Source organism: Camellia sinensis, chromosome 12 (genome assembly GCF_055761805.1).
Source record: "Camellia sinensis isolate YWXY chromosome 12, ASM5576180v1, whole genome shotgun sequence".
Lineage (NCBI taxonomy): Eukaryota > Viridiplantae > Streptophyta > Magnoliopsida > Ericales > Theaceae > Camellia > Camellia sinensis.
In genome coordinates this window covers 59,708,701-59,780,789 of record NC_138972.1, presented here as the reverse complement: position 1 = coordinate 59,780,789, position 72,089 = coordinate 59,708,701, and the positions used below count along the sequence as shown (strand labels likewise).

The 72,089-nt window shown below is 36.4% G+C and overlaps 2 protein-coding genes and 1 long non-coding RNA gene across 5 annotated transcripts in view; 2 read left to right on the top strand and 1 right to left on the bottom strand.

Annotated features, from left to right (window-relative positions):
• Positions 1 to 8,144, top strand: part of LOC114296761 (disease resistance protein At4g27190) — a 13,241-nt gene extending 5,097 nt beyond the window's left edge. Inside the window, exons 3-6 of one of the 2 annotated variants that reach the window (XM_082898712.1) lie at positions 1 to 13; positions 747 to 1,164; positions 7,529 to 7,556; positions 7,848 to 8,144. The exon at positions 1 to 13 is cut by the window's left edge and continues 359 nt beyond it. In XM_082898712.1, the coding sequence (XP_082754838.1) occupies positions 1 to 13; positions 747 to 1,154 (421 nt within the window). In that variant the 3' untranslated portion in view covers positions 1,155 to 1,164; positions 7,529 to 7,556; positions 7,848 to 8,144. Of the gene's footprint in view, positions 14 to 746; positions 1,165 to 7,528; positions 7,557 to 7,760 lie in introns of both variants that reach the window. The other variant, XM_082898713.1, reaches the window with a different exon arrangement.
• A 13,288-nt stretch (positions 8,145 to 21,432) lies between these two features.
• Positions 21,433 to 40,968, bottom strand: LOC114296757 (protein FAR1-RELATED SEQUENCE 3). Of its 2 annotated transcripts, none has more exons than XM_028241083.2 (6): positions 40,521 to 40,968; positions 34,509 to 36,927; positions 34,288 to 34,377; positions 33,527 to 33,676; positions 26,979 to 27,095; positions 21,433 to 21,743 (listed from the first exon to the last, which is right to left on the bottom strand). In XM_028241083.2, exons 2-6 carry the CDS (start codon positions 36,810 to 36,812, stop codon positions 21,696 to 21,698), a joined length of 2,709 nt encoding a protein of 902 aa, XP_028096884.2. In that variant the 5' UTR covers positions 36,813 to 36,927; positions 40,521 to 40,968; the 3' UTR covers positions 21,433 to 21,695. The 2 variants fall into 2 exon arrangements, with proteins under 2 accessions (XP_028096884.2, XP_028096885.2); XM_028241084.2 differs by having other exon boundaries at positions 21,433 to 21,740.
• A 1,190-nt stretch (positions 40,969 to 42,158) lies between these two features.
• LOC114296759 (uncharacterized) lies at positions 42,159 to 49,820 on the top strand. The gene is made up of 2 exons (XR_003641282.2): positions 42,159 to 42,323; positions 48,958 to 49,820. It is a non-coding gene; the product is annotated as an uncharacterized LOC114296759 (long non-coding RNA).
• The last annotated feature ends 22,269 nt before the right edge of the window (positions 49,821 to 72,089 follow it).

The window sequence follows — 72,089 nt, the reverse complement described above, 5'->3', positions numbered from 1 at the left end:
CTTTAACCAAAAGGTACGATTGCTATAAGTTTTATGAGTTTTTAGAGGTACTAAATTTCGAATTATTCAGGTAAAATCATAAACCTCTTTCAAAAAATTGAAGGTATCAGTAGTAACTCTTTTTCGAAAATAAAAATAAAAATTTCCATGTAGCGGTGAATTCATCTTGCGTAGTGTCACCAACGTATAAAAAATGACGGATGGGATTAAGTACACGAGTCTTGTCTCTTATTGACCCAACCATATTGTTTTGGTTGTGTCTCAATTTTGTTTAGTTAGAAACTTTCTACTAATTATTCCTTTTCTTTTAGTTCCCAAACAAAGTAAGATCTACAATGGTAGGTGTGCAGAAATAACACAGAAATTATATTGTGGTTGAGATTTATTTAAAGTATGGCTCACATCACATTCCTAATAAATTTCAGCTATACAATATATTTTCTGTGTACTTTTTGTATTCTAATTTTGTGCACTTAACATTTTTGAAAGATTGATAGCTTCCAAAAGGTCTTGAAACCTAAATTACATAGACTCTAATAAACCAAAACCTTACACTTAAAATTATGCCCCATTACAAGAGATAATATTATTTCCTACCCCTGAATCCTAATCACAGTACCTATGAACTCTAACAGTATGTTTGTTCACTTGCTTAGGAAATCAAAGCTCTGCCCTTTTATTGGTCTTTCTTACGTAAAAGGTTAATAATTTTCTCATTATTCCTTTTGTTATTATCAATAATACAGGTTGTGTTTCCTTGCTTGGAAGTCTTGGAAATTTGGAGTTTGGGCAACATCAAAGAGATATGGCATAGCACACCTCCAACCAACTCCTTCAACAACCTAAGACATTTGGCTGTGTTCGATTGTCAAAACTTATTGAATATTGCTCCATCAGAACTACTTGGAAGTTTGCAAAACCTACAATTCCTCAACGTCGAAGATTGTGGCTCCCTAGAAGAGGTATTCAAAACCGGAGGATCAAATGTTGAAATCAATCACGTGCTCTATCAATTAAAACAAGTTATGCTGTTAAATTTACCACTCCTGACAAGGTTTTCCTTTGGGAGTACATTGCCACCCATGGTAACACGGATAATACAAGATTGCCCCTCCTGGATAACCTCTATGGATCCCGACATACAAGAAATGTGAGAGAAGATTGTTAGAATTTACCATCACCTACCACCACTACCACCTCACCTACTCCACTAAACCTAACCCACTCTACCACTACCACCTACCACACTTCTCCTACTCTCCACCTACTCCCAAACACACTCCTATATAATAGGAATCTTTGTAATTGTAATAGAACACTACATCAAAATACATCAATCAATAATACATAAATTATTACATGGTATCAGAGCCAGGTTAAGAACTTAGTGATTCCGCTTCACCGGCGGGCGGCAGCCTCGCCTTGGCCGTCCGCCGGACAAACCCAGAACCAAGATTTTCCAGTCCAGAACCAAGTCTCCGAAAAGTAATCCCAAAAGTGAGCTCAGAATCCAACCCAACATCCAAAAACTCCGACCCATCTGGTTTCTTCCCAACCAGACCCGTTTGACCACTGCCCTGGCCCGACGCACCAAGCCTCCGTGGATCCGCGATAGTAGTTGGGTTCAGAGTCTCCAACCGAAACCCTCCGCCGCCATTGCTGAACCTAGAGAATAGCTTCTTCGCTGGGTGGAAATCGACATTTCTGCTGAACAGAGATTCGATTGACGGCGGAGCCGAAGAATCCGATGACCCATCTGGGTGTGAATTGGGTGTGATCAGAGTTTCAGCCATCACAAGAGAGGTCTCAGTAATTGAGTACAATAGAGATCTTCAGATGCTGGCTCAGTCTCTCTCCTCTCCACGGCCTTTCTCTCTCTACAAGATGCTGGCTCAGTCTCCGGCTTCTTCTCCGACCAAAACTCCGGCGGCTCCCGCAACGGCTTTCTCTTCAACCGGACTCCTCCGCCGCCGGGAAGTGAAGGAAGTGGGAGGACTAGGAGCTTCCTTGCTACATTACCAGCTTTCTATCGTCATCTGCGGATTCGGCTTCAACTCCAAGACCGATCTCACCATCGAGTCGTGGGCTCACCACAAAGCCCTCGACCAAATGAAGTTCTCTGCCTCGTCATGGCTCGCGGCCACCGCATCGAGTCGGTGCCAGAGATTCCTCTCGTTGTTAGCGATTCCACTAAGGGAATCGCGAAGCCCTCTTCGGCAATCACAGCTCTGACGCAGATCGGAGACGACAGTACAGACGGGCGAGAGGGGGACCTCACCATCTCTCTCTCTCTCTTGCGGAGAATAAAGAAGCACAGAGAAAACAAAACCGGGGTGCCCACTCATCTCTCTCCCACCAGGCTTTCCCATTCATATATTTTTATTATTATTCTTATTATTATTTCCCTTCTTTTAAAACCAACCCTCTCTCTACACAGACAAAAGTCGAACCCCTCTCCTGATTCTCATTTTTTACTTTGTCAGACTCCACAAACAAATACACTCATCCACCGTCCAAACTTTCTTTTTTATTATACCTTTATTTTTTATTATCCATCTTAATGGGTGCTCTTGATTCGGCCTGTTCCCCACTCTCACCTTTCTTATTTTTATTCATCTTTATCTATTCATCATCCTCATGTATATATAAAAAAAAAAAAAAAAAAAAAAAACCTAATTTTACCAATTTACACAACACCCGTATTTTATTCATCTCAGGGATCAACCCCGATCCCAATTTTACACACACAAAAAAAAAAAAAACAAAAAAACAAAAAAAAACAAAACAAAAAACAGACACACAAACAAAACAACCACACCAACAGTGGGATTTTTTCTTCTCTACTCTGCTGCGGGTCTCTTCTTCTTGTTTTTCTCTTGGGTGTCCCTTGACGGTGCTGCCTCCGTGCTTCCTCGACCACCAAGCCAGTTGCCTCCTCCCTGCTCCTCCACTGCAGCATATGGCGGCCCTCCAAATCGGAACATCACGGTGGCCTTCCGCTTCAGCTCCTTATTTTCCGCCTTCAGCACACTTATCTCTGCTCGCGCATCCTTATACATGCGTTGGAGCAGAGCCAGTTGGGAGTTTAAATGCTGCACCTCATTTGTCCTACTCTGCAGCCGGTTCGACAAATTTGTGACCGCCGTCATGCTTTCCACACATGCCTTCAAAGTATACTGATTGGCCTCCACATCCGACTGCCCTGCCATTCTTTGCTCCACAGACCGCATCGGAAAGTTCAACGGAGCAAACTCCGGGGCGCTTGGTTGAGGTTCCAGTGCCACCGCACCCGTTTTCTCTCTTGTTGACTCATTGAGGTCGGGAAAGAGAGTGAGTAGACCTCGGGATGAGGATGCCGTATTCTGGGTAGCTGAACGGGAAGAAGAGGCCATTGTTCAGATGTAGAAATTTAATGTATGAAGAGAAATAGAGAATTGTATTATTGATTGATATTTGTTGTGTTTACAATGAGTCCTATATATAGAAGATTAGAGGAGGTAGGTATGTAGTAGGTAAGGAGTAGGTGAAGTGGAGGTGGTAGTGGTGTAGTGGGTTAGGTTTAGTGGAGTAGGTGAGGTGGTAGTGGTGTAGTGGGTTAGGTTTAGTGGAGTAGGTTTAAGTGGGTGAAGTAGGTGGAGAGTAGGTGAATTTTAACAGCCCCCCGCAAACTCAAGGGGGATAGGAACTAACCAACTTGAGTTTGGAGAGAGTAACAAAACAAGAAAATACATAAAAATAAAAGAGGATAAGAGACACTGTATGGTCGTGTCAGACCATTGGTGAAGACACTGGATGATGGTGTCATAACGTTGTAGAGGACACTGTATGGGGGTGTCATAACCATGTAGAGGACACTATATGGTGGTGTCATAACGGTGTAGAGGACACTGGATGGCGGTGTCAGACCGATGTAGAAGACAGTTTATGGGGTCATGTCGGACCGTTGTAGCAGACACTGTTGTGACAGTTGTTGTGACAGTTTACGGAGTCTTGCTGGACCCTTGTAGAAACTAACCGGAATCAATGTCGGGACAGTTTACAGAGTCTTGTCGGACCCATAAAGGAGCTAACCGGAATCAATGTCGGGACAGTTTATAGAGTCTTGTCGGACCCTTGTCGGGACAGTTTACAGAGTCTTGTCGGACCCTTGTAGAAACTAACCGGAATCTATGTCGGGACAGTTTACAGAGTCTTGTCGGACCCTTAAAAAGTCGCACCCTTAAAAGGTGTGCCCAATCTTTCAAAAGGCGTGCCATCAAAAGGCGTGCCCAATCCATAAAAAGACGTGCCATCAAAAGGCGCGCCAGACACGCGGCGATGCACGTGATCGACAGTGCGCGTGTCGGCCGCTTCGTCATGTGCTATATAAATGAAGGCGGAGGCTGAGAGAACATGTGGAAATCAAACCAGTCTGAAACCTCTGAAAAACTCTTCGTGGGCTGAGAGAGATACACTGGTAACACTCTGTAAACACTCTGTAACCAACCCATCTCTGAAACACTCAGCAACCATAACATGGCCTCTTCTTCCCGTCCAGCTACCCAGAACATGGCCTCCTCTTCCCGTGGTCTGCTTACGCTCTTTCCAGAACTGAACGAGTCCACAAGAGAAATAACTGGTGCGGTGGCCAGTGAACCCCAACCAAACACTTCTGGGTTTGCTCCTTTGAACTTTCCGATGCGGTCGGTGGAGCAAAAAATGGCGGTGCAAACTGATATTGAGGCCAATCAGTATACTCTGAAGTCATGTGTGGAAACCATGACGGCGGTCACAAACTTGTCGCACCGGCTGCAGAGCAGGACAAATGAAGTGCAACAGTTAAACTCCCAGTTGGCTCTGCTCCAACGCATGTATAAGGATGCGCGAGCAGAGATAAGTGTGCTAAAGGCAGAGAACAAGGAGCTGAAGCGGAAGGCCACCGTGATGTTCCGATTTGGAGGGCCGCCATATGCTGTAGTGGAGGAGCAGGGAGGAGGCAACTTGCTTGGTGGTCTAGGAAGCATGGAGGCTGGGCAGTCACGGGACAATCAAGAGAAAAGCAAGAAGAAGAGACCCGCAGCAGAGTAGAGAAGAAAAATCCCACTGTGGGTGCGGTTGTTTTGTTTTTTGTTTGTTTGTTTGTTTGTTTTTTTTTTTTTTTTTTGATGTAAAATGGTGATCGGGGTGAGTCCCGATATGAATAAAGCAAGTGTGTTTGGCAAACTCGAATGGTAGGTGTGGTAATGCAGAAAAATCAACTGGAATGAATTTTTTTTTTTTTTTTTTTTTTTTTTGTGAAAATAATAATAATAATAATAATAATAATAATAATAATAATAATAATAATAATAATAATATTGGTATCATGGAGTGGGCGGTGGTACAAAAATATTGTGTAGAAAAAGAGGGAGATGGTGGAAAATTATTGTTTAGATAGAGAGAAGGCATGTGAGGTGTAAAGTGGAGGACAAAATAAAAGAAAAAAAGGTGGGAAATGTGATGATTTATGTCCCTTCGCACAAAAACAGTACCACTAAAAGATGTTGTGGCTGCAAAGCCTGAAAAACTCAATGCATCAGTGGTTGATGGCGGAGACAATTGGAGTGTGGGACAGAGACAGCTTCTGTGCTTGGGGAGAGTCATGCTGAAACACAGCAAGATTCTGTTTATGGATGAAGCAACGGCTTCTGTCGACTCCCAGACCGATGCTGTCATTCAGAAAATCATTCGCGAGGACTTTGTGTCGTGTACAATAATCAGCATAGCTCACAGAATACCCACAGTTATGGACTGTGACAAAGTGATGGTTATGGATGCTGGATGGGCAAGGGAATATGAAGCCCCATCTCAGTTGCTCGAGAGGCCTTCGTTATTAGCCCAGCAATACTCAGATTACTATGCATTTAGAGGCCATGAGGTGTACCATTCAAGGAGGGGAAGAAAAGAGGGTCTGAGAAGCTTGATCAGAAGCAGGTTGTCCATAGGAAGTCCATTGATGCATTTGGACAGAGGACTTCACAGTATAGAGGTGTCACAAGGCATAGATGGACCGGTAGATATGAAGCCCATCTATGGGACAACAGTTGTAAGAAAGTTGGAAGAGGCAGGAAAGTGAAGGTATGTGTACAAAATTCCAGCGGGCAGCGAAGGCAAGGTTGCCGGCCGGCTGCCCGCCGGTGAGAAAACAAAATACGGGCCTAAATCTTATGGCTCTGATACCATGTAGAAATTTAATGTATAAAGAGAAATAGAGAATTGTATTATTGATTGATATTTGTTGTGTTTACAATGAGTCCTATATATAGAAGATTAGAGGAGGTAGGTATGTAGTAGGTAAGGAGTAGGTGAAGTGGAGGTGGTAGTGGTGTAGTGGGTTAGGTTTAGTGGAGTAGGTGAGGTGGTAGTGGTGTAGTGGGTTAGGTTTAGTGGAGTAGGTTTAAGTGGGTGAAGTAGGTGGAGAGTAGGTGAATTTTAACAATGTTTCAGAGAAGGGTTGGATACAAAGTCTTTACCGAGTGTTTCAGAATGACAATGTTCAGAGGTTTCTCTCAGTTTTTCTGTCTCAGCTTCTGCCTCAGCCTCAGCCTCCGTCTTATAGCCGAGGCAGCCACGCGCATCGCGCGCCTCTTACCACCAGCCGACAAACGGGCGCGCCAACCAAGGCACACACGTGCCTCGCCATCATGTCCGGCACATCTTTTTATGACTTGGGCTCGCCTTTTGATGGCACGCCTTTTTATGAATTGGACACACCTTTTGAGGGTGCGACTTTTTATGGGTCCGACAAGACTCTGTAAACTGTCCCGACATTGATTCCGGTTAGCTCCTTTATGGGTCCGACAAGACTCTGTAAACTGTCCCGACATAGATTCCGGTTAGTTTCTACAAGGGTCCGACAAGACTCTGTAAACTGTCCCGACATAGATTCCGGTTAGTTTCTACAAGGGTCCGACAAGACTCTGTAAACTGTCCCGACATTGATTCCGGTTAGTTTCTACAAGGGTCCAGCAAGACTCCGTAAACTGTCACAACAACTGTCACAAAATTGTCTGTTACAACGGTCCGACATGACCCCATAAACTGTCTTCTACAACGGTCCGACATGACCCCATAAACTGTCTTCTACAACGGTCCGACATGACCCCATAAACTGTCTTCTAAATCGGTCTGACACCACCATACAGTGTCCTCTACAACGTTATGACACCACCATACAGTGTCTTCACCAATGGTCTGACACGACCATACAGTGTCTCCTATCCTTTTTTATTTTTATGTATTTTTTCTTGTTTTGTTCCTCTCTTCAAACTCAAGTTGGTTAGTTTCTACCCTCCTTGAGTTTGCGGGGGGCTGGTATGTATTATTGATTGATGTATTTTGATGTAGTGTTCTATTACAATTACAAAGATTCCTATTATATAGGAGTGTGTTTGGGAGTAGGTGGAGAGTAGGAGAAGTGTGGTAGGTGGTAGTGGTAGAGTGGGTTAGGTTTAGTGGAGTAGGTGAGGTGGTAGTGGTGGTAGGTGATGGTAAATTCTAACAAAGATTGGTGAATCTTTTTCCATTTTAATGAAGAGGTATGTATTTGATTCATATTGTAGTTATCCAAAATCTTCTATTCATTATTATTTACTTTTGGTAGCATATACTTATTGATTAATGCTAATAATGTACAACAGTAATGCGATCGAGGTTGTACTTCTGATGGTTCAATATAACACTCATCAATGTAGCAGTTTCAAAATTTTATTGATGTCTTATTTATGTTTGACTCCCTGTAGTTGTTTGTTGCCCATAATTGCATACAAGTGATTCAATATTGTGCTACGTTCCACCAATGTTTGCTCTGCTTTTGTGTGAAACTCCAGATTACCAAAGAAAGTTGGGTCCTATGTCGAGGTACAAAAGATGGTGGAAGGCAAAAAATATGCTGGATGGTGATTTTTTATTTTATTTATAATTAGAATCAATAAAAAGTGAGAATTTTTTTTTTTCTTTTTTTCTTTTTTTAGTAAGTCCCTTGATTTGGACTGTATAATATTATTTATCAACTCTTTATTTTATTTTTTTCAGTGTGTACACATCCTTAACAACCAAGAGTTATCTTGGTGGTCTTGTGTTCTGTTTGTATATATGCTTTGTTTAACTTTACTGTTTTTTGGATTTCTGTATGTAACACGACCCACCCAATTCCCAATTCCTTTGCCGATTCACATGAGAAACCTCTAACTTTGTGTTTGGTTGAGAGATTTGAAAAAAGATTTGGAAAGAAAAAGAAAAATGGTAGGTGAAATGTGAATAAAGTATAATTATATTTTATTTACTTTCACACACTTTTTTCCTTTAATGCTGTATTTGATTAAAAAATTTAAAAAGTGAAAGAGATTTGATCCCGGACTCTAGCTTTTCCTCTTTCTTGGGTTTAATTTTCTTCCACCTCCGACCACAAATTTACTTCTTCCCATCCTTCTCACCTTCAGCCACACACTGACCCACCAACCTGAAAATCTATTGAATTGAATCACATATGTAAGAAAATTGGTGGATTTTCATAACGGTAGTTATTTTATTTTATTATATGGTTTTGTAGTTTGTTATTTATAGTTCATAGAATCTTTTTGTGTGGCGCTTTGAGACTTTGTTATTTGAGAAAATTATTAAAAATAAAATATCTAGGATTATTATAAGTAAATATTGAATCTTTAATTTTTTACCCTTAATTTTTGATTTGTTTTTAATTTAAATTATTTTTCTATTTCATTAAATAAAATGGACCCAAAAAAAATGATATTTAGTCATTTAACTCAATGAAAAAGAGTATTTTAAACATTTTATATAAATTTACACTGAGTTTAATATAAAAATATTATTTTTTTTTGGTTTTAATCAACAAAAATAGATAAATAATTTATATTGAACACAAATCAAAATATTGAAATTTAAATTAACAAAATTAAAAATTAAAATTTTATTTTATTATAAAACTCAAATCTTGAAATGTTTTTGTAACTGTCCCTGCTATTTTTTTTTTTCTTTTCTTGTTCGATATGTTATTTATTTTTATTTTAATATAATGTAACTGCAGTAAAAATTTTCCTTTGCTGATTCATATTACAAACCTCTGAAATCAAGAAGCCACTTAAAGCTTCCAATCAAGAGGCCAAGATTTATTGCTTTCAACAAAGTGAGTGACTCCCCATCAATATGAATGCATCTAATTTCCAAATCCCATAGGCCAAATCTCTGTTTTTTGTTGAGTTTTCAAATATATATATGTTTTTTTAAAATTATTCTCTTCACCTCTTATAGTCTTTAGTTAACTTTTTTTATACTTTGCCAATTATTTTACCTTTTAAATGTACCTAATCTGAATGTTTTTTTTAAAAAAAAAATAATCCAGATGTATTTAAAAAATAAAAATATTTATGAAAATTTTCAATAAATAGACAAAAGATACGAAAATGTACAATTTCTTCTTCCTCTTGTCTTTAGTATTTTTTTTAAAAGATTTTTTCATAAATATTTTATTTTTTAAATATAAATAAATTAAGTGGATGTAAAAAGTAAAAATATTTGATTAAAAAGTTCAATAAGGCTGTGTTAGATCACGAATTTTAGATAGGAATCTTCTATCTATTAAATAAAATGGAGTTTCTAACCATGAGATTCCAAGGGCTCCAAAACTTTAACCCAATCATGTTGAATTTTCAATTTTAAAAATAAATAAATAATTTGTAAGCCCACAATATTTCTCCTATAATTTTACCTTTCCTATAATGAAAATGGTAAATTTTCTCACATTCTCCTATTTGTCTATAATAAAAATAAATAAAAAATTGGTGAAAAATCCATTCAAATAAATGTCTAAAGCATTAGGTCCAGTAAATTTTTTTTGTTGATGAAAGGTCCACACTTTGTGAAGCAGTTTGGTGAGAAATCATAAAAGATATTTTGTTTTCAATTTTACCTCTAACTTTTTTTATCTATTTGACTTTTCATTGATTATCTGTTCAAATATTTTGTCTATCTGTTCAAATTTTTCTGTGTAAATTTTCTATCTGTTCAAATGTTTTTTTAAAACTTTCTATCTGTGCAAATGTTCCATCTGTCCAAATTTTATCTGTGTAATATCTATGCAATTTTGTTTTCTATCTGTTGAAATACCAAGCCAAATCAAATTCTATCTGTTCAGATCTTTGTTCTCTCTCTCTCTCACTCTATCCCTATCTATTGCATTGTGTTTCATCACCATTCTGTTGCAATTTTTTTCTTCATCTTCAACAATAACAATAACAATCAACTAAAAAAAATAAAAATAAAGATCTAATTTGAAATCTCCACAGATCCAGATACACCACCATAACAATAATAATCTAACAACAATCCAAATATACCACCTCAACAACAATAATAATCTAACAACTAAAAAAAATAGAGAGAGCTTCTCCGCAGATCCAATCTACCACAACAACAATAATAATAACTAAAAAAATAGAGAATGACTGCAATCTGTGACGCAGATCTATGGTTTCATGCTTTTCTTTGCAAACTTGCAAATGTTCTCTTCAACCTACAAAATCACAAGAAATATATAGAGCGAAGGATGTAGATATATAGAAAATAATTTCAACATGTACTTGAAAAGTTCAATCTCTCTCTCTCTCTCTCTCTATATATATATATAGATATATGTATATACACAAACTTTGAGTGAATATCAGTGAGTGAATTTGTGTATATACGTATATATAATATATCAGTGATTCAAGTTTTGTGTGTATGTATACGTATAGATCAGTGAGTGAATTTCTAGATCAGAGAATTTCAAGTTTTGTGTGAATTTCTATATACGGCGGAGAGAGAACATGGAGGAGAAGAGATCCAACAGATCTCCGATCTCAACTCTCCGACCGATCTCTTCTCCTCCTTCATGTTCTCTCTCCGCTGGCGCTGCAATCTCCAGTTTCAAACTCAGATTCCGACAGCCGAAGCCCCAAAGAGTTCGCCGGAATCTGGCATCAACGCCGGTTGCATCCATGTTTTCTGAAACCCGATCGAGATCATCGGAGATCCGACAGACCTGAGATAGATGACGGTGCTGATCTGAGATACACAGAGGCGCCGAAGAAGACATCGGAGACAGAGGTCGAGGGGGGAAGCTCAGGCAGCCATGGAGCTCAAGCAACCATGAAGCTCAGGTGAACACTCTCCCAACGAGGAGAGAGAGAGAGAGAGAGGGGGGGGGGGGGGAGGAAAATGATGATCGGAGTCACCGTCATGGAGCCGGACAGCGGAGGAAAAAAAGAGCCTCAACTTTAGACTTTGAAAATTTAATTTAAAACTTTTAGCCGAGTGTCTTTAAGAAAAAATATTTTGTCTGACATCTTTCTTTTTTTTTTTAATCAATTTTAAAAATAAATAAATAATCTATTAGCTCACATGTCTCTCCTAAAATTTAACATTTTTAAAAATAAAATGGTAATTTCTCTTATATTTTCACATTTTCTATATAATTAAAAAGGTAATTTTTCTTACATTTTCATATTCCGTAATAATAATAATAATAAATAATTTGTCTAACATCTCTTACACTCATATGTACGGTTTCTTTTATCAATTTTAAAAATAAATAAATAATTTTTTAACCAACATGTCTCTCCTAAAACTTTACATTTCTTAAAATAAAAAAAGTAATTTCTCTTACATTTTCACTTTTTTTATATAATTAAAAAAATAATTTATCTTATATCTCTCACACTCTCATATACATATATATGATTTCTTTTAACATAATAGTGATTTCTCTCAAAATAATTTATCATATATCTCTCACACTCTCATAGTATAAGATCAATTATTGATAAATGATATGAAACATTAATTTCCTTCCACTACCGGTGGCCATGGCTCCAATGGTTTGCCCAACCCAAAATTTTTAAATTTTGAAAGTCTTTTACAACAATTAGGGGTGTTTTCGCAATATAGTAAAAAATTAACTTGTTGGACTTTTTTTTTAATCACATCACTTCTCTATTTTTTATATTCAAAAAATACAAAAAAATTAAAAAATTATTTTTTTACCAACTTCTTAAAACACCACTAGTACAACATAAAGGTCAAACCCCTACTGAGGCCATCATACTATTAGGACATGTTTGATTGGGTGGATTAGAATATGGGATTGAGATTATTAATTCATGGGCCCAATTATCCTATATTTGTTTTAACATTTTGGTTTAGAATTATTAATCTAATGGATAATTAATCCAACAAATTTGTAGGATTATTAGTAATGGGGTAGGGGTGGGATTATTAACCCAATAGATATTAATCCAATTAGATAGTAAATATTACACTAATTTAATAAAATTATTAATACTTCACTATTAATCTTGTAAATCAAACATGACCTTAAAGTATTAAACACTAAACCTGGAAACACAAGGACAAAGGGGAAAAAAATGAAAAAAAGGAAAGAATATTTTTATGTATATTTTCTCCATTATTTGTTTTTTTTGTAAGAAAAACTTTTCATTTTAGAAGCTGTAAGATTCTTTCCTTTTTTTTTTTTTTTGCATATCTTTTTTCTCACCTTTCTTGGTTATTTATTTAATCTTTTTATAAAAAACTTACGAAAAAATTGTACTATGCACAAATAAATTTATATAAATTCAATTAATATATCAATATCATATAGGGTAGTACTAATAAATCTTAAAATATGATCTTGTGAACTGTTTAGTCTTTCATTTTTTCTTATGAACCCAAAGATCTCATTAAAGTAAAAATTACATAAAAGAGTAGTCACTAACAAGTTTGGATTTAATTTTCTAAGGATAAAAGTAGGTTTCTCTAAATATAAAATTATATATTTAGACAATTCGTATTGTAGATGTTTTGGATTTTTCCTCCTAGAACAAATCCCACATTACGAAAAAAAAAAATATGACACTCTAATGTAATACTAAAGTAACATCTAATGTAAATCACTAAAAAACTATTTGGTGTATTTTTCACAAACATAACACGACGTAACACTCTAAAAAAATTCATTAGTGTATTTTTTTCAAAAGTAACACTCCAATGTAATACACACAAAAAAAACTTCGTAGTGTATTTTTTTCTAAACGTAACACATCAATTAATGTAATACTAAAAAAAAAACTCATTAGTATATTTTTTCCAAACATAACACTCTAATCAATGTAATCACAAATGTAACACTCCAATGTAATACACACAAAAATACTAAAAAATTCTTTAATGTAATTTTTCTAAACGTAACACTCACAATTTGAAATTATACATTTGCTCAAAACTTACTAAGAAATTTTTGCACTCCTTTTGGAATGGTTTGAAAAATTTCACATCTTTTTGAAAAAGTTTGAAGAATTCCCTATATATATATATATATATTTGGAGTGTTACATTTGGAAAGGGTATACCAAGAAATTTTTTTATTTGTTACATTGGAATGTTACACTAAGAAATTTTTCTGAAGTATTATATTGGAATGTTACGTTTAGAAAAATTACACTACGAATTTTTTTTTTTAATATTACATTGGAGTGTTACTTTTGAGTGTTATATGGGAGTGTTACAGTTTGAAATTATACATTTATCCAAAATTTACTAAGAGATTTTTTTACTCATTTTGAAATGTTTCAAGAATCCCACATCCTTTTGAAATGTTTAAAAGATCCCATATTTCAAGTAATTTTTGTACTCGTTTTGAAATGTTTTCCAAAAAAAAAAAGATTCTTATATAAAGATTCATCCCAAATTTGATTCTCATAAATTGTGGACACTACCTTTCTAGCAAAAAAAATAAAAAAAAAAGGATAAGGAAACATAATAAGAGTATAATTGTAAATTTAATTTATAAATAATATATTAAGTAGGTGTTTGACATGTGCTAAAATAACACATGCTATTTTAGCATAAAATTACACTATCACCACTAAGGTTTCTGTTTAATACAAATTTCTCCCTCACATTAAACTTTTTTTACTTACCTCCCTTCCGATTAAAATGACATATTTGTTCCTTAACCTTTATACATATAAAATAATAAAATAATACAAATATTTTATTTATGTTATTTCAAGAAAAATAACAAAGGAAATTCTATTTCCACACACTTAATTATCTCAGTGTACATCTTCTCTCAGTACATACACTTATTAATTTGATTATTAATTAATTTTCTCAATCCACATACTAAAAGTTACAATTATACACTTTACTCATAATCATTTTACACACACCACTCAACCCTCATTTCCATACTTTTTATTATTATTATTTTTTTTTAATATTTTTCAGTTTGAAGATTTAGGCACTAACTTTTTTGACATTATACATTTAATTCGAAGCTTAATTTCCAAATAAAAATGATTAGTTTGACAAAATTATTCTGAAAAAAAATTTTAAAAAAAAACTTTTGATGTTCGAATGTAATGAAATAATTCAGCATTGATTATTCGATTGAAAACCGCAAAAGAAAAAAAAAAAGAAAAAAAGAAAAAAAAGAAGTTCTGCACGAAAAAACTAATATTTTTATCACTAATAGAGTATAAATTTAGAAATTAAAACAATATAAGAGTTGTTATGAGAGTATTGATTTTCAAGCAATAGAGGAGTATAGAGTGTGTAGCAAGCACAGTGATAACAATGGAAAAATAAGGTTTAATTGTTTTTTACTCAAAAGGTGTACATTGAGACTTTTTTTTTTTTTTTTAAAGATGTGTACAGAGAATATTTTCATATAATATTAAGAGTACTAGTGGATATTCATTATGGTCATTTTAGTTTAGGGTATAATTGTCATTAAAATAATATTTTATTAAGTATGTGCATTAAAGTAATTAGGTGTGTGAAAATAAAATTTTTCCAAATAACAATCATCTTCTTTTAACTGACACAAAAAATTGAGTTTTTTTTCGTTTTTTTTTTTACTAATTTTTTTTTTAAGTACACAAAATCTAGATATATTTAGTTGTTTGGGGTGTCCTAAATAAGTACACTTTTTGTCTTTTTAGACTAAAAAGTTGAGAAAAAAAATACGAATGTCTGGGTTAACTTTTTGACTTTTTATGAAAAAATGTGTATTAAAAAATTGTATAAAGAAGTGTGTAGGAGAAGTTTGGAGATGAGTGAACGACAGCTGTACAACCTGCCATCCGAATTCATGCAAGAAATTATTGAGTACTTTTTGGGCATGGCAGTGAACTGTTTTATCCGGCCCGTGGGGGCTATCACGGGTCCCATTTTGATAATCTGAACCGTTGAATGTGTAGAACTCGTCGAGCACTATATGCCTATAAAAAATCATGTGGATCGAATATCAATAGCTATCTGATCAGATTTGTTTTTTAATCGTTAATTATAACACCATCCATTTTTTCATACAAAACTGATTTGATCATGTAGTTATCGATATCCGATCAATGTGATTTTTTACAGACATATAGTACTCGACGAGTTCTACACATTGATCGGTTCAGATTATCAAAATGGAACCCGTGATAGACCTCCACTGGCTGAACTGATCAGATTTGTTTTTTTCAATTGTTAATTATAACACCATCCATTTTTTTCTACAAAACTGATTTGATCATGTAATTATTGATATCCGATCAATGTGATTTTTACAGACTTATAGTGCTCGACGATTTCTACACATTGATCGATTTAGATTATTAAAACAGGACCCGTGATAGACGTCCACTGACTGAACAGCAGTGTGTCAAAATTGCCCAAAACTGTCCTACTTTTCTGTCCCAAAGCTGCACAGCCGAAAAGTAAGAATGATTGTTGAGTTGTATGAATTTGTGAAAAAATAATTTTTTAATATTTTTTTTTTTGAATAGTGATAACTTTTTAACTTTTTGAGTAATTTTTTTGACTTTTTGCCTTTTTTAGGCTATGCCAAACCAGCCCTTAAGAAGTACAATATTTTGTGATATAATAGTGAAAATAAAAATGAAAAATTATATTCATATAAAAAAATTTTGTGACAATGATATTGTTTTAAATATAAATCATATTTATGTGTGTTTTGTTTTAAAGTGAAAGGTCGTCATTAAGTTATATCATTGTGTTTTAAAATTCTATATAAAATTTATATTTATATATCATCACTCAATAAAAATATGTTCAGCTATAATTTAATGATAGAAAGTTGTAAAATGTAATCATGATGATAGGAAGTAGAAATGATAGGAAAAATGACAAGATGGTCATTTAGAAAATTTTAAGATATGACATCAGCAATTCAAGGGGTAATTTAAAATGAGATTACAAAACTCAAGGAGGAGAACGTAATTTTTTAAATGTGAGAGGGGGATTTGTATTAAATAGAAACCTCAAGAGGTGTCAGTGTAATTTACCCAAAAAAATAAAATAAACTGACATTATCAATTGGACTGAAACGAAACAAAATTTAAAATATAACATTAAAATCAAGTTAATTGAAACTATATGAACCAAAATAACAAAAAAAAAGAGTTCAGAGACTATTAATATAATTTACCCTATATGGGTAATTTTATTTATAGACCACCAAACTCCTTGGTCCAAACCATTTACTTAGAACACACCATACTTCACTTGAATATTTTAATTTTTTCTCAATTCACATCATTAATTTACATTTAATACCAAAATACCCTTTCTTCCTTAATCACAAATCCTAGCCTTAACGTAGCATCACCACCCACTACTACCATCGCCGCTGCCGTGACTGCTATCACCGAAATCAACAATCATCTGTCATTATCCCCTACCCAGCCACTAGCCCTCCCTAACTCCTCATTTCACCGCCTTTCCAACACCCTCTCGTTGTCGTTTGCACCATCCTCATTCCGTCGCCAATTTGCAACCGTCTTTCGCAGCCCCTCATTCCATCACCTCTGTGATCTATCTCTTAAGTCTTGTCGCCCCTCTCCAATCCTTTCCCAACCTGGCTTTCTACCATCACTCCCCCTTCAACCACCATTATAGTCGGCCATAACTACCTCACCACTACAACCCGACAACTTCGCAATCCTCCTATCCCCATAACTTCACCACACAGTAAGAGAGAGAGAGAGAGAGAGAGAGAGAGAGAGAGAGAGAGAGATTTGAAGAAGAAGAGTTGATTGGTGGTGGCGGCTGTCGCCGCCATCCTAAACCTAGATTTGACATCCAAATTTGAACCCTAGATCTAGGAGGAGAAGAAGAAGAAGAAATGGATGCTGGAAAAGAGGTAGCGGCAACGGCAATGGCTATGGCCGATGGTGACGGTAGTGGTTGTGGTCGGTGGTGGTAGTAGTTGTGGTTGTGGCTGTGGCTGTTGGGGGTAGCTGGTATGGCGTGTGAATTGTGAGATTAGTGTCTAAAAGAGTAATTTGCTGAGGGATACAGGAAGAATTCTTTAAAAAAAAAATAGTAAATGGTGTGGACTAAGAGAAGCAATGGTGTGTAAATAGAATCACCCATAAATCAAAGTCTATTAAGTTCCTAAACTATTAATTGAATTTATTGAAGTCTTAAAGTATTTAATTCAAAAATATTTAATCCATGAACAAATTACAAAAATAAAATATAAGCTTATAAGTATTATAAATTAGTCAAAGACTCTACTTAGGATGCCTCTATTTACACACTATAAATTATCTCAAGGCAAACCAACTTCTAAAAGAACACCTTTAATAATTTAATAAATATATATTTTGCTCATCACACACCATAAATTTACATATTTGTCTTTACTCACACACCCATTCACAACAATATACACACAAACTCTCATATTTACCCTCACTCACTCACACACCCCTATACACCCACCTTCGTCCATCTTCCCCCCTCCATTCTCAATTTCAAGCGATGAACACTATGTTAGTGCTCAACAAAGTCATTAAACATTAAACATTCGAAAACAAAAAGAAAAAAATATTAATTTTTAACATGAGACTACCTCATTAGTAATAAATTGACTCGTGTAGTCAACAAGACCCCAGATCCAACATTATTGCATTCCACGGATGCACAGTTTTGAAAAAAAAAAAAAAAATTATAACTGTTCGGAAGTGCAGAATTGAATTAAATGAAATAGTTCGACCGTAGTAATCCGAACACATTTGTTCAGTTTTCGATAGTCGAACAAATGGAATATGTTCAATTATAGTTTGTTGAATATATGTAATTTGTTCGATTGTAGTTTGTTGAACATATGTAATTTGTTCAATTGTAGTTTGTCGAACAATGATATATTATTTACCTCTGGTTAGCCGAACAATGATTTACCACTCATATACGAAAACGAAGACAAAAATGACAAAAAAAAAAAAACTTTTTCATTGCACCATTCTTCCGAATGAGAATTGTCAGATGCATCCTTCATTGAATACAATTAAAATCTTCAATACTACTATATTTTTTATTATTTGTTGAAGGGTTTTTGATTTTGGTTTTAGGGTTTTTAGATTCTTGACAGAGAAGATATGTAAGAAACAAGTTTGAAAATGATGAATTATATTATATTGGTTCTTGTCCTTTATGGTAAATACACAAATGGTGTGTATCATAACTTGTCATCTATAGTCATTTCACTTAAGGTTAAAATTGTAATAAAAAATAAATTAATTAATGATTTGTCTTGAGAGAAAAAGTAGTGTGTAAATAGAATGACCCCTCTACTTACTTAGGATTTTATTCCAAAAAAATCTTAAATTCCTATTTTGTCTTTAAAATGTATTTTGCTTTCCTGTGTATTTAACTTAGGGTAAATTACACTTTGCCCCCTAAGTTTCACCCATTTCTCACTTTGGCCCTTTAAGTTTAATTTTTCTCATTTTAATCCTTCATGTTTGCAATCCTTCTCACTTTGGCCCTTTAAGTATAAATTTTCTCACTTTGGCCCTTCATGTTTGCAATCCATCCCACTTTGGCTCTTCATATTTGCAATCTTTCTCACTTTACTCCTAGACGAACTTCCATCCAAACCAACAGAATCTGCCACGTCACTAATACATCAGCTCTATGTGTGATGTAAAAAATTCACTATCGATGCAAAAAATATAAAATATAAAACAAAAAAAATTGAATTTTTTAGTGAACTTTTTTTTTTCTTCAAATTTATTCATAAACATTATTACATTATAGATGCATTTAGATTAGATGCAGCTAAAAAAATAAAAACAAATTTAACTAAAAAAGAAAAAAATTTACTAAAGACAAAAAAAATGAAAATATACAGACTCAAACACTTGTATTGTCAATTCTGAAATGGAAAGTTTACCATCATTTTTTTCGTCTTCAGTGAGCTTTTTTCTTTTTTTAATTAAATTTGTTTTTATTTTTTTAGTTGCATCTAATTTAGATGCATCTATAATATAATAATGTTTATGAATAAATTTGAAAAAAAAGTTCACTAAAGACTAAAAAAAATCCTTTTTTTTTTTGTTTTTTATTTTTTTATTTCTTGCATCTTTGGTGAATTTTTTACATCACATATGGAGCTAATGTGTTAGTGATGTAACAAATTCTGTTAGTTTTTTTTTTTTATGAAAGTTAGTCTAGGAGTAAAGTGGGAATGATCGCAAATATGAAGGGCCAAAGTGGGAAGGATTACAAACATGAAGGGCTAAAGTGGGAACAATCAAACTTAAAAAACCAAAGTGAGAATAATTGCAAACATGAAGGACCAAAGTGAGAAGAATTGTAAACATGAAAAGCGAAAGTGAGAAAAATCAAACTTAAAGAGCCAAAGTGAAAAATGGGTGAAACTTTAGGGGGGCAAAATGTAATTTACCCTTTAAATTAGTATCAGAACTTGATTTCTCAATCTTATCAATAAAATTATACCAGTATTAGATACATTGAAGAAGTAAAATAAAATAATTTAAACAATAATACTTCATTTTAAATAATAATAGAATAAAATAATACATTAGTTAAGTTATTAAAAGAACTTAAAGAAAAACTTAAAGACAATCAATTAGAAATTGCAGGCAAAATTCAACATATAATACTAGATAAAAGCAAGTAGCTATTGTAGAAGACAAAATAAAATTTTAAGGTTTTTTTTAAATAAAATTTTAATTAGGTAGAGTCTTTTACTAATTTATAATATTTATGGACTTTTATTTTATTTTTATAATTTTTTAGGGATTAAATAGTTTTGAATTAAATAGTTTAGAGATTTAATAAATTTAATTGATAGTTTAAGAACTAAATAGATTTTAATTTATATACTTTAGAAATTTAGTTAACTCAATCAATAATTAAGGGACTAAATAGATAATTTAGTAATAGTTGACGGTAGAAAGTGTAATAAACCCTTCTTTGACTCTACGGGATAAAGTGTTTCCACCCACCATAGCGGAATTGGCAAGCACTTGATCAGGGGGAGTTGAATAAGAGTTTTGATTTATATTTGTTAGTTTATGTATTTACTAGCAGCCTCTTTGGATGGATGTGGATTTGAAATATATGAATTTTCTTTCCCATGTATCCAAAAACAAAAATTGTATGAAATTGACATTAATAGAGAACAACTCCATAATTTACTTATAAATTGCAAGATTAATTTAATTAATTTTGTCATAATGAAAATGAAATAACTATATACAAGCAATTATTTAAAATTATCCTAAGTATTCTCTTTCAACTAAAATACATTTCGCCTATCTCAACTTATCTTCTTTTATAGTTTTTCTATCCATCTATAATAACCAACTCTTCAATATTTTAAACCACAAACCTCTTTGATCTGTAATGAGTGGTGTTACCCCATCAATTATTTTGAACCCCTATTTTTTAATTTTTTTTTTTATTACAATAATAACTCCAATTGAAACTACTAAAAATGATATCAATAATTTGGAAACACCCCATCTCACAATTAAACTCACACTCCCACTACATTATGAGTTAAGATTTATAAAAGCATCTACCTCCATCACTACCCATCCATCTCCAAATCTCACTTTCAAAACCTATATACCCTCAAAACCTTGAAAACTATTTAGCGACAATATTCTAACGACAACAGTGATAACCATTTGATTACATACACTTTCCGACAATGACAATGAGTGAAAGTTTTTTCAATAACCACAAGTACAACAATAAAAACTCAAAAGAAGTTCATAACTTTGATGGTGTTCTTAGCTCAGAAGAAATTAGTTTTATAAAGGTAAGTTTTTTGAAAAAATTGACGAAAATAATAAAAACTGTTCGTCGCTTTTTCGGGACTAAAATTCTGAACATATAACAGAAATTTAAGAACACAGGCCCAAACATTGTTTATTTGTTCGGAAATATGTAACCAAATCTTTCTTATTTGTTTCGGAACAGATAATTGAAACAGTAGTAGAAGCAAGCAAAAACGCTCTAGGTTTAAACAAACGGAGAGTAAAAAGGAGCTTGGTAATTATGTTACAAACTCCAAACTGTACAAAGATATTAAATCACCGCAACCAGAAAGAACTTGATGGCTTATTATGTTTTATTTTTGTTTTGACCAAATATGTTAAAGTAACACTGAAAGCTACACTGGAAAACATTTGACATGATCATTAAACATGAGCCAAGGGAATTCATTCCCCAAATCAATTAAAGCAACTAAGGTGGTGGACATTATAAACATAATCAACTAACTCATAAAAGAAGATTCCAAGGCACTCTTGACTCTACCAATAATGTACAAAGGAGCACATTCACCTATTTCACTGTCTCGGCTTCTTAAGGGATGGCTGCAGTTGTGGTTCAGCCTGCTGCCACAACATCAGAAGTAGTTATTAGAAAAGAAAGGAAAACTGAGTTCACTTAGGCTGTGTTTGGATCAAAGATTTGAAGAGGAATTTGTAGAGGGCAAGGAAAAAGGGAGGGAAAAAGAAATTTCCCCCACTTTTTCATTTCCTTTTCATTTCCCTCCTAGAAATCTCCACTCAAATCCTTGACCCAAACAGCCTTAACAAATAAAATGACCTGAGAGTTTAATTAAAATGACCTCAGAGAGGATCAAAATATAATTTAAAGGAAACATCAAAAATTTTGAACTGCACATCCTAGTTCAAATTATAAAATCATTAGTGGTCCAACAAAAACCAACTAAACTAATTTGCTAAACAAACAGAGTTTTGACTGCAGAGTTAATGGCACAGCTGTACAAGGGAGAAAAAACCGTACCAGAATGATGAATCATAATTAAATTCATATTAATTACCTTTCATGTTTTCTTTTCTCCTATGCTGGGATTCAACTCAGTTAGCATTTAGGAACATATTTAATAACTTAAACTTGGTTCAACAGATTGAAATTAATTCGACTGTTTTTGAAAATTTTACAAGTACAATGAAATCTTCAACTTTTACTTCTTATATATTTTACACTAAAAAACATACTTAATCTATATATGCACATACAATAATCTGTGTATACACAGTTGATTAGTCTTCAATTTTAATAATTCCAACCTCGTAGATACAATTTGTAATGCCCCACTCTTTTTTTCTTTTTTTTTTCTTCTTTTTTTTCTAACTAGATATGATAACTTATAGTGCTAATGTCAAGTAGTGAAGAAATATACATCAAGGGGTGAAGATATAGGATATACTTTCCACAGTTAACCTATAGTTAGTTCTACTCTAGTTTAACTCCGTTATCCCATTTGGAGCTGTACCAAGTTTGAAAATGAATTTGCATAAAGCAAGTTGACATTTATTGAAGGAATTCTGAAGAAAAAAAAAAAAAGGCTGGTAAGAAGAAATTGGCCAATGCATAAATTTTAAGTTGAGTGTGCTTTTTAGCCTTTTGTAACCAAGATTTAGTAGTATTCGACACTGAATTTTATGTTTGTTTTAAGTTAGTATGTTGCGAAGTGGGACACTGTTAACCCCCCCCCACCCCCCCCCCCTCTTCCCTATTTTCTTCTTTTGGTAGTTTCGGAATCGAAGGTATTTTTGTAATTCCTTAAGTTGTCAGACATGACTGCAGTTGTGGTGGAGCATAGGTTATCTCAAATATATTTATCTATGGTATTTCTCATATCTAGATAGCCAAAATTATGTAGTCTTTTCAACTTGCTAGTCCCACTAGCAGCAGGGAAACCCAGCAAGCCAGTAATATCAACATTTGGTTCATTTAATAAAAGGTAGATGAGATTATGGAGATAAGTGGCATGGTAATGCTAAAGTTTACAAATGGCGTGGCAAAAATGCTTCTAAGGCTCAAGCATTGATTTGGCATGTGTTCGATGATGCCAGGCCCACTTGGGATCTAGAATAATTTAGTTTTTAGTCTTTTTAGTATTACTTATTCTTTATGGGTAATTCTATTCGCCACCACACTTCATCTCAGTCTATGAAGCACGGGTATGGGTATGGGTATGGGTACGGGTACGTGTATGATATATAGGATACAGGTACGGCTTTGGTACGTTTATAAAAAATATTTACTTTTAATTAATTTGGACTAATGCAAAAATTAATTAAATGTATTAATTTGTTAAGATCCAACCTACAATTAATATTTAAAGCTAAAAGCAAGATTTTAAAAAGCGGCCGCTACCGTTACGTAACGGTTTTGGCCGTTACCGCCACCCGTTACGGCCGCTTTTGCAGTGTGATTGAGATTCACAGTTGTGCCGGCCGTAGCGGCTGCCGTAGCGGTCATAACGGTGCCGTAACGGCTTGTTACGCACCGTTACGTAACGGTTTCAAACTGTTTCTTCCGAAAAAACAGACAAAAAAAAGTTGAAAATGGGGGAAGAGGGATAGAGAGAAGAGGGAAGATAAAGAGAGAAAATGGAAGACCAAGAGATAGAGAGAGAGAAAAGGGAAGATGAAGAACATGTTATTGATTTGTTGAAACTGTAAGACCTATGCTATTCTATTTCAGCTGCTATCACTAAACCATTTTGTTTGTATGTGTCTATCTATATATTGTTTGAAAATAATAATAATAATAAATGTGGTTATTATCTATTTGACTTGGTTAAAATATGTATATATATATATTTAGGCTCTTATTTATTCTCTTACTTTTGTCGTTGTTTATTTATACATAATAGTTAGTGATTGATTTTTTGTATAATATAAAGTCATTAATTATTAAAATAAAATGTAAAAAAATCAGTTTATAGTGATTTAAAAATATAAAATGTATTGAATCATACTTAAAAATTTACAAAAATTGATTAATATTTATTTTTAACCCAACAAATATGATCATAAAAAAAAAATATGCGTATCGGTAAGTTTTTTTCAAATTGTGCGAAAAATAAAAAAATTCACGGTTCCAGTTACCGCAACCGTTACACTACGGCCTTTACACCCCGCAACCGCAACCGCGTCACCGCCACCGTTACGGCGACCGCAACTGCTTTTCAAAACCTTGGCTAAAAGTAAAGGTACAAACCAAAATTAAATGTTATTATATTAAATAACTTACAAATCATAACTTAATTTTAAAATCATACTAAGTATAAACTAAAAATAAAAAAGAAGTCTAGTGAAAGGAATTTTATCTCCATAGTTTAAGAAAATATTGTTTCGAGTGAGGTATGGTATGGCATAGGTATATAATAGGTACGTCAGGGTACATTAAAAATTAAGAAGAAAAAATTTAAGTACGTGTTTCATGTACCCGGAATGTATGCAGAAGTAAAATACAAAATACCATACGCCGGTAAGTACCGGGTACTGGTACAGCATGTTTGTTGAAGTACCCATGCTTCATTGATCTCAGTATACACCATTTATGTTGTTTGGATATCAATTTCTGAACAAAAATCAAATGTTCAGACATCAACTTCTGAACAAAAGTCAGTTTTTCGGATATCAACTATTGCCTGGGATTTATACTTGAACAATTCAATTTTGTACAAAAGTTGATGTTTGAACATTTGATTTTTGTTTGGAAGTTGATATCCAAACAATACAAATGGTGTGTACTGAGAATTTCTGTGGTGTGCAAATACAATTACCCATTTTTTATTTGAGTTTTGTTATAGGTTCTTAATGATTTAAAGGTCAAGAATTTTTTTGTAATTTTCACACATTACTCCGAACGAGCCGCTGTGTTGACCATGGGTCTTGGATCTAATTGGGATGAGTAGTGACATACAAACTTCAGAATTTCTATACAAAATGGTGTTGCTCAATGTAGACCTGTCACTTTAAATCAAAACACCATGGTGATGGCTTTTATTTAACATCGCTACATCATTCTTGAGGTATTTTTTCTATGAATAGAGTTTTCCTTTGGTATTAGCTAGGTTTTTGAAGTCAAGAGTTCAGAGTTTCTCAAAATTTTAAATGTTCCTATTTTAGAAATTCTAGTCCTAGTTGGTGTTGGAAGCCTTCAAACTCTACTACAGCAATGTTATGCCCCTAATTCAATGATGAACATATTTTGGAGAATTTTGTGAATCTTTGAATCTCTTCTGTGGATTGTGTGCTGCAATCCCAACCCCAAGTTTCATGCCTAAAGGATTCTAGGAGTGACTCCTAGTTTCTTCCTCTTTTCTTTTCAATTTTCTGCACCAAATCTTCAACTAACAGATTTGTTTAAGCTTTCTTTTGATCATAATAAACTCTACTCAGCAAAGCTCATCCTCGAACTTGAGTGTAGCTTAAGTGGTTGCACCTCTAGGTTTGTAGAGGGGGGTTTGGAGTTTGAGCATATAGAAAAACATCGAACTACTGGTTGTCATAACCAAACTTACTAACCTACTAACATCCTATTGCACGGCAAAAAAGAAAAAACAGAGCTTATCCTCTCCCTCAAGGAAACTTAAAGCCTAGTCCTCTTGAAATCCTGAAACACCAATATCTAATTCATGGGTACAAACTACTAACCACTAAACAGCCTCAATTTTTCCACCAATATCCTGTTCACATAACAAGCCTTGGCCATTTTTTCACTAGTCAAATCCTGACAGTCTAATAAACTTGTATTACATCTAGTGGTGCTGCATCATGAGATCCAGAGAATTGAAGATCATTTGATATGTGGTACGACCTAATCCTAATAAATGAAGCCAAGGGACTTCAAGGTGAGGATCCCAGAAGAATATTTTCCTCTTCCTCCTTCGACTGCAATAAGATTTTTGCTATTTAAATTACAACCAACTCATAGTTTCTTTACATTTTTATTCTAAAACCATAAAACAACTATTAACCCTTCCGACTACCTTTTGACCTTCTACTTAGGATTCATCAATCCATAATAGTTGTGCCCATATTCTCTATCAGCTAGTTTTCTGCCATTCCAGTAACTTAACTATAAAACATGAAACAGAACCCTTCTACCATGGAAGGTGCCACATGTCACCCCTTAAGAAACCAATAACGATATTGTGCATTTTATGGAATCATTTAAATCCTGCAATGTTAATAAATAAACAGCACTATAATATCTTCTAAAAACTCATAGTCTTTGAAGAATTCTACATCTCTTCTGCTTCTTTTTTTTTAAGAAGCTTCTCTATCACCATAATACTTGTTTTCATAATCAGAATGCCACTTTCCAGGTTGTCCTCATTATACCAAACTGAACACTGAATTCAATTTGGGCCATCTAAAATCTACCATTGTTCTGCACTTCAGCTGTTTAAGGTCAGTAAATGTCGTCTAAAAGTTTTTTTTTTTTTAAATACATTTTACAGAATTTGGAGATATTAGCTACAGGATCCAAGCACTCTTACTTGGCATGGCATGGCCTAAAAAGAAAGAGAAGATTCAGAAAGAAACCACATTTTTTGTTATCAAGAAGTGACGTCATTTTTTATTTATTCTCAGAGATTTTATTGGGGTCAAATTGTGCAAAAGTCCCAATATTTAAAAAAAAATACTAACCTACTCTTGTTATTTAAACTCGCTGGGATCAGCTGAACGCAATTTTCTACTATGTGACTGTCCCTGTTGGTCTTGACTTGAAATAAAAACTACCCAGGATTTCAAACACTCTCTTAACAATGGCAAATATACAAAGGATTATATGCTTACATTGTTCAAAAGTTGCTCGCGAATATAGGCCATAGATCGTAGCATAGCTCCAAGAGTATCTCTAGAGACTTGAAACTTCACCTCTGTTTCCCCCGAAATTGCCTCAGAATCTTGAAGCTGGAAAACAAATAATCATTTTTTGAAAAAAAATCAATGCTAACAGTACATGCATGAACATAAGTAAATTTCAAGTCAAACCCTCAAAAGCCTTATTTTGAAAAACTACAAAATATTATTTTCCATTCAGCCGTATCCAGAGCTATATTTTCCATCAAAATCCTTTGTTTACATGATACATCTCTATGAACAAAATAGTGTACTCATAGCTATAAACAAAACTGCATATTCTAGGTCCTTACCAATTTTTAACTTTTAATTTACAAATTGGATAAGATAGTGCAAAATAAATTGAACCTGGTATCACTGTAACTCATTTCTGACAAGAAACTAAGAAATATATTGATCATTCTGCAGGAAAAAAATCATTTCTTACATGAAAATAGAGATATTATTGATAAAATCAAGGATGTACAAAAAAGATGGCATATCGGAGAAAAAGAAAAGGCAAGCTATAGAGAGAGAGAGATTAAGAATTTGGGTGGGGAGGGGGTCTGGGGCATGGGGCATGGGGCATGGTGGAGTTCGGCCGCGCTAGCCTGCTAGGACAAACTAACAAAGATAGAGATATTACGAATTCGGGCGGGGAAACGATGGTGACCTGAGGTGTTGGCATGTAGTGGTGATGGTAGAGTTTGGCGGCTATGGTTGGTTTGGTTAGCACAGAGAGAAGTTCATACCAGAGAGAGAGAGAGAGAGATGAGGTGGGACTAGTAAAATGGGTTTTGCAATGCCAGACAATTCTTCCTTTTACTAGAACAATACATTATCAATTAAAGCAATAGATGCTTCTATTTTGATCTAGTAAAAGCAAGATTTGTTATGATATTAGCAGGTATTGAATTTAGTTTCTTTTTTTTTTTTTAATTAGTGGCAAAATGTGGTTGACTCCTAGTATTTACCCCAAAAAAGTTTAGTTATTTTTGTTAACAAAAAAATGAGGTTTTTATTTATTTATTTCGTTATTTCATTTTCATATGTATTTCATTTAATATCACTACTCGTTTGATTTTTTTATGTACTTATTTCAATTGATTTAAGTGAAATTAATTAAGCAGAATAGAGCTAAAAAAATAAATGCAAACAAAAAGCAAAGTCAACAAAGATGGGGTTGGTTCATTTATCTATCATTATTTCATATAACTATTCAATTTTTAGGATAAGAAAATGCATGTTAAATGCAAACATGATCAAATTCATATAGTTATTGAAAGGAGTTCTTGAAGGATTCAATGAGAAAGATCAAGGTGCATTCGTGTTTTTTGCATCGTCTATGTGATTGTCTCGTAATTTGGCTTGCTCTTTTGTTCCTGATTTGCTCTCATCTACAATAATATGATCACATGGGCTAAAGATCTGAATTGTTAAACAATTATGTTGGAGTGATTAGGTTGCCTGTGCATTTGTGGAATGAAACAGTTTTCAGAAGGATTGGGGAGGTTTGTGGAGGTTTTGTTCTTAGTAGCAGGAATCATTGAAGGAACTCATGTTTCTAATGAAGAAGCGCGATTTTGCGCTTCTAAGGAAGAATCGCATAAGAATCGCGCTTCTAATGCAAGAGAATCGCGATTAGGGCTTCGACTAGGGCTTTGATCGTCTTCATCCCTCTTTTCTCTCACTATTGATCTCGATCGTCTTCGTCTCTCAGGTCTTCGATCGTCTCTGTTACTCTCTTATCTCACTGTCGATCTCGATTGTCTTCATCTCTCTCTCTCTCTCGATATCCCCTTCATCTCTGTTTGCTTCTCTCTCTCAATCTATTCTCTGTTCTCTCTCTCCCTCTTTGTTTTCATATTTGTTTTATATAATATAATTTATCATAAACAATATAATTTTTATATCTAAAATAAAAAATTATTTTTTTATCATATATAATATAATTTTTATTTGTTATTTCTTTTTTTTTTTTAACAGAATTTATTATTTCTTAACTTTTTAACATATAATAAATAAAATAAATCATCTAATTATTTAAAAGAAATCTATTTAAATCATATATAATAAAAAAATTCTTAAAAAATTTATAAAATAAAATATCTAATTTTTATTTATTTATTTATTTTAACATAATTTATTATTCCTTATTTATTATAATAAATAAAATATAATTAATAAAAGTAATATATAAGCGCTCCTAATTTACGACTCCTCTAAGTGGCCACGTTCCCCCGTTCCCGCTCTTGCTCCCGCTTCGTGCAACTAAGGTTTTGTTGAACTAACAAGGAAATGAAGAGAAGCTGTTTTTGGTAGAGAAAGATGTTGGTGAGATGTCTAGGACACCAGATTTTGGTGTCAAGATGGGTCCATGGAGATACAATATGCCCGATTTTGGTTGATTTATGCCTTGGAACCAAGATTCTGAAAAGCAGTTGCGGTTGCGGTCGCCGTCGCCGTAACGGTGGCGGTGGCGCGGTTACGGTTGCGGGGTGTAAAGGCCGTAGTGTAACGGTTGCGGTAACCAGAACCGTGAATTTTTTTTTATTTTTTGCACAATTTGAAAAAAATTTACAAATATGCATATTTTTTTTCCATGATCATATTTATTGGGTTAAAAATAAATATTGATAAATTTTTGTAAATTTTTAAGTATGATCCAATATATTTCATATTTTTAAATCACTATAAACTGAGTTTTTTACATTTTATTTTAATAATTAATGACTTTATATTATACAAAAAATCAATCACTAACTATTATATATAAGATAAACAATGACAGGAGTAAGAGAATAAATAAGAGCCTAAATATATATATATATATATATACATATTTTAACCAAGCCAAATAGATAATGACCACACTTATTATTATTATTATTATTATTTTCAAACAATATATAGATAGACACACACAAACAAAATGGTTGAGTGATAGGTGGAAATTTGAATTGTGACCGGAGATGTAGAAATGGTCGAACCTGAAGAAGACAATGGGAATTGAAAGTGTTGCCTAGCGATCACAAGGGAGTAGTCCACCAAAGGCTACAGTGTTTGGGGAAACACATGGCATGAGAGAAGCTTATGGAGAAGGTGTTTAAATTTCTAAAGGGGGTAGGTTGCACCTAGAAGGGAGAGATGGAGAGCCAAGATGGGATCCATGTGGAAACAACTATGGGTGATTATAGCTTATTTTAATTTGGGACTGTTTGGTGCAGCTTCTGCTTATAGCTTATTAGATAAAATAGCTTATATAAGCTAAGAAAAGCTAATTATTTTGAAACTGGGGAAGGAGTGCTTTTAGCTTCTATTTTCTAATTATCAGTTTTTAGCTTAAGAAAAGTTCTACCAAATAGGGCCATGTTACAGAGACTAGGGTACAAATAATAGGTGAGGGTGCATGTTTAAGCGGTCAGATGTTTCAAAACATAAATCTTAGGATATTACGATATGCATCTAAAAGTTAGGCATGGGTATCAAAACACATCTTAAACACTTACATATATTTGTATATTGCAAAATATTCTTAGATAAGATGTAAATTATTAGAAATGTATTTCAAAATAAATGGAAAGTAAGGAAAATATGGAATTTATATATCTCATTCATGTTGGAAGATAGAAATATTTATTTACTAGAAAATGCAAGCATCTTCTTCTTCAATTACAATATAAAATTAAAAGATCCAAGTATCTAAATTGGGTACGGGTGTTAGATACATATCCCACACTTTTATCCTTGTCATACCCAAAGGACACGAGTATACTAGGGGAAGTAGAAGAGTTCAAGTAATATAGGGAAGAGACAATGGTGTTTGGGTTTCAAGACCAGAGGTGGGGATGGACTTGATGAATGGGCCTAATAAAGAGGGTCAACCAAGTTCCTTAAGGTGGCCCCTGTAGAGGAGGAAGTGAGCCAAAGTGGGTTGGGAAGGCCCGAACCCCAGTTTTAGGGCACGACCTAGCAGGCAAAAGGCAAGGAATGGGGGGTTTGGGCTTCTCTAATGGAGCCCAAAATCTATTAAGGGCAGACCTAGTGAGAACATGAGTAACAGTCATTGTTCCAGAACAGGGCAATACACTAAAGGACCTAGTTTTGTAGGTCGTTCTGTGAACAAAACACAAGGAGATTGGGGCATCTAGGAGGTTCTGACACAATTGATGGCTTTCAACAGAAAAAAGGCAATATCAATAGCGGCAAGGCTCAACAGTGAAGAGGCAAAGGTAAAGTGTCAAATAGAAGGAGACTGACAACGGAGGCTGAAATGTGACTTTGCTAGTACCAGGCATGGTATTCAAAGATGGAATTGGGGAATTCAAGTAAAAGGCCCCAACTAGAGGCCGCAGATGGAACGGAAACAGAGATATGTTTAGCTTTCAGTTCTGATCCCAATTTTGACCAGGGTTGCAGATTTGGCCCCCTAGCTTGTTTGGCTGAAGAGGATAAGGAGATCTTTTCTAGAAGGGAAGGAAGTGGTGAAGGGAGGAGGTTGTTAGCACGTGTTTTATTTTTGACGAGGGGGTCTGTTAAGGTTGCAAATGAACCGAGCTATTCACGAACAGGCTAGGTTCAGCTCGGCTCATTTAGTAATCGAACCGAACAGAGCTCGAGCTCGACCTCGAATAAGCTCGGCTCGTTCATCTTTATTTAAATTATATAATTAATATATCATTTATATATTAAATAATACAAATAACATTTTTTATTTAAACAATACAAATAATATTAAAAAAAATCTTATCGAGCCAAGAAGAGCCGAGCTCGAGTTTCATTAATATTAACGAGCTGAGTTGAATCGAATTTGAGCTCAATAAACGAGCTCGATAAGCAAACGAGCCGAGCTCGAACTCAGCAAAGCTCGGCTCGGCTTAGCTCGTTTGTAGCCCTAAGGTCTATGCTTGCATCAAGCTACTACCTTGGGATTGGGATAATAGAGAGGGGATGGTTTGAAAATTCGAAATATTCTTTGGATTGGAATGAATTTGTAAAAGATGCGTCTGGGGGAGTGGAAGAGCAATCAAGGAGCAAAAGAAGGGGATATAACAGAGGTTGGTCCCTTAGCAATGATTAGGCCAGAACAGGACATTGGATTTGGTTAAAGTCATGAACGAAGTGGGTGAGAAGTACACCTTCTGACAAAGGGGGAAATCTAGGGGGTGAAAGTCTCTGCATGGGCTGTAAAGAAAGTTAAAGGCTCTAGCGGGCTTCTGTTAGGAGGGCATGGAGGAGGAAGGTAACAGTTTTTTGAAGCCATTGAAGCACCAAAAAAAAAATGGTGGCAAGATCTCCGAGGAAGGTGCAAAATACTGGAGAACATAGGCACAAGAGGCAGAGGGAATTGAGAATCCTGGCATGTCCCGTCAACTATTAATGAATCAGATGGGGTAGTCAATTTGTTTACTTTAATGAGGATTTCAGTTGGAATGTGAGGAAGCTGAACATGGAGGATAAGAAAGTGGGAGTGAAGTGTCTACTTTGGAACAGGAGGACGGACTTGGTGTGTCTTCAGGAAACTAATATTGTGTTGATAATAGAACAATTAGTCAGAAATGTGTGGAGTGAAGTTTCTACTTCGACGTTGATTTTAAAAACTGTCTTTTTTCTTTTCACTACTTGGGTATAGAGTGACATTCAATACTGCATTAAATGGAAGTGAAGATGCAAATGTCCACATCTACAGCATCTAGAACTTCAAGAAGAACCAAAAAAAGGGGCATTGAATGGCATCAATTAAAAAGCAAAGGAGATGCAATAAGGCATCTTCTCTATGTAATCCCCAAGCCAACTGTCCCAACAAAACATGGAAATCAGTCCTGATTTAGAGGACCAACACCATCTTGAAAGCCAATCTACAAATAACTCCAAGAAAGCCTCAAGTTTGCCCAGCTCTTAACAATCATTCTAATGAGAACCCATCTGAAATATGTTAGATGTTCCATCTCCAACACAATGTACCATAAAGCTAAGATCTTGCACAGGCTCCCAACTATACTAAGGCTGAAATCTTTGAGGTCAGCCACTCCTCTGAATTACTTGTAATTGCATCAAACTAGTTGCTCCAATCCCACATTCCACACTCGTAGTCTCATACTAAGCTTCTCAGGACACAGCAACTGCACTAGAGTCTTTAAGATCCCTCCAGTTTCACCATTAAACTACAATGACTTAAACAAGAGAACAAAGGTAAAACTCCACATCAGATCATTGGATATTTAAAATCCACCATTAATCACTTTAGCCCTCAGCTATTTGGTATTGCACTAAGTTTCTCTTGAACTTGATTTTCTACCCATATCTAATTAATTAATAAAACCCTCTCAACTCAACTCAACTTAACAACCCCAAAGCTCAGTACTTTGTGCCAAGGACATGGATCCCATCCGTCCTATCTGCTGTATTTAATAATTGTGAACAACTCTAAAGTACCAATTTTTTTAATGATATGAAGCTAATGACTACAAGTTACAATTTGAAATCAAGTAAGATGTGCATACCTTCAAATTTATCACGGCAACCTGATTGGCCGGTGTTGCCAACTGCTGACCAATGTATGTCATAGATTTAAGCATGGGTTCCAGTGTGACTTTAGAGAGCTGAAACTTCACTTCTGTCTCACCTGAAGGACCCTTGCTATTGTCTTGAAGCTGAAGAGGGAAACAAATAGAAAGGAATGTTTCTGGTCAATTAGTGGGCACAAATCCAAGTATCAATCCCCCCCCCCCCCCCCCCCCCCCCCCCCCTCTTCCCTTCCTTTTGTTATTGTTTTCTATCCTTTACCGAATTTCAAACTCTTATGTAGTGTTTGGTTCTCTTGAATGAAACAAGATGGAATGAAAATCCTTGGCCTCCCTATGAGATGACTATTCCCTTACAATAGTGAATGATGATTCCATTTGTAATACATTTTCTATTATTTTTTTAATGAAACAAATGTAAGAATGAGCATTATGATGGAATGATCATTCTATTCCACTTCATTCTAGTGACCCAAATAGAGCATTACAAATTACAAAAAAATGGATTCATAAGTTGCATGAATAAACTATTAATCTCGTCCCCTTTCAAGGTAGCAAAGACCTCAAATTCTCATTTCGTTAGATTGTTTTATACCGAGTTAATATAGATCTGTTTTCAACCCTAAAATATTGAATATGTTGGTATCTAAAGAAAAAGTTATAACTTGGCACAAAATGAGTAATGCAAAATCAACCTGGCTTGCAATAAGGAGATTAACTCGTAAATAAAACATACATACCTTAAAATTGATGACAGCAATTCGTTTGGCGGGCCTTAGGTTCTTATTTTCCATGAACCAAGTCATGGACCTGAGACAGGGAAGAACAACCTGCATAGAGAATGAGTATTAAAAGAGGCCAAGTGCCCAAATTTATTTCATGCCCACAATTATCTAATTCTTGTTTTTTATACCACTTCAACAACTAAACAAAATCTAATTCATGTGGCCTCATTTCATACCGTGTTATCAGGAGGGCCATCATCTTGTTGAAGGGATAGAGGGGCCATGAAGGGAAGACTTTTTTGAGGCGTGGGTGTATGAGCACCAAAACTATTATTGTTGAAGTTATGTGCTGCTTCATCCTGATGAGACCTCCATGGAACTCGATTCAAATCTGAACCATACCAAGGTGGTAGAGGTTTTACTTTTTCTAACTGGGGCCATAATAATGGAGTCATATCCGTTGTCTGAACATGTATTTCCTTGTTACCATCCTCCTGGCTTCCACAGACCTGCGACTTGGGTGTAACCCTCGCAACATTTTTCATTGTAACAGCAACCTTCTTCCCACCCTCTCTGATGGCATTCATTGCCGCATTATATGTTTCCACAGATATTGCCCCTTCCTCTGCATACCTCATGGCTTCCCGACACAAAATATTGTACCGTGAGGTCAAAGACTCAGAAGCTTCCACTTCGATGCCTTTATCATCTGAGCCAGCCCCATTTTTTGCATGTCTTGTCCATCGCTTCACAATGTAATGGGGTGGCAGTGTAAGAACATTGGTAACAGTGAAAACTGTCAATACATGTCTACAAAGAATTCCAGAGTATACAAACATCTGACAGCTGCAACTTGCTCTCATCTCAGGAATGTTCAATGAGACCATGTATGCTTTCTGCTGATCCTCAAATTTTGCAACTCTAAATGTGCCGAATGATCCATCACCCCCTTCTCTATTTGCAGTGTAGGCGAAAGTTTCAACTAATTCGTCTTGAAATTTCATGAATATTCTCCGGGTATAAAGGTTTGCTGCCTGTTTCTCCATAGGTGATGGTGTCTTCAAGACTGGTGTGGAGCGTATTGTATCAAAATCTGCTTCTATTTCCTTCTTAAAACTTTGTTCTAAAGCCCTTTCATACTGCCTAAAGAACAATGGCAAGGTAGTCTCTTGATCTACATACCCATCAAAGAAGGAACGGGCAGCTTCACTCCCTTGGTCTGAAGGAAATGAAGCAAAAAAGGTATCCCGAAAGTATACAGGGGCCCAATGTTTGCGAGCATTGTACAATCCTTGAAGCCAATCATTTTTCATAAGATGGTATTTATCAATGATGGAGCTCCATGATGATTCAAACTCTTCTATTGTCTCAGTCATGTTAATGCAGTTATATAGATCTCCTTGAAAAGTAGGATGAGTATTACATACGCGAGCCAACCTTCTCTGCCCTTCTCTCAAAATGTGCCACTTGCAGATACGATGACGAGCACTACGAAACACCTTAGAAACAGCTGACTGTATCAATTTATCTTGGTCAGTTGTAATAGCAAGGGGTGGCCGGTCATTCATTGCAGCGAGCCAAGTCCTAAAAAGCCACAGATAGGATGATTCCAACTCGTCTACAACTAGACCACACCCAAACAACACCATCTGGCCATGATGGTTCACCCCCGTAAATGAAACAAATGGCACCACGTAGTTGTTTATTATATATGTTGTATCAAAAGTAACTGCATCGCCAAAATGACTGTAAGCTGTTCTAGACCTCGCATCAGACCAGAAAACATTAGTCAGGCAATTACTCGAATCAAGTTGCACTGCATAATAAAAGCCCGGATGCTCAGCTTGCATCTTCTTCAAATAGTCTAGGAGATTCTGAGCATCTCCAAGGGCCTTCTTCTTCTGGGTTCGTCTGGGAACAAGAGTTTTAGCCCGAGGATTTGCACGATTCTGTTCAACCAACAAATGACTGCCATCCATGGAAGCATGCGTGCTAACATTGGATGAAGCCCGGGCCTTAGAATAAGAATGATCGCCCTCTTCACTGTAAGATTGATCCATGGTCTTTGCAGCACCAGCAAAGGGTCTGCGAGGTCGGAGATAATGCACCTTACTGGGAGTCACAGTAGAGTGGCTATGCTCCTTCACAAATTTTATAACAAGCCATTTGTCTGGATCCTTTCTTTCAATCTTTAGCATGGCATTGCAGCTTTCAGAATTTTTCTTTTTCAAGCCCTCCCTTGCACATAAAAACTCTATAGCATTAGTTTTACCATCAAGCTCAGAACAGTTACACTGACCGATACGGGTATTAAAACCCACACGTCTTGCATATTCATCGTAGAAAGTCTTGGCAGCATCTTCAGATTCAAACTCCATACCCAGATGCGGCTCATCAATCCCAACCTCTTCCTGGGTCAATAGTAAATTCTCGACACAATTATCAGAGCCCGCCACTAGCTGCTCATTAATTTCAGCATCTCCTTCATCCACTTCAACATAACGACCCACATTCTCTACATTTATTGTTTCAACATCCATCTCTTCTTCTCTCTGTCTCTCTCTCTATATATATGTATTCAGTAAGTACTGTAACTTGACCAGTACTCGAAGTTTTTCAGCATAGTAACTCCAAAAAAGCAAGGAGTGATAAAACCTGCATATAACATTAATTATAATAAATAAAATTTCAATTAAAACATAAAAAGTAAAAAGAACTAACTGAATAAACCAATGTGCTAAGCCAGAAAAAGATCAACCTCTAACAAGCGGCAAAGCATCACAATGGAAAACCCCCATAAGGAAGTCTTTTGAAGTCATTTACCATGATCTATTTTTCCGTATATTTCTTCCATCCACAAAATATTTCCACAATTGTTGCTTTCAGCATTAGCAAAAGGTATGAAAGGTTGGAAATTAAAGAGTATTTGTTCTAGGGGTGGACAAACGTCGGGCCAGGCCGGCACTACATAATAAAGAACTTTGAGTCTGTCCAAGCCCGACCTGGCCCTAACATCGGGCCTTGATATCTACCCAAGTGCAATCCAAAAAGTAATTAAAAATCCCATGTCCATCCATCGGGCTATATGTTAAAAAAATTAAATCATTTCATAATTAAATTCAATCACACATTATATTTCTTAAATAAATATATTAACATCATTATAAATTAAAAGATTTTGTCTATAAATTGAAGGATTTCTTAAATAAATTCAATCACACATCACAACAAATGTGAGTTCAATAAAATCAACAACAATAAAGTTATATCCTAACAGAAAATATATATTTTAATGTATTATAAATAAATAATACATTAATTAATCTAAAGCCTCGTTTGGGAACAGACTTTTTTAGTAACTTTTTTATTTTTTGGCTAAAATATGATGTAAAAAAAACTAATATGTTTGAGATGACTTTTTGACTTTTTACGAAAAGATGTGCAAAAAGCAAAGAGAAAATAAAATTTTTGACTTTTTGGTATAGGTTGTTGGCTTTTTAGTTTTTTTAGTAACTTTTTGACTTTTGGCTAAAAAAGTCACTTGCCAAACGAGGCCTAATACTGGGCTAAGCCAGGCTGAACTAGGTTGAAAATATAAATCCTAAGCCCACCCCATTAATATTTCGGGCTCAAAATGTTGGCCCAGCCCGGCCTGGTCCTATGGGCTAAAACAACCTTCCCAAGCCCTAGAAAAATAGTGTTGGGTTAGTCGGACCAATGTGTCGATGTCTTGCATTTAGCATCTTTTGATCACATCATAGTAACCCACTTTCACATGTGCTATTTTACATAAGATCACAAATGGGATGAGCATCACTCTCAGGATAGAAAATAGCATCCAACAAAATTAGCTCGAAGTAATAACACGATAACTTCTACAGGATGTAATTTTTTCCGAACCTTGTCTGCACTAGTTTATATGTCTAATTTATTATGTGAAAACAAGTTTACCCTCATTGACCTTTTTCCTTCTTGAGCAGGGCTCGCCATTACAGGTATCAGCAGTATATCACATGATGTCACATACAAACAAGTGTCAGTATTAATAAATAATAGTACCCTAAAATTAAGTGCTTCCCTGCTTGGATATGATAACAAGATCAGGGTAAAAGACCTAGACGCAAGGAGGGAGAAAATTAAAAAGAAACAGGAAAAGGGTAATAATTGAAGCTTTCCACAAGAAAACTTCATAAGGTACATGTAGACACATCTATGTATGCAATCTAAGTCACCGATCTGCGAAAGAGAGAGAGTGAGAGTGGGAGAGCATCTTGTCTAAAATAGTCCAAGAGCAGAAGCTCTTTCAAAATGCCTATATACGTATAATATATATATTATACATAATACGAAAAATTTTAAAATTCTTTTATGTATCAATTTTTGTATGAAGTGACTAATTTTAATTAATATAAAATATGACTTGTATTCATTAATGTATAACAATAAAAAGAGCATATAACATTTACATGAAAGTGTAGTAGCTAAGTCACCAATTCAGGGTGCAGGTGCGGGTGTGGGTGCAGGGGTGCGAGAACAGGAGCTAGAACATGAGAGTGTCAATTTTCAAAATCCATAACAATGAGAGCGTCACAACAGTGTTTATATTTTTATATTTTAAATATTTTATATTATAATATAACCAAATATTTTTATTATTAAGTATTTATAAAGATATTAAGCTATAAATACTTGTTATATATGTTTTTTTTTTTTTTTGTGTGCTTGTTTTCTATAATTATGATATATATATATAATTTCATCTGTTCATTCAATAAAGTATGGGGGTTGGTTTGGTTGACATTTATCATGTTCAAATGGTAGATTCTATGCCAGGTGGTGATTTCAATCCTTATACTTTGCAATTTTATTACTTCTAAGTCAGTTAATTGTGCGTGGGTGTGGCACGGGAATTACTTTAAGTCAGTGAATCACGCATGGTGCCACATGATTAGATGGATGTGCCAGTAAATAATTGGCTGCGCGAATTTATAAAAGGAATTCGCAAATCCAAACTAATGAATTCACAAATTTGCAAAGAATTTGAAGAAAACCATCTATTAACGAATTCAATCCGCGTCCCCAACCTATACTAACGAATTGGGTGACTTCGTGTAGCAGCTTAGCAGCATATGCACTGCTTGTTTTCTTATTCATCTTAAGTCTGTTTTCGTACTCATCTACTTTTTATTCAAAGATTTCATGAGGAAGGCGGGGATAGTGTTACGTTGTGAAGTTCATAGCTCAACACGTGGCATATAATGAGTGGTCTAAACAAAATTCGCATTTGATTGAGAAATCCATGAATTTGATCAGATTTCACCCTCAATTTTGTGAACGGAAGCGTGATTTGGCACCCCTAACACCCGAATTAGGTAACTTAGTGTGCAATTGCACACACAGTACTCATTTGTTCAATTGTCAACTTTTTCATGAACAAACAATATAATATAGTAAACTATTGTTTCTAATGATGGCGTAATGCATATGCAACATATCTACACCACTCTAACCAGTGTAAATACATGCCACCAAAATGGCATGCGATATACAGCTAGTGTGATATGGAAAAAGAAACAAATTTTAGTTTTGCATATCGTACATACATTTTAGCAGAGATATGCATTAATTTTTGTCCACTGTTCGAATTAACCTTATGCTCCATTTGCTTCGATTAAAAATATATTTTGAAAATTATTTTCCACATTTTCTGCCCGTTTGGTTTCACACGATATTTGGAAAGAGTTTTATGTGGGAAATATTTTACATCCTATAATTGAAAATCGACTTCCCAATCCAATTTGGTGAGCCATTTTCCTGAAACAATGTGGCTTCTTCAACCACATTTTCTCTGATTAGAAGCCTTTTAAGGATCAACCAACCATTCTTTACCTGTAAAATTACACTCAACCAAAGCTGCTTCTGTTCCCATATATAAACTATCCAAAAAAAAATTACAACTTTTGGGCCTTTTCCCTTAAAAAAATATAATAATCAATGAGAAAATGTGACAGAAAAGCCGTCAAAAATTTTATTTTTCAATATCCACTACCAGCCACTGGAATCGTTCCGAAAACTCAGCAAAATTCACTACCATTTACAGCAAAATTCACAACAATAGTTACAAAACTCTTTTCATCGTCAGTGAAATTTAGAACAAAAAGACAAATAATCCAAGTAATGTACTTCAAAATTTTAAATTCTCATGAATTAGCTCAACCAAGAAAAAAAAAAACCCTAGCAAAACCCACCTGTAAATACTGTGATTTTCCGGAGGAGAAGTGAGAGAATTCCGCAGCGACAGAGCACTTGGTGATTTCCTCGTTTCCGGTGAGCTTGAAAGCCCTAGGATGTGCCAGGAAGAGCTGGTCGGATAGGAAAAGCAGAGAAGGAAAGAGGGGTTTGCAAGAACAACGACTCAGAGAAAATTCAGATGGAAAATTTTCTAGGGTTTAGCTGATTCAATTCAGAGGATGAGAGAGAGAGAGAGAGAGAGAGAGAGAGAAGAAGAAGAAGAAGAAGAAGAGGAAGAGACTTGATGATGACACCTCGGGGAGGAAGTGTAACCGTCCAACCGGCGGAGTGATGACTGAACTAAGACAAAACAAAATTATAATTAGGCTTTGTTTGGTGTTCACAGTTCGAGTCGTAAAAAGTCTCATCGTTTGATGGTAAGATGAAGCTCGTCAAATTTTTAGGTAAATTTAACTTAAAATTCATTTTTTATTTTTTATTTTCATTAGTTATTCTTTCTTTTCTTATTAAATTGATAGGGTGCTAAGTAAACAATTCTTTAAAAAAAATTAAAAAAATAAAAAGTAAAAAGTAAAAAATTTGTTGTTGACCGGTCAATCGGCGGGTCGACCGGTTAAGCTATTTTTTGGCATTTTTCCTTCTTTGCTATAGGCAACTCATGGACATCTGATGGGATGTCCGAGGGAAATTCGGGTGGACGACCGCTTTACAGTTTTTTGCTTAGTTTTTCTACAGAAAATATAATAAAAAAATCATATAACAAATGAACAGTGTCTCAACAACTTGTTGAGACACTGTAGCAAATCTAAGAAAATGTTAATTTAAAAAAAATTTGCTAAGGTCAATGGAGGGAGAATTTGATGAACAGTGTCTCTATATTTTAATTTTTTGTTATTTTGGTGATTTTGATGCGGATGCTCTAAGGTTGTGCATATTAATTTTTTCTCAAATTTTGTTTATGTGGGAGTTTCGTATACTAGGTATGTCTTTTTTTGTTTGGCAGGGATGTTTTGGTTAAAAAATACAAAAAATAAAATAAAATAAGATAAAATATTACATCTAAATTAATATTTAAATCGTAATTATTTTACTTTTTTTTCACAAAAGTAAAAAAAAAAAAAAACAAACTAAATAAATAAATTTTTAATCTCAAGTTAAAATAGTCAAAAAAATCTAAAAAATTAATTAAAAAAGTCAATTGCCAAACGACAACTTAATTTCTAAGTTGAAACCATTTTTTTTTTTTTTTATGCGACGTTGGTTAGGGTTGGAGAAGAATTGGTTGGGTTGAATTTCAATTAAATTTTAATTTTAGGGTTGTTGAAATCTTTTGCTAGATAAATAGTTTTTGAGAAATTTTTTGGTGTAAATATTACACCCGGTAACTTAAAATATTTTGAGGCTTGAATAAGCAGTTAGTTTTATTTAATTCTTTTTTGTTTTGTATATATTGAAGAGTATTGTTAGAAATCTCAAATATTTTATTAAATATTTCATGTGAGTATAAAGCTTATATGATATAGATCTCACACCCGTATAAATTATTTGGTAGAACGTGTTATAAAACATTTTGGAAGGTGAAATGACCATTTTATCCTTTAAACTATATAAACTGGTCATAAGTCCTGTAACCAACTCAGAACCCATTTCACCCATCTTCCATCATCTCTCTCATCTCCTGCATCTCTCAGTTACGGACTGAAGAAAGACAAATGTCGCTCACTGATCTGACTCCGGTGGACTTATCTTTGGTTGATCTCTCCCTTGAAGACCACACAACTGGCGACTAACTGCGACAGGTAAATGAACTAATCTGTTTCCAGCTTTTGCCGACTCTATTTTGTTGGTTTTCCATTCCGATCTTTAAGATCCTGCTGTGTTTTGCCCCGTAGTGATGGTATTTGGTGGTGGAAACATCGATATGATCATCATCTTTTTTTCCCAATTTCTTTTTTCTTCTACGACGGGTAATTTTTTTTTCCTTTGCCAAAACACCCCTGCAGAACACGAACTGCTCCGTCAAACTTTTGGTCATGCTGTTGTTGATGGTTTTTTTTTTTCTCGGAAATTTGTTGTGTATAAGCCCATTTGTTGGTTTTTTTTTTTTTTTTTTTCATTTCGGCCAAAATCTGTTCGTCCATCAAACGTTATTGGTTAGTCATTTCTGTTAACTATTCTGATTGAGAAACTGTGCTCATAAAAGGCCCCTGCTGCTCATCAGATGATTGTAGACAGTTTTGGCATAAATACTGGAATAGGAATTAACTTTGGGTTCAATACAGTTCTTGTTAAAGTTTCTACCCAGATTTTTGTTTTCAACATTGTGGTATTGATTGACTAAAATTCAATTGAGAAACAATGTTTGACATTTATGTGAAAGTAACCACATTTTTTGGTTCGTATTTACTTAATTGAAATTCTGTATGTATGACAAGTAGGTTTCCATTTTGTATGAATCTGCTGTTTATACTTCCTCACGAATGCTTCATGTATGAGAAACCATGACATACCACGATAAATTTGCATATGCTTCTGTTGTTTGCCATGTTACTAGTTTAATTACTTGTCCCACATTTTGTACATCAATTTCATTTGAACTCACTTTTCAAATGTAATAAAATAGAAACACAGCTTAAACTTAAATAGAACTAGATTCGTAAATTATTCTCAATCCTGCAAACCAAACAAACAACCCAAACTGAAAGACCAAACTCTTTGAAAGCTCACAGTCAAACAAGTTGAAAAAATCATTATTTACAAATTTCAGTTGTTTTTTTAAAATTTAGTTGGATTCAATTTGTAAAACTATTTCACAATTTCTTACAAAATTTAATGTTCCCACGACTATCGACACGAACAAGATGGGGACTTTTGTAAACAAGTTTTCATCTCTTAATTGCCATTTTTTCCCTCTGGTTTGCTACCGTGTTCGGAAACAGTGGATGGCTTCCTTTATGTCCACTAGCACGTCAATATGACCACAGCGAATGTGTGCTTGCAGCTATGGCCATTGTTTTGTTAAGGTATCCAAATCTTACAAAAATTCTGGTCATGCATATTATGTTTGCCTCCGGCTTGTGATGAGTAGTGTCAAATATGTTATTTCTAACTCCATTGAATGGCAAAATAATTGTTCCATAACTAACTAGTGTTACGTTACTCATTAGCAATGTGTCAATTGGATTGGTTGGTGTGATGAATCACGGAGATGGACCGCCGACCATGACTCATCCCAAAGTGGAGTCATGCAATTATGGGCTGATGTCGTGCAAATTTTTAATACCTTGTGTGTCATGAAAATAGTTATTTTTGTGTTATGTATAACGGTTATCATATTATTATTGCGTATGTAAAACCTCGTAACCACATCATTTATGTATGTTCGATGTTTGTTTAATTAGTACATGACGTGACAAAATTGGACTATTGGAAATGCTACTTGTTGTTACTTATTATGTACAAGTTTTTTGGTGTACGTTTCATTTTCATTTTGCATATCGCATTTGTTTATGAGACGTTGTCAAATTTTTCCGTTTCTAATTTATGTAACATGTGTAAAACACCTTCTACCATAACTAGTGCAATGGCTATAACGCATTCGTCCCCTCGAACACCGTCCAAAAATAAAGGGGTTGGACACTTGGCCAGTGAAGGTTTGTTGATTACATCGATCATTCACATAAAGCAACTTGGGACAGTGCATCAACCAAAATCTTCTTAAAGTGTGCGGGAGGAAATTTTAGCAGGCCATAGGCTAGTGTAGACCGCCCGGAACTCCGCTCCGCGCGCAAGGGCGCGAATCGTTATTCTTAGCTACTACAGTTCGGACTCGTGTCACGGTTCTGAATCTAATCTCACAAAGTGCAATGTAAGACTGATAAATCACCAAAGAGTCCAAATCGGACAAATCGTTTTGGAAAATCGATTTTAATCAAAAAGCGCCAAACATGGACTGCTTTGCCAGATTTCAGAGTTGCCACCTAAATATTTTGTTTTGGAAAATTTAGAAAACCCTGACTCGTGCCTAAAGCCACGTGTCCGTCATCACCAAAGTTGCCTCGGCTCGGAAACTTGGGTACGAGGGGGGAAGGTCATGAAATGAGCACCCCCGCTCGCTCGATCAAAGATCGGCCTTTACTAACATGATATGTTGTTTTTGAAAACACATGCGCTCTTATTCCGGTTAATTAGCTAATCTTACTACGTGATGCGCACAGCATACAAGTATAGACTAAATCGCTCAAGTTGGAACAAAACATCTCATGTTTGTTTGTTTGAAAATGGTTTGAAAATGCTACTCGCAAGTAGGCTAAGACGCGGATTTGCCACCCTCAAGTGGGCTTAGAAAACAACATGATTTTGCCACTCCGAGTGGGCTTAAAACGCACATTTTGATGAGTTGTTCCAATTCAAGCAATGAAGCCTTCATCCGCAAGCATTCATGCAGTTATACACTTAAGCAGTTAGCCTCATGGTAAGCATGCTATCATGGCAGTCACTTACACACATGTAAGGATGCTAAAGCATAAATACTCACAGTGTACTCCGAGCCAAAATAAAAGCTAGTTAGTAATCATGCATGATCCTAGCTATGTTAATAATGCCTAATGCAACACATGCAAAAATACAACTAAAATAGGCTCGGCTATCTAGAATGGTATATGAATGCAACACTTGATAACATGTATTCAAATTGAAATTGAAATACAATGCATTTAGTATGATGCGCCGAGCCCGGTGCATGCAAGACAAAATGAATGATGCGCGCATGCAAACATAAGTATGCTAATTGAAACATGTCCTAAAACTAACCATCGAAAGCTGATAAGTACAAGGGAGAAAGAAATGGAGGTTGGAAGACATGCATCACACACACGCACACTTATTACAAAATTCGCCCTCTCGACGGAGGGTCCGAATAAATAATACAAACCAACTAATTAACTAACTATCCTAGCTAATTAATTATTACGAAACTCTTAACTAATTAAACAAATTAATTAAGTTAGAAAACCGACTAAGTAAGCATTTGAAATGGGCTGCCACAGCTCTGCCTCGGAGTGATGAATGATGCCTGCTCGGTCGCGTCCTCCCGGAAATGTACTACCGTGCCTCGTGATGCCTCTGTTTGCACTGTTTTAGACCTCTGAAAATTGTGCCAACCTCCAAGATACTTCTGATCCACCTCATGGACATTCTGAGAGGTGATCGGCCAAGAGGAGTGGCCATCGGCCAGAGTTAATGGCCATCGGCCAAATTTGATAGCCGATCGGCAGACTAAGTGGTCGATCAGCCACTACTTCCTGCAGATTCTCCCTTTTGCTGCAACAGAGTACTAACAGAGGCATGGCAGTGTGTTTGCAAGAAAATATGTGTGCAACCACACTCCTTATCATGTCTAAGGCTTAAAGGAGTGTAGTGCTCGGCACTCGAGCCATCAATCACGCATCTCAATGCATGATGGCCAAAGAGGCCGAGTTGCACAAATCAATGACAATGAATGCACACAAATATCACATAGGACTCAATGAACTTCCACCTTATCACGCATGATCAAAGGCGTCGGTGACCGAAGAAATGAGGCGCGTTTCATCACTTCAAGTATGAAACGCCCCCTCGTTCCCCGTGTTTGGATCAACATCCAATCCAAACACAATGCAATACAACAAACATGCAAACATAATGCGACATGCAACATGAAAAAAACAATGCAATGGCAAGGGCTATGTAATGCAACACTTAATGGACCAAACCAAACTCAAGCAAGCCTTATGCATGCCAAGACAATGGCCAAAGCATGCTGAAAATGAAGTCCGAAAGTATATACAAGCATGCATGTCAATTAGTTCACAAACAAAGCATGAGGGCACCAACTCTCAAGCACATTGAATGAGTGGAAGATGTGGGGGTGTGGCAGTGAAATAGGCTCTGAAATCATATTCCAAAGGATGCTAAATCATACACACATGACAAACAAAGCATGCTAGTGGTATCAAAGGTTAAAGCTAGCTAAGGGACTTACACCATGGCTATATCAAGCAAGCCCCAAAGGGCCATGGTGACTCAAAATAGTCCCAAGGCAGGTCAAAATAAGGCCAAAACATGCATGGAATGAGACCGAAACAAGCTAGCGTGGTAAGCACAAAACATGACGCATACAAGGCCAATGAGGAGGATTACACTACACCCACCAAAACTAAGCATGAGATGACTATACCAACTAAAATCAGAGTTATGGCATGTCAAAATAACACAAAAAATGCACTGATATGGCAGCCCAAAAGCTTAGGCAATAAGGCGTGCATATAGACTCATACTTAAGGCATAAAGCATGACTCACAAAAAGCATTGAAATAGTGAAGCATGAGAGAGTATGGCCACACCATATGCACTGAAATCATATACCAAGTGATGCCAAATCATGGAAATAGCCCAAGCAATGCATGCTAGTGGCTTGGAAACTCAAAGCTAACAAGCTAGAATGCACTATGGCTATACAAAACAAGTCATGCATGACCAAGACAACATGAATCAGAGCTTAAGCATGGTAAAACATGAGTAAAAGCTTCTTTGAGTAGAGCCAAAATCATGCTAGAATGATGGTCCAAAGCATGATGCATATTAGGCCAATGAATGGATTTGCACTACAAGTGCAAGGAGCATGCATGATATGATCAAACCAAGCCAAAAAAGTGTTATATCATGGCAAAACAAGGCCTAAGACATGATGAAATTGAGCCACAAAGGGGTAGAAAAACATGTCAACTTAATGAGCCATCAACACAAGCATACAAGAGAAGAGGAGGGGGGACAACCCTCTCCTATTTAAGACCTTAAAACACACTTTCCACCACTGAAATTCCTCTGGAATTCAGTGGTGAAGAGGCCAAATAAAGGCTAAAACAAAGGCCTAAAGTGATGGTTCAAAACAAGGCCAAACAAGGCTCTAAAGGGGGTAGACCACCCCCAACACCAAAGAGGTCTCAAACCAACATGTTAAGCACTTCAAAACAAGACTTTTTTCAGTTGAAAGCTAAGCCAAAAGAAGCATGCAAAGTTGGCTAAGTACTCAAGCAAAATAAAGCTTAAAAGAGGATATGGGGCTCACCCTTGAAGAACAACAATGCCAGCAGCTTCTCTGAGCCAAAACCAACCTTAGGATGCTAAAACAAGTCCTATGGAACCTCAACTCCAAGGTCAAGAGGTTTGGCTAAGGGATTCTAGGCAAAATGTGTGAAGAACACTCACTTTAAGGCACAAACAAGGGCCAATATATATATATATATATATATAGAGAGAGAGAGAGAGAAATATATATATATATATATATAGAGAGAAACGTATCTTCTATCTCAGATTTCAGAACCTCTGGAAAGGGAGAGGGGTCTCCCTTCTTATAGAAAATGAAGTCCCAAGCTTGTTTAGCAAGCTAGAGCTTAGTTCAAATCCATCCATACACGTGTATGGAGGATACATCAAATGACCAACAGCTGGCACCAACTGGAAGCAAAATATCTGTAAAAGCAGAAAAAGGGGGCTCGGCCAAAAAAATGGCCGATCGACCAAAAAGAGTGCCGACCGGCCAAAAAGAGTGCCGATCGGCCAACACTTATGGCCGATGGCAAGAAGGAGAGGCCGATAAGCAAGAGGCCTGGTCGATGGGTTGTAGGGTTGGCCAACAAGCCACCTTCTTCCCTCAGAAACAAAAACCACAAGCTCTTGGTCTAAAACTAAGCACAAAATAGATAAGTTAAGAGGTTCTAAGGCAAGGCGCGCAGCCGAAACCTTCAGAAACTCAAAATGAATATGAGCATGGATGATCATCGAGTGTTCAAACGATGACGTCCAAGTCTTGAGGACGGTAAAAAATGAGGTGTCTACAGCTAGGTACAACTATCATGGCTGTAGGGTACAAGGAAATTGCTGTAAAATTCACTCAGTGCACGGGTAGACGTCATGACATGAAACAGTTCAAGAACAAGTACCTTGCTTTGAAAAAGGAATGGCAGGCTTGGAATAAGTTGATGGACATTAGTAAGAGTGTCACTGGCATTGGGTTTGATAAGGCCACCGGCTTGTTCAGTGCGTCAGAAGAGTGGTCGGAAAATCTAAAATCAGTATGTAACATGTTACATTTACTTGTATGCTAACAAATTGTTTTGTATTCCCTCATATGTCCATTTTTTTTTTTTAAGTTGTCCTTTTAATCAATTATTTGCATCTTTCATCTAAAATCGTAGTTGTGTATTATTCATTGCTTCTTCCTACTTTATTTGGTTGTTTGTTTTTGTTTTTATTTTGTTTTCATTGTAGTCATTTACTTGTGTCTGTCAATTAAAAAATTAAATTCGCGATGTTCAATGCTTCAAAAAATGAATTACTATTTTACTGGTTGATTTTGTTTTTTAAAATTTTTATTCTTTTTATTTGCAGACAAACAAGCTTGCATACAAGTTTAAGACTAAGCCATTGAAGCATGAAGATTTTATGCATGAAGTTTTCATAGGTGCAACCACAACTGGGAAACATCATTGGACCCTCGGCGAGCAAGTTACGGACATTGCGGACAGTGAGTCTGATTCAGTTGACTCCCCTAGTTTGCAGCCATATCGACAGGTGGTTGACTCACCTCCACACTCCCCCACTGTCCAGCTGGATGACGCAAAGTAGGGGTCAAAGAGGAAGAATAGAGATAGTACAAGTGGCAAGTCGAAGAAGATCTCTAGTGGCGCATTAGTGCTTGCAGACAGTTTCAACCATCTCTTGGTGGCGGTTTGTTCACAAAAGCACCTCACGGTCAGGCATGGAACTGGTACATCTCAGAAGTATGGCATTGAGGCATGCATGCAGAGGATTATGGCTATGCCCAACTTTATCAGTACGCATTTTTTCCATTTTGCCTTCATTGTGCTGGAGAACGCAGATTACCGTGAGATACTAATGTGCATGCCTGATAATGGTAATGTGGTCGGTTGGCTTGCAGCATTGAAGGCTTCGAAAGAGCTGTGAGTCCTAGGGTTTGATTTTTTTGGGGAAAATATGAAATTGTGTGGTGTTTGTGGACGTTAATTGTGTTGTTATGTTTATTTATTTTCCGTTTTTCTTAGCTTTGCTTTTCAGTATTGTTGGTTAAATTTTATGTTTTGGGTCAATGGATGCGAAGACTGTGTGTTAAACATTTTATGCAATTGCGTATCCAGTAATGCTTTATGGAAGCATGGTTTGGGTATTAGTTTTGCTGAATTGAGAACTAGAATTGATATTCATGGAATGGATTACTGTTTTGGGTTGGTATACTTATGTGGATGTATGCATGGGTGTAAAGATTTTTCAGTTTTTGACATATGTTTAAAATATGATAAGTTTACACGTTTGAAATAGTGAATTGTGTGTTGTGTGCATTTTAATGTGGAACGGTGCATGTAGCAATCTGTATCGAAATTATGACGATGACATAATTGAACACGCAGAAGAACAAGAAGACCAACAGAACAATGTAATCGTTGAAGTAGCGTGACATGCAATGGAACATTACGTGAAGTACATGGAGAAGACCCCATGTCGCACTTCTATTTTGACCAGTCGTGCGTGGATTCCAGAATTACTTGTTGGGCACTTAGGTAGGTGTGAAAAAAATTTGCATATGTCACTGTATGTGTTTCAAGCATTATGTGATACATTATGAAGGGACTTCGGTTTATGGGTACCTAAAAGACCCCATGGATTACACATTGAAGAAAGTGTTGCCATGTTCATCCATACCTTGGCCAGCTACAATAATTGAAACATTCAGGAGCAGTTTCAACACTCGGGAGAAACGGTGTCTCGACATTTTCATGCAGTGTTAGATGCAATGAAGTTGTTCACTGAACAACATTATAAGCCAACAAGAGATCAAAATAGTAGGCATCCCTACTTGCGGTCAAGAGGCAAATACGTACCATTCAAGGTGAGCATTCAGTAATTGCCATTAACAATAGTTATTTCTAATGCGGTGTCCAATCAAACAGTTGTGATGTATTGAATTATGGCAGAATTGTATAGGTGCGTTGGATAGAACTCATGTACAAGCCGTGTTACCTACCCGTGATGCGGGCACATATTAGGGCCGCAAAGAGTATCCAACCCAGAATATACTAGCACTATGCGACTTTGACATGTGCTTCATTTTTATCTCTTGTGATTGGGATGGAAGCATGGATGACAACCGCATCTTTAAGGAAATAAGTGAAAATGACCACGCACTGTTCCCGTACCCATAGGAAGGTAACAAATTTACAATGCAGTATTAGTTAGGGTTAATGCAACTGTGTATTAATAAGGTTTGTTTTTAAAATGTAGGTAAATACTAGTAAATACTACCTTATGGATATGGGATATCCAAACAAGAAGGGGTATCTGGCACTATTCAAAGGGTCTCGGTATCACCAAGCACAATTCCAGGAACATGGACGACCCGATAACCCAAGAGAATTGTTTAACAAAACACATGCGTCATTGAGGAGTGTGGTGGAAAGGACTTTTAGAGTGTGGATGTAACGCCCCAACCCTTCATACATCATCGATATTGTCTGCTTTGGGCCACGCATGCACAGATTTGTTCCTCCCAGTGGGTCACTCATCCCAGAACTACTCCACCCTAAGCACACTTAACTGGGAGTTCTGCTAGGGATTTCACCACCCGGGAAAAGGCCTCGATGCTATATAAGGGTCCATGTTTTTACTTTTATAGCCTAGGAACTCCCCCTCCATTTCCGATGTGAGACACCGGGACCTTACGGTGGATATCGCGGTGGAAGTTCCTACATAACATGTCGGACTATGATTTTGTGACGGTGCAGATGCCATTGGTTAGTGCATCAATGACGTTACACAATTTCATTCGTAGACACGAGCTAGCTGCCAATGGGCACAGCAAACATTATGGTGTATCATCAGTGCCGGATGACATGCTAGACGCTGACGACGTTGGAGGAAATCTCGACGATGGGCTCATGGTTGGAGATACGGATGTGGATATGAGAAGAGTTTGCGTTCGCATCCGTGACCAATTGTTTTATATACACCGTCAAGGACTATTGTGATAATATGCTGTTTTGGATTTGGAAATTTGTTGTGCGATGTGACCCACGTAGCATGACTTGCACTTATGGAATTGTTTGTAATGCATAATGTTCATAACGTCAGTTTCATAGACGTTTGTAACGTACTCGTACATTTTATGTTGTTATGTTTGAATTGCATTGAAAATTGAACCATTTGTAACGTAATCGTAAAAGTTTGTAACAAATTTAATAATTTTATAATTCGTAATTCGTAAACGTTAACAATTGTTACATTTTATGTTGTTATGTTTGAACTGATTACTAAAAATTGTTACATTTTTAAAAATTTATAATTTAAATAATGGGTAAGATTTAAAATAATGTCAGAAGGTTTGTTCATATATACAATTAAAATAATTGTTTTCACTCCATTTTAAAACATGCCTTCTTTTTTTTTTTTAGTGTTAAAAATTACTATTAAAAAATTACTATTCACAAGTAGGTCCTTTCTTTTTTTGGGGTCCTTTCAATTTTTGGCCAAAGTACCTCATTTGAGCCATTACAACATAGGCCGAAAATCTGTTCAAATTTTTATAAAAAAAAGAACAAAAAAAAAAAAAAAAACCAAAAAATTTGAAGCTACGTCCAACTTCCCTATAAACCCCACGTCAGCAAGCTGATTTCATAGGTTAGAACGTGGCACCCAACATGTAGGGGCAGTTTCGTCATTTCACTCCAAAACATCATTTCAAACACGTTTCCCAATACAACAATTCATAAAAATTTTAATCTACCTTCCCAAACACACAAACTAAAATAGTCTACTAAAATAGCCAAAAAGTCTAAAAAATAACCACTTCCCAAATGAGGCCTTTAATTCTAATTAGAAATTTTTTAATGATCTCATAATGCTTAGAAGATTATGTCAGTGCTTTAGTTTTAATTGGTAACCTTTTGTTAACAACTTGGAAGGATGAGATAATGTTTTATATTTCGGGAGTTTGGAAGACTCAATCCTAAACTTTGTAGCATTTAATCAATTTTTGCAAAATCGTATATGCAACCAGGAGACTTGAGTGATTGCATAAAGATTATGAAATTGGACAATGTACTCAATATGGTAGGGCAAACATTACCTGCGAGTTAGATTATGAACATCATCCGGAGATTTTGAAACTTAGGTCTCGTTTATTAACTATACATTTTAGTTAAAAAGTCATTATAAGTTGTTACATCACTCGGTTTATTTTTCTGCACATCTTTTCGTAAGTTATTAAAATAGTCTATTTTCAAACGAAACCTTAAACTTATTCCACCCCGCTAGGTAGCTCGAAAAATTAGAGGCTCGAGTGGCCCGAAATCACAAAACGACGTCGTTTTGCCTTTTTTTTTACCTTTTCTTTTCTTCTTCCTTTCCATAACTCGCAGAAGCAAAAAAAAGAAGAAGAAGAAAGAAAAGAAAGGAGATGAGAGGAAAGAAATAGAGCATAGGGGTTCAAACCCAAAAATCAAAAATAAAAAACAATACAAATCAAACCCACAAATCCATGAAACACACACACACACACACATACAGATCTGGAAAATCAAAAACCAAATCCATGAAACACATACACATACACATTTATACCTGTATATATGTAGACACCCCATTTTTGACCGACCTTAAGACTCAGACGTCACCGATTGAGCGCTTGGTGATGTTGCATAATGTGCTCGTTCAGAAGTTTCAGAGTCTTGGCTGCGAGCCCTGCCTCCGGACTTCCGAACCCTCTTCTGTGCCTTGCCTCGGTTTGCGAACCAGACTCGGTTTTCTCTGTTTCTTTTCCTGAGGAGAGGGAGAGGTCCAGTAGACCATCTCTCAGTGGCCGTGGGCTACATTTTGTGGCCGCAGGCCATTTTGCCCATTTCGGAGTCCGGTTTCCGGTTTTTCGAAATCGTTGGCCGTGTGCCTCGGTTCGGGACAGCTTAACCATCTCCATTTGCTCTGATTTTTGGCATACATCTTATTTTCTCCCTTTTAAGGGACACTGGGGTCTGAGAAACCCACTTCGTGGCCGAACGCCACTTTTGGTGCTTAACAGCCCATTTTCGGGACCCCGAACTGCGTGTTTTGGCCCCCGAGCATTCGTTTTGCATCGGTTTTTGTTCATTTTTGGCAGGTACCTCTGTTTTATCACTGGGAAGGCCATAGAAGGGTGGGAGGCCAGCAATTATCTTGGCAACCAGTTATGTTCCATTTTCGCCCTTCGACACCCGTTTTTCGCACTTCCGGGCCAATGTTGAACACCTTGGAGCCATTTTCTTCAAACCCAAACCACATATTTGTGATGTACACACATGGGAGGACCCTAAAGGTTCATGGCCGGCCACTAATGTTTATTGACCCTTTTGAACCCCTCCTTCCGAGCCAATGTTGAACATCCTTGGGCCACTTCCTTGAACTTTGAACTACATATTTGTGTTGTACACACATGGGAGGACCCTAAAAGTTTATGGCCGGCCATTAATTCCATTTGAACCTTTTGAACCCCTCCTCAAAATGGCTTGTTCTCTCTCTCCTGTTTTAGAGTTTCCAAATTCGAACCACAGGGTTGTGAAGAGGAGACCTGGGAGGCCACCAATATGTGGTGGCCGGCCACTAAAGCCACTTGGCCTTTTTGACCCTTGGCCGGCCGGCTAGGGGGGGTGGCCGGCCGGCCACCTGCAACAAAAATACTTGGCCGGCCATATTCCTTGCAGTGCACACTTTACAGCTGTACAGCTGTTTCTCCCAGAAAATATCTATATCCGGGGGATATTTTGTGGGGGAACAAGAGCCTCAATTCCCTCCACTTTGGCCTAGAGTCTTCTCTCCCTCTCTTACATTTTTTTGCTGGCCTCCCAACTCAAGAAAAGGGGTTACAAGGATTGGTTGGAGCATATACATACATATCACCCCATTTCCTTCAAGTTTTGGGCTCCATTTCTTCATCATCTTCAAGCTCCACCACCACCACTCCATACCAGCCGCAAGGGGAGGAATTCCAGCAGCTTAGAATCATCAAAGTTGGTCCAAGAAACAACAAAAGCGTTGGTCTTCAAGGGTGAGTAGCATTTCCCCCTTTTTGGTTCATTTCTTGCACCATTTATAAGCCATACATACTTATTGATTTGAGCTCCGACCAAAACTGAAAAGGTCATTTTTTTGAGCTCATCTTCCTGTTTCATTGAGGGCTCAACCTGGTTTGAGCCCTCCATATTGCACTTGCTTCAATATCCTCCTTGAATGCCATTTTCTTGCATGCTTTGGCAGCCTATCATGCTTCTGTTTTTAGTCTTTTTACAGGCCTAGAAATAGTCTTATTTTGACCTTCTTAACATGTTTCATTAAGGGTCTTTGGCTGTTTGATGAATATTTTGTATACTTTGTGTTATAGCCTCTTTTGAGTCTCATTTTTGCATTGCATTTCTAGCATGTTTGTATACTGTTTTGGAGTTTTTATAGTTCTGTAAATATGCTTATTTTTGGTCCCTCTTCAATGTTGTAGAAGGGAATTTTTCAGTTTGGGCTTTGCATATACCACTTGCCTCTTTGGCCACCTTTTGGCCCTTTTTCTTGCATGGGAGTGCAGCCATACCTGTGTTTGTTTTTGGGGTTTTTATAGTTCTGTAAATGTGCTTATTTTGGGCCCCTCTTCAACTTTGTTGAAGGGCCCTAACCTGTTTGGAGTTAGCAGCTATGAGTTGCTTCATAATCTCATGTTTAGGGCCATTTTTGCATGCCATTGTTGCCCTATCTTTGCTTGCTGTTTGGCCATGATTTGTAATGTAGAAATGCTTATTTTGAGGCTGTCTTGCTTCTGTCTTTTCATCTCGTGTACCAATTATGCATGCTTTGTATAGCTGTAGTTCATTCTATGCGCCTAATTTGCATTTCGGGAGAGATTCCATGCATCGGGTGTGTTTTCGCCTCATTTCGGGGCTGTTTTCCCCCACACTTCATTGCTGAAAATCCATTAGCATGCTTGCATATCATTTCCATGCCATTGCATTGCGTATGCCATTGCCTCGGTTTGCGTGTCCGCGTGCACGCATTTCGAGGCACTTCATTTTCATCTATCGGCCTCTTATGTGAGTGTGGCTGAGGCTCTCTCATGTTAGTATAAGTCCATGTTGCATTCTATATGCCATTTCTAGCCATATTGCATTGCATATACCATTTCCTCGATTTACGTGCCCGTGTGCACGCATTTCGAGGCATTTCATTTTCACAGCATAGTGCATACTAAGTTGTATCTTAGATCGCATTTATGTATTTTTTCGGTTTGCGTGCCCGTGTGCACGTATTTCGAGACATCTCATTTTCATAGCATTGTGCATGCTAGGCTGTATCTTAGTTGCATTCATGCATATCATGCATATTGTATCGTGTTCGGGATAGGAGTTAGCCCGGGCACGGGAAACGAGGTGCGTTTCGTACTCCGAGTGACGGAACGTGTCTCCATCCCCAGTCACCGACACTCCGGATTACCCATGATGGAGTTAGGGTTTGTTGTGTTTATACGTGCGTTCATTCTATATTGAGTTGCACATTTCGACCCCTCTGCCATCATGCATCGATATGCGTGATTGGTGGCACGAGGATCGAGGCATGCATATATCTGTGAAAATACATTGCCATGCCCCTTTCCTGCTCTCTGTTGCAGCAAAATGAAGAATCAGCAACTTTTCGAAGTCTGGCACGCTTTACAAGAATAACTGCTAAACAGAGACTAATTGGGGCATCCCGGTGGATTTCCGCGCAAGACAACCCGGACATGCATCATCCATCAGAAGCAAGGCAGTCCCTGGCTTGCATGCCAGTTTTATTTATTTTCTCAGTTGATTTGTTAATTAATTAGGAATTTATATATTATTTGGACTGTAATATTTGGACTATACTTTTCTTTCATTTGGGACTGTATTATTTATTCGGACCCTCTGCGCGAGGGCAGAACTGTAATAAGTGTGCGTGTGAGTGATGCATGTCTTCCAACCCCACGTCTTTCTCCCTTTTATTTATCCGCTTATGATGGTTAGATTAGGGCATGTTTTAATTAGCATACAGTATGATAGCATGTTTGCATTCATCTGTCTTGCATGCACCGGGCTCGGCGTACCATACTAACTGCATCGTACTTTCATTTCCAAATTGAATACATGTTAGTTGTAGCATTTCATATGCCATTTTAGAATAGCCGAGCCTGCTATAGTTGCATTTTTGCATGTGTTGCATTAGGCATTTTTGTATACTTAGGATCATGCATGATTTCTAATGTAGTTTCTATTTTGGCTTGGAGTACTCTGTGAGTTTTATGCTTTAGCATCCTTGCATGCGTGTGAGTGACTGTCATGAATAGCATGCTTACCATGAGACTAATTGCTTATATGATATAACTACCTGAATGCCTGTGGGTGAAGGTTGGGTTATTTGGATTGGAACAAATCATCAAATGTGTGTTTTAAGCCCACTAGATAGTGGCAAAATCATGTTTTCTAAGCCCACCCGAGGGTGGCAAATCCACGTCTTAGCCTACCTGCGGGTAGCACCATCAAACCACTTTTAAATAAACAAACATGAAATGTTTTGTTCCAATTCAGGCGATCCAGTCTATACTTGTATGTTGTGCGCATCACATAGTAATCTAGGCTAATAACTGGAATAAGAACACACAATGTTTTCAAAAATAGATATCATGGTTAGTAGAGGCCGATCTTTGATCGGGCGAGCGGGGGTGCTCACGAAGTGACCTTCCCCAATCGTACCCAAGTTCCCGAGCCGAGGCAACTTTGTTGATGACGGACACGTGACCTTTGGCACCGAGTCAGGGTTTCCTAAATTTCCCAAAATAAAATATTTAGGTGGCGACTCTGTATCTGGCAAAGCAGTCCATGTTTGGCACTTCTTTCAAACAAAAATCTGTTTTTCTCAAAACGATTTGCCAGATTTGGACTCTTTGGTTCAGACTTAGAACCGTGACTACGAAATCGAGTCCGAGCTGTAGTGAGGTCCCCCGCGGGCCTATCTACAATATACTTATCCATTATACTTATATATAAGGAACATAAAATTATTAAAAATAAAAAAAATTCCACACAGATTGGGTCGTCTATCCCCTCTTTGAGCAAGAGCATAGAGATAACAAAACTCAAAAGAGAATGAACATATTAATTTATAACAGATACTAGTAAGAAGTTGTATAGTATTAGACAATCGGCATAGCATAGCAAAATGACCATAGCCTTCTCTCAGCAGAGCTTGCTAATCAACGCTCTCACTCCAGCCCACAAACCCAACAACAACAAGAACCTAATTCCTCTGAATTCCATACCCATCCATGAAACACACACACACACACACACACACACACACACACACATAGAAAAAGAGAAGAGGAGAAGAGAGAAGATCGGCGACAGTGCAGCATTGACGAAAAACGAAGAGGCGACGGCGACGACGTGAGAAGATCGGCTCCCACTCCCTCTTCTCTCTCTCTCTCTCTCTCTCTTCCTCCCTCCTTCTGTTTCACAGATAAAAGAGAGGAAAAAAAATCAAAACAACGTCGTTTTGAATTTGGGCCACTTGAGCCACAAAAATTTCGAGCTCTGAAACATTTTCAATTTGAAAAACGCCAAACATAAAAAAATTGATGTTGAACATATGCAAAGTGTTTTAAGAGGCACATATGTTTTATATTATGGAGAAAACATTTTTACTATGGGAATTTGTGTGATACTACTCCTAATTGTCAAAGCTAATATCGAGTGTTAAATCACAAAAGGCAGTAAAAAAATGAAAATGAAGACGCCCGAAATTTGCACTTGAAATTTTTTTCACGATCACGGTGAACAACGTAAAATCAAATTAGTGAAAACCAGTAGTTTGAATTCAAAATAGTTTTCCAAACTTACACCGTGGTCTAAGATGTTGAACTAATAAAAAGGTACTAAATGGCCTCATAAAACCAAAAAATTATGTGTCAAGATTTTTCTACATCAAGAAATCGCAAAATAGTAATTGTTACTTTCAACACTTATATTGGGTTTTTAAAAATAGCCTATAAAATTTTGGTATCGATTGAGCTCAGAATGACCTACTTTAAACAACAATAATTTTTTTCATTGTAATGAACAATATTATGGACTTACGTCAAGAAAAATTAATAGTGTGAAAATTTGTTGTAAAAAAAGTTACATTAATACCATTTTAGAAGGTGGTTGGTGGCAAGGAGAACATAAAAATGCATGTTACAAATCATGCAATAATATAATGAGATACATGGTGAAATTGTGAAAGTATTAGGATTGCTTGCGGAGCGATTATTGCTATGTCTTGTGTGGCATTGGGGTTGGAGTAGTTTTTACATGAATAGTATATATGAGCTAGGGGTGGAATCAAAATTTTTGTTCAGGAGGAGCCAACGTATGCATAAAAAATACTGAGTTAGTTTTTATACATTACTAATTGGACATAATTTCTTATATAAATATTGTGAAAGAAGTATTTCAATAAAAAATTAAATAAATCTAAGAAATAGTTTTTTTAATTTAAAAAAACTTTGCAGTATTGATTAGATCTCAATATACAATCGGAACCACTATTATAAGCTATTCATTGATTGATATAATCTAGCAAATGAAAAGTGAAAAATGCTAAAGACACCTAAAACATGACCATTAAATTTACACTCAATGATGTTGAATATTACATGTCAGTTGATTTGTTTAGAAATTAATCAACTAAGACTCGATCCCTGTCATGTCATTGTGAAAATTTTTTAAGTTTTAGGTTTTCTAATATTACTCATAATATATATATATATATATATCATTTAATTTTTTTTTAAAGTAACATGTACCTCTTGTATTAATAAAATTACCTCGATAAAATTGATGCTATTATTTAAAGTGTGAAATAATTAGATATCATGTAATTATACATTGTGAAATACTACTGAAATAAAAAAATTAATAAAATAATTTTTATAAAAGTAAGAAATCATCTCATTAGATATTTTACAAATACTCATAAATATATAACTAATAATAAATTGTCTAAACTCAGAGGTGCCAAGGCCTCTCTTAGCCCCTACATAGTTCCACCCTTTGATAAGAAATGGTACAAAATAAGATGTCCACAAGTAATACTTCACTAGCTATCATTAGTCAAACATTACTATCCTTCTTTCCTCCATTAGTCCCACCACCACTACCCAACCTCCTTTCTATCTTGACTCCATTACCTGCTTCTTTCAAGTCCATCTTGTTTGTATTTAGGGGCAACACAAAGTTGAAGGGAGAGGGTTTTGGTGAACCCCTAAAAATTACAAAATGTTTATTAGCTTTGTAAGTTTTACCGATAAAAATAAGCAAAATGTTGAATGAATCCTATATTTCATGGGAATTCTCTAAACCCTTGGACTTGTATAAAAAAATACACAATTATTTATTTATTTTTAATACTAAGTAATATTATTTCTAGTAATGTAATATAAACTAGTAGATCTTATAAAATTTCTTACTTATTCATGTTTCACTTTTTTTATCATTAAAGTAGGCTTTAGTTTAGTATTCAAAAAATTTATTTTTGCATCACACATCAATTAGTTTGTATAATGTCATGCTGTAAAATAAATAGACATTCTACTCCGATATAATGTTATTAAACATGTGGAACATACCAACAACATGATTATACAACATCGTTTCCAATCATAGCCTCATTACATTCTTTTAGTTGTACTAAAACTAAACTATTACAAGTTAATGCCTTAAAGGCAACAAATTTGCAAGGCCTTGTCTAGTTACCACAAATGAGTCACAACTTAATACAAAGAAGTCTGTGGCTTAAATTACAACTAAATAAACAAAGAAAATAATAAATACGAGTCTTAAGCTCCAAGATCCACCTAAGTCATCACCTTGGCAGAGGCACACCAGTTCATCTAAAAAAGATTTCCCTTGTAGAGTGAGTATAAAGTCCAGTAGAAATAAACTTAATGACATGTATGAACTTAACAATGTCATAAGGTGTATGCATATGAAATGCCATCGCAAAACATGCATTTTCTCTTTTAAACAATGCAACGCGAGATTTCCAAAACATCTTTCCCAATATTCTTTCAAAATAATCAGGTGATAAATATAATGAATAAAACTCTAAGGCTAGTGTTCATAATAGAAAGCTATATGGGCTATCTCTGCCATTTACCGGGATTATCCGGATGGAACGGCACCTATCGCACGGGTTTTAGGTCTTACATCGTGGACACACATGCCAAATTAATTATGTTTTAACACCTTTTACAACTTTGTTACTTTATTTACCCTTCCAATAATGCAATACATGCATTTCAAAACAATAATACGTTTTCAAAACATAAAATCTCCACTTTACAAATCCATGATATGCTCAATGCAATGTATGATTTGGAAACATTTCCATTCCCTAGTGTACATACAATTTCTACAACAATCAATACAACTCTCCACAGGTTGCCAAAACAATTATCTCTAATGCCATTATTAAAATATAACAATAATAATATTCAAAATTATAACAAAACCGGAATCCCAACGATTTATATAAAATCTCATGATTCTCAAAATAACATTCACATTTCTTACGAGTCTTGTTAATCTCAATCGAAAACATAAAATTTTCCCAAAACCCTTCGTAGAGTTTCCAACAAAACTACTATTTTGAAAGAGTAAACAATATTCGATATTTTCCAATGGTTCAAAAATATTTCTTAAGCCAACCTCTTTTTTACGGAAATTCCACAATATTACCAATTCATTTCTTTTCCATAAAAATATCCAATACCCTAGATTTTGATAAACTTCTGGGGAACTCTTTCCAAAAACACGATTTTCTTCAAAAGTTTAGTACACAACAACCGATAGCTTACCAATTTCAATCCATAACCGAAAACAAGTTTTTTTCCCCAAATTTGCTCATAAATAAATATATATCCAAAAATTAATTTTTTTGAAAACCCATAACTAACAAGAATAACATATAATGAAGCTAAATAGCATGCACGCCATTAAGAAAATTCCTACATTAACTCCAGAAGAGGAGAAAGCCCTAAAAGCTCAAAAATTGATGGCGACGAAAACCGATCCGTCTAGATTAAAACTAACCCCTCACCTTCCTCTACACTAAAGTTTAAGGCACTAAGGGTTAGAGATGATTTAAAAGAGATAAAATCAAGGTTTAGAGCTCAAAAAGATGAAAAATAGCGAAACAAGAAAGAGAGAGAAAGAGAGAAAGAGAGAAAGGAGAAGATGGGATCAAAAAAAGATATTTTCAGTTTTCCCGAGTATTTATAGAATGAACACATCGTAGGCGCAAACTCATGATTGTGGCTGCGAAATTAAGGTTTAGAACACACATAATCTCCCACCCCAAAAGATAATAGTCATCTCCTCAGATCCACATAACTCTTATGTCTACTCTATACGGTAACAATACGTTGCTAGATGAGAGAGATTTTCTCGGTGGTTTTCCTCACTAACTCCGGTCCTAACAGAGGTGTGTCCCTAACATCGGTCCAACAAATTGATAATCTACACGGCCTACCATACAAGGCCTCAAACAGTGCTATGATTCCACTGAGGATAAATGTCTCTCCCATGAACCTTGAAAGTCAAGTACACATGCCCGAAGCATGTCCTCTAAAGTTTGAATGGTTTGCTCAGATTGTCCATTGATCCATAGGTGAAAAGTTGTGCTAAGTGTCAACTAAGACCTAAAAGCTGACTGAAAGCTCTACCAAAGTCACATCGTGTATCGGGGATCCCTATCAGAAACCATGGTGATTGGAACCTCATAAAGTTTAACAATATGCCGAATGTAAAGTTTACTCAACCCCTCCATAGTGTCACTAACTTTCATCAGAATGAAATTCGCAGATTTAGTCAAACGATCCACTACAACTCAACTAACATCATTGACCCATTGGGTTCTCGGAAGTCCCACGACAAAATCCATGGTAACGCGTTCCCATTTCCACTCGACTACCGGTAATGGTTGTAACAACCTCGTCGGTCACTAATGTTTGACCTTCACTTGTTGACAAGTTAAGCACATAGAGACAAACACCGCTACATCTCTTTTCATACCCCTCCTGTGACGACCGACCTTCTTTTTCCCTTTTCTTCTTTCTTTCTTCGTTTCGTTCTCTTTTATTTCGTTGGATTGAAATGCCCGGAAATGGTTTCCTAATTCTTATTCCTTTCGGTGTTGAATTTCGGTCATTCCGGAGGGTGTGCGGGTGAGTCCGGGGTGCCGGGAGCGAGGTTGAAAACTTGGGGTGCGGGGCCCAAGGCCGCACGTGCGGAGGAGGGCTGCTCGAGCGGTGAAGCTTGACACATAGAAAATTTCATTCTGAAAAGGGCCGCACGAGCAGAGAAAGTGGGCCGCACGAGCGGTGGGGAAGGCCGCACGAGCAGCCAACTGGGCAGTCCAAGCCCTATTTTTTTTCCTTTTTTTAATCCGAATGTATCTCACATTTTGCTTACTTCTCTCTCACTCTAAACCCTATTTTTCTTCCCCTTCTCTCTAGAAAACTCCCTCAAACATCTACAACACTTGGATTCTTGCAAATCTTGAGCCAAGATCATTAACATTTTCCTCTAATCTTGAAGATTTAGGGCAAGAGCTTTACTTGGTGGGGGTAGGAATCAAAACTCTCTCTCATCTTGGAGTTAGGGTTTCATCTTCTCTCTCTTCATCAAGCTTGAGGTAGGGATTTCTTGAGTTATATATACAAGTTTTGCCATAGTGATTTTGATTTTAAAAGTGTTCTTGAGGTTTTGTGTTGATTTTGATTTTTCTTCAAAATGTAGAGAGGGTTTTGAAAAAGAGTTTGTATCTCAATCTTTTACTATATTTTTGGGGGTTTTCCTCTATTAGACTCATGATAAATGATTTGATGGAGTTTCTCTTAGAAAATGAGGCAAGTTTGTTCTCAAATAAAAACCCTAGAAATTGGGAATTTTATAAAATAATGAAAATGTCTTTGAAATTATTTACTTTCTTGTATTAAGAGAATGTATGAGAGTAAGTTCCAACAAATGTTTAACATAATAGCAATATACTTGACACATGGGATATGAGATGGTATTTTAACATTGTTCCTAACACTTGAACTTGTAATGAGGTAAGATGATAATTGTTGAACACCATGGGTTGTGAAAATTGAAATCTTGGAGGATGATGTTTGAAAATTTCATATAATCTTGTAATGTTATAAGATGGTGTAGACACCCCATTTTTGACCGTCCTCAAGACTTGGATGTCATCGTTTGAATACTCAATGATCATCCATGTTCGTGTTCGTCTTGAGTTCTTGGAGGTTTCGGCCGCGCGCCTTGCCTCATGACCTCTCGACTTGTTTGTTTTGTGTTTGATTTTGCATCAAACACTTGTTGTTTTGCTTCTGAAGGTGGGAAATAGCTTGTTGGCCATCCCCACACCTCACCGGCCATGGCTTGAGGCCACCGGCCCTGTTTTCTTGCTACCAGCCAAAGGTGTTGGCCGGTCGGCATTGTGTTTGGTCGGCTGGCCACTGATTTTGGTCAATCGGCCACTTTTTCTGGCCGAGACCTTTTCTTAGGGAGGTTAGAACCTTTTGAACCTTGGTTTTAGCTTCTTGAGGAAACTTGAACCTTTTGAACCCTTGGTTTTAGCTTCTTGGGAAGCTTGAACCTTTTGAACCCTTTGTTTTAGCTTCTCCACGAAGCTTGAACCTTTTGAACCTTTGTTCTAGCTTCTCCAAGAAGCTTGAACCTTTTTAGCTTCTCCAAGAAGCTTGAACCCTTTGCTTAGCTTCTCCAAGAAGCTTGGCCCCTTTGCTCCAAGCTTCTAAGAGAAGCTTGACCCTTTCTTAGCTTCCTCAAGAAGCATGGCCCCTTTGCTCCAAGCTTCTAAGAGAAGCTTGACCCTTTCTTAGCTTCTTGAGGAAGCTTGACCCCTTTGCTCTAACTTCCTTAAGAAGCTTGGCCCTTTTACTCCAAGCTTCTAAGAGAAGCTTGGCCCCTTTGCTCAAGCTTCTAAGAGAAGCTTGCACCTTTGTTCCTCTATAAAAGAAGAGCTCTTCTTCCATTGCAAGGGTTCCAAAAAATTTTGCTAAGGCAAAAACCATACATATCTCACTACTTTGAGCTCCAAAGTCCATAGTTCTTGGCCCCTTTGCACACCAACTCTTAGCCTAACACCTCCATCATCAACCTAAGGATCTTCGAAGCCATTTTCAGAGGCTAAGGGACTGGTTTTCTAGACCAAGAAGCTGCTGTCCCCTTTTGGCTACAAGGGTAACACACTTTACCCTCTTTTGGTCTTTATTTTGCTTCATATTTTAGCCTTACTTGTAAGCATTTTCGAGCTTTGTCATAAACTAAAAAAAGTCTTATTTTGAGCTCCTTTTTAAGTTTGTTTAAGATCACTTTTGTGTTTGGGATTGTTTACCCTCTCTTAGGCCTTGTTTGGCCTCATTTTTGTGTCTTTTTTGTGAGCTTCGGGACCACCTTGTATTGGCCTTCCCACCACTAAAATCTAGAGGGATTTCAGTGGTGGGAATGGTGTTTTGAGGTCCTAAGAAGGAGAGGGGTGACCCTCTCCCTTGTTGTCTTGTTTTGTAGCATTTTTGGCCTTCCAAAGGGGCTCCTATTTGCATGTTTCAAAGCCATATTTCATGCCTTTTTTGGTGATTTTTAAGGTCTGCATAGGCTCTGCCCAGAGCCCATTTTTCCATATAAAGTGTCTATTATGCATGTGTAGAGTAATCCTCCTCAAGGCCTTTCAAAGGGGCCTTTACTTGTATGCTTCCTTGGCTCATTCCAGGCCCTTTTCAGTGAGTTTTAGGGCTGTCATAACCTCTTTCCAGAGGTGGTTTTGCCACTTTGTATGTCTATCATGTATGTGTAGAACAACCCTTTGTATGGCCTTCCAAAGGAGCACTTCATTCTAACATGTATTGACTGAGTTTTAGTGGTTATTTGGGCATATTTTGGCATGGCATACTTCTGTTTTTAGCTGGTTTGGTGACCGCTCATATGCTTCATATAGTTGTAGTGCAAATCACGGTTCACTAGCTTACTTTGCATGCTTTGGCGACCCTTGATTCTAGCACTTTTTGACCATACCATAAACTGATTTTGTGCGTATTTTGGACTGCCCTAGCTCTATTTTGGGGCCTCATGGTCGAATGTTTCTTGCTATGCATGGTTGTAGTTCAATACCCTTGCCTAGCTTCGAGTTTTGGAGCCTATTGCATGCCTATGTTGAGGTGTTTCTATGTTTTGGCATCATTGTGCATCATATTTCAGAGCTTATATATATGCCATATTCCCATGTTTTTCACTCTTTAAATGCGTTTGAGAGTTATGCATGAATACCTCATTTTTGGACCATTACATGAGCTTCATTTTGATGCATGTCAAGTCATCATTTTAGCACATTTGGCCACTGATTTTAGACATGGCTGAGGCTTGTCCATATTAGTTTAAGTCCACATTTTGCATGTTGCTCAAATGTTGTTACATTGCTTCATGTTTGCATGCTTTGGTTGCATGATGTTTTACATGCTCATTACTTGCATTGTTGACACATGCTTAGCCATATTGCATTTTGTTGCATTGCTTGAGCTATATGACATGTTGTTGCATGCTTAGGTTGTAATGCATTTGGCATGTATTCTCTCTTTTAGTCACTTAACATGTTGTTACATGTTTGTGTGTTGTCCATGTTGCATGTTTGCATTGCTTGCCCTCATGTTCATAGTGCATACTTAGCTTGCATGCCTAGGTTGCATTGCATTTTGCATGCATGCCTTGCCTCTTGAAATCACCATGATTGAGGTTGGGCCTTATGTGTTTGTTTGGTGTGCATTACATTTGACATCAAAATGCACAACTCGGCTCCTTTGGCCATCATGCATTGAAATACGTGATTGGTGGCCCGAGGGTTGAGAACCATACTCCCTTGAGTTCATGACATGATAGGGAGGGTGGTTGTACATACATTACTTTGAAAATGCATTGTCATGCTCTGTTTGCCCTCTGCTGCTGTCAAACAGGATTCTGCAGGAAGAGATGGCCGGTCGGCCATCTTCAGTGCCGGCCGGCTATCAATTTTTTGCCGAGAGCATAATTTTTGGTCAATGACTTGTTTCACTTGGCCGGTGGTCCCATCTCATGGCCGATGGCCTCTCAGCATGTCCCCAAGATGTTTCAAAGGTATCACAGAGGTTGGCACAGTTTTCAAAAGAGCAGAGCAGTGTAAACAGAGGCAACTGTGGCATGGCGATGGATTTCCGAGCAAAGCTGACCGAGCATGCGTGTATCCCTCTTCCCAAGGCTGTTTTACTGCTTTGGTAGACTAATTGATTTGTTAATTAGTTAAGTGGTTTTGTAATTAATTAATTAGCTCGTGAGTTAGTTAATTAGGTGATTTGTATTATTCTTTTGGACCCTCCGCGAGAGGGCAATGTTGTAATAAGTGTGCGTGTGTGTGATGCATGTCTTCCAACCCCACGTCTTTCTCCCTTTTATTTACCAGCTTACGATGGTTAGATTATGGCATGTTTCAATTAGCATACTTATGCTTGCATGTTTGCATCATTCACCTGTATTGCATGCACCGGGCTCGGCACATCATACTAACTGCATTTGTATTTTAATTCTAAGTTGAATGCGTGTTAGCTGTAGCATCATCATATGCCATCTTAGAATAGCCGAGCCTATTGTAGTTGCATCTTGCATGTGTTGCATTAGCCATCTTAACATGAACTAGGATCATGTATTTGATTACTAACTAGTTTCTGTTTTGGCTTTGAGTACTCGGTAAGCATTTACGCTTTAGCATCCTTGCATGTGTGTGAGTGTTGTCATGATAGTATGCTTACCATGAGGCTATGTGCTTATGTGATATATCTGCCTGAATGCCTGTGGGTGAAGGTTGGATTATCTGAATTGGGAAAAATGCATTGACTGTGAGTTTTAAGCCCACTAAATAGTGGCAAAACCATGTTTTTCTAGCCCTCCCGAAGGTGGCAAAATCTGTATTTTAGCCTACTTACGAGTAGCAAACCATTTTCAAAACAAACATGAAATGTTTTGTTCCAATTCAGGCGACCCAGTCTATACTTGTATGCTGTGTGCATCACATAGTAAATCTAGGCTAATAACCGGAATAAGACCACATAACGTTTTCAAAACTCGATATCATGGTTAGTAGAGGCCGATCTTTGATCAGGCGAGCGGGGGTGCTCATAGCTGACCTTCCCCAATCGTACCCAAGTTCCCGAGCCGAGGCAACTTTGGTGATGACAGACACATGGCCTTAGGCAACGAGTCAGGGTTTTCTAAATTCCTCCAAAATAAATATTTAGGTGGCGACTCTGTATCTGGCAAAGCAGTCCATGTTTGGCACTTCTTTACAAAAATCTGTTTTCCAAAATGATTTGCCGAATTTGGACTCTTTGATGATTTATCAATCTCACATTGCACATTGTGAGATCAGATTAAGAACCGTGACAACATTGAGTCCGAACTGTAGTGAGCCCAATGAACAAAACGGGGGATTCCCTCCCGGGACGTTCGGGGACGTCTACAGATGGTAAGTTGTTGAGTGCCATTGATGACGTGAAAATGCTTAATCATAATGTAATAGGAAATGAAATGAAAGATGGCATGCTAGACATATTGAAAGTTTGGTCATGATGAATTATTGTTAAAGGATTGTTATGGTGTGTCGAAGACACATGACTATTGTGCGAAATGAGAAATTATAACCATGTGCTGAAGAAATATAGGTATCTTGTGGAAGAATATGGAAATGAGGAAATGAAAATGTGATGTTGAATATTGTTGTAGACATGATTTTTGAATATAGAGGAATGCTATGAGTTAGTGGTTATTACATCATATTCTCAATTGTTTTATTGTCATTATTGCATATCTTGACATGAGTTGGAAAAACATTTATTTTGAGAAAGATCATTGTAATGAGAATTGTGGAATTGCGTATGGGGTAAATACGTTGGTAAGTCCGGATAGGGGGTGTAGTTGAACTTGATAAGTTGGCCTGAGTGTCCTTGGTGAAAGACCAGAAAGCCGCGCGGATAGGTGTCGAGCGTTTCGGCTAATACCGGTAAAAATAACAGTTTAGTAGTACTCGTAGAGTCTACTTGCAGACACCAGTCTAGGGATTACCAGTGTCGTATTTACCGCCCCCATTGATTTAAATATTGGAAGTTTGAAATTAATGAGATTACAAAGTATTATTGAAAACATAGTGATTTTGAAATAGTGCATTGAAATAAAATTTTCCTTCATGTTGGCACTTGCATGGCATTACATATGCATTTTTAATGTAGAGGGAATTGGCATAACTGTATATACTTTGTGAGGAATCTCTACTGGGCTTTATGCTCACCCCTATGGGATTTGGTGCAGGTAAGGATGTGATGATCCTGCCGAACTGAGGGCATGGACTTTTTTTTGTGAAGAGTAAATAGCTCTTTTTTTTTTTAGTTATAATTTTTTGTAAAAGCCAAGGGCTAATGTGTATGGGTCCGAGAGACCATTTTATGTAACCGGGCTGTTGCCTTGGAACTTGTAAGCCCTTGAGAGCCTTATTTGTTGTGATTCAATGATTTCCTTTACATGTTATAAATTCATGTACTAGTTTGTAAATAAATGTACAATCACATGTGAGATTACTTTTGTAAACATTTGAGATTATGTAAAGGAACCTGGTTAATATCTCATTTTGGATGTGGGTTAATGTAATAGTTATGTTGGATTATTTTCGGGGCGTGACACCTCCACCAAAACTGATGGCTCAAGTCATGATATATCTTAGTACCACTGGGATGCACTGCTAGGTAAAAATGACAAAAATCTTTAAGGACCTCCTTACTACATGATTCTGGAACAAATAATCGGTTCAAGTATCTAATACTCAAATCGGAGCGAATAGACAAACCCCGCTCCACCTTGCCATCAGCAATATGCTCCCAAATGGTCTCAGTCTCTACGTCGTTTTGTTGGGCTTCTATCACTCTACTAATGATTGTAGGTTGGGTAATGACTATAACCAGAGTTGCATTCTCCTCGGACTCACCCAAGTGTAAGTCAAACTCGTCTATGCCCCCAAGCATCTCCTATTCTCGGATTGCGATACTATCCACACTACTAATTGATTTTTAACTCAAGGTATTGGCTACTACATTGGCCTTTCCCGGATGATGGTATAACTCAAAGTCATAATCCTCCATTGAGGTCTTTTTGATAAAATAGATATTTTAATATTTTATGATTGGAAAACACCTCAAACTTTTTTCCATAGAGATAGTTCCCCCAAATCTTTAAGGCAAATATGATTGCCGCAAGCTCTAAGTCATAGGTTGGGTAATTCTTCTTGTGAATCTTTAATTAACGAGAACCATAAGCAACAACCTATCCCTCTTGCATCAACACACAACCCAAACCATCTTGAGAAGTATCACAATACACGGTATACCCCAAATCTCATTCTGAAATAACTAAGATTGGGGCGATAGTTAATCTCTCCTTAAGTTCTAAGAATGAACATTCACAAGTGTCACTCCAAAAAAAAAAATTCACCACTTTTCTAGTCAATCGAGTCATCAAAGTTGTTAAGTGTGAAAATTCCTTCACAAAACATCGGTAGTAATGGGCAAGACCCAAGAAACTCTTAACTTTGAATGCATTCTTAGATTGTTCCCAATCCCTCACCGAGTCTATCTTAGAATAATCAACTATTACCTCATCTCCCGACACTACGTGTCTAGGGAATTTCACCTCGGACAACCAGAACTCACGTTTCCCCAACTTTGCATACAAATGATGTTCCCTCAACAACTGTAGCATAACTCACAAGTGTTCATCGTGCTCTTCCTCCGAAGGTGATTAGATTAGAATATCATCCACAAACACAACCACAAATCGATCTAAGTACTCTCGGAAAATCCAATTCATCAAATCCATGAAAGAAACCAGTGTGTTGTTAGCCCAAATGGTATGACAAGGAACTCCTAGTGGTCGTGACGAGTACAAAAGGCCGTCTTGGAGATGTCCTCCTCCCTAACCCTCAACTAGTGATAGGCTGACCTCAAATCTATCTTAGAAAAACAACGAGGACCCTTGAGTTGATCGAACAAGTCATCGATCCTAGGTTGTGGGTACTTGTTCTTCATAGTTACTCAGTTGAGCTTTCGATAATCTATACATAAGTGCAAAGATCCATCATTCTTCTTAGCAAATAAGGTGGGTGCTCCCCAAGGTGAAGTACCAGGGCGTATGAAACTGTCACAACCCAACCCCGCCCCAAGGGATTAGATTCGTAACCGACTGGTAATTTGAGATTACCAAAGGCCTGCTTAACAGTAATCAATAATAGGGGCTAGCAGAAGCAATTCAATAATAAAATACCGTCCAATGAGCTGTGAGACTTATATGGAACAAAACAACTTTATATACAGATATTCAAATAGACCATTTCATACGTATGTACAAAACATTTAAATAGCTTAGGGAATTAAATCCCATTAACAAACTCAGTCAAAACAAAAGATCTTAAGCCAAACCATAACATGATCACAATGTCAAAATGGTGAACTCCAAGCCACCCAAAAGACCTTAGAGCTAGACCAAGAGGAATCTTGAGGTAAGGCACAACAGTTGGCTTCACAAAACAGAGGGTAGGTCGACACCATTAGGTCTGGTCCTGAACTTGGTCACCTACATACATATATAAAACAATGAGTTAAAGCCCAATGAATAACAATTGTGTAAAGAGGTTATGACTGATGTCCTTTCAGTCACTTATAATAGTCAGTTCATTAGTGAATCAATTCACAAAGTAGTATCTCATACAGGTAATAAAATCATATCAGTTATACATGGTACATCCAATAGCAGAACAGTACAGTAGGTCTTAAAGACCGATTGGTCATTTGATGGCCATCAATATAGTAATAGTAGTTCCAAAGATTGGAGCTAACAAAGATCTCTGTAACAGTAGCAGTATGCTATTGATGCCACGAATACAGTTCATAAAATAGGACAATCATTCATTCAATAAATCATATCGTTTCAGAAACAGCACTTAACAATAACATTCAGAGAATAATTATAGCTTAAACATATCTTTACAATATTGTTACTCACAGTTGGCTCTCGTAACATGTGGCTAGGACCTAGCATCTGACCTACATAAACACATTTAGGTACAACAGTTTATAGTCCATCCATGCACTTGATGCATAATCTACTCGGTCTATTTGTTATTTAATCCCTAAATCGTTTCTTTTTTGTTCCTTATTTTCCATCATGTTTATGAAATGTGAATGCACATGAAAAACACTTGAAAATCATGCAAACGAAGGCCCGGAAGTCAGGAAAATATGAGAAAAATCAAACTAAACCTACTCTATTGGCCGCATGTGCAGTGGCCTGGCCACTCGT

Bases quoted from the DNA above. Each gene is read 5' to 3' on its own strand.
- LOC114296757 (XM_028241083.2), bottom strand. From the start codon at position 36,812: ATGGATGTTGAAACAATAAATGTAGAGAATGTGGGTCGTTATGTTGAA. The intron at 33,677-34,287 runs GTATGTATGTTT...TTCCCTCTTCAG, and splicing joins TTGCTGTCATCAATTTTAAG to CTTCAAGACAATAGCAAGGG. The intron at 21,744-26,978 runs GTAAGCATATAA...ATGTTGTGGCAG, and splicing joins GCGAGCAACTTTTGAACAAT to CAGGCTGAACCACAACTGCA.